Here is a 70992-nt window from a genome sequence, read left to right as displayed (position 1 = left end):
CTGACAGACAGCTGGAAAAAGCCATGCTGCATGCAGTTCAATGGGAGACAGAGAAATCACCAGTCACAATACTCAACAGTGGACACTGAAATCTTTATATTTGGCCAGCCAGGCCAAATGAGCTAACGGGCCCAATAGTAGCACATCTGTTATGAGGGAAACCAGCAGCCCTCTAATTTGACTGGAGGCCTGCTCCATGGGAGGGAATACATCCATGATACCTAAAACCTACAACAGGGGTAGTCATGAGCCCTAGGGGTGTAACCTCTGCTGATAGGGGCTGGCAGCTGTCCTCCGCAGACATCTTGTGATCCTGGCATCTCCACTGGGTTTTCATTGCAATCCATGGTCCATCCTATTTCACACTGCCCATGGCTGTTTCCAAAACACAAGGCCATGTTGCAAATTCAATGACCCTCTTGTTGCTGCATTTCTTACACTCCATAATACCAGGTGGGGTGTCAATTTGTTAATCCAGGAGGGAGTAAAGCAGACTTTAAAGAACAGGACACTCCTTTTAGCATTCAGTCCCCTTCAAAAGACTGCATTCTTTCTGTTGTCCCAATGCAGGTCAGCTGGGCAATCTAAATGGTTGTAATCTCTCAAGCAATTGCAGCTGAATGGATCAGTTTCAGCCCAAAGATTTCATTTCTGTGCCATCTCCCTCTACTCATATCAGTCCATTTCTACACTAAGCAACCATGCACAAATTCTCAGGACACAGGCATAAGAGCAAGCTTCTCACACAAACTGTTTCTAGCCCAGTCCAGGCAAAGCTCTTTCTCACCTTCATAAGCCAAACCTCACAGTCCTTAGATTTTATTGCAATCAGTTATTTCAACTCTGACCAGAATAGGCCATCAAGATGTTCTTACAGCACTGCAAGGCATCTCTTAGGCCAAGGTTTCAAGTTCTTCCACATTCCTCTTGAAGTTAGGTATCTAACAGCACGTGATACCACTCCTCAGTGCCACTTTACTATTGCAGTCAGGGTAACGTTATTGGCAGACATCACCCAACCAAGAACATCTTGTGGGAAAAAGGTTTATTTTGGCTTACAAACTGGAGGTGAAGCTCTAGATGGCAAGGGAAAACGATGATATGAGCAGAGGCTGGACATCACTTCTTCACCAACAACAGGAACAGGAGAGTGTGCCAAACACTGGCAAGTGGAAACTGGCTATAATACCCATAAGCTGGAGCCCAAGAATACACTGCCTCCAGGAGGTGTTAATTTCCAAATCTCCATAGCTGGGAGCCTAGCATTCAGAACACCTACGTTTATGGAGGACACCTGAATCAAACCACCACAGGTACACAGTGAGACCGTGTATCAAAAAAATTAAAACATGGCGTTAGAGAGATGGCTTAGTGGTTAAGGTACTTGCATGTGAAGCCTAAGTACTCAGATTCGATTCCCCAGTACCCACATAAGCCAGATGCACAAGGTGGAACATATGCCTGGAGTTTGTTTGCAGTGGCTACATTCATTTTCTCGCTCTCTCTTAAATAAATAAAGTATTTTGGGGCTGGAGAGATGGCTGAGCAGTTAAGGCATATGCCTATGAAGCCTAAGGACCCCGGTTCGATCCTCCAAGTCCTGTGTAAGACAGATGCACATGGTGGCACATTCATCTGGAGTTCATTTGCAGTGGCTAGAGCCCTGGTGTGCCCATTCTCACTCTCTCTCCCTCTCTTTATCTCTGATAAGTAAATAAAAATGAAAATAAAATCTTAAAAATAAATAAACAAAGGGCTGGAGAGATGGCTCAGTGGTTAAGGCACTTGCCTTCAAAGCCAAAGGACCTCAGTTCTATTCCCCAGGACCCATGTAAGCCAGATACACATGGTGGTGCATGCATCTGGAGACCCTGGTGGGTTTTCTCTCTCTCATAAATAAATAAATAAATAATAAAATATTTTAAAGATCTAAAGCTTAAAAGTAAATAAGACTGTTGGATAAAAGATAAAATACTAACCAATTGTTTAAAATTTTAAATTACTTCTCTCTTTTTTTTTTTGAGGTACAGTTTCACTCTATCCCAGGTTGACTTGGAATTCACTCTGTAGTCTCAAATTGGCCTTGAACTCACAGCAATCCTCCTACCTCTACCTCATGAGTGCTGGAATTAAAGGCGTGTGCCACCACACCTAGCCTAAATAACTTCTTTTAAAAATTTTTTATTTTATTTATTTATTTGATTGAGAGAGAGAGAGAGAGAGAGAGAATGGATGGGAATGTTAGGGCCTCTATCTACTGCAAACCAGCTCCAGATACATGCACCCCCATGTGCATCTGGTTCACGTGGGTCCTGGAGAATTGAACCTTAATTCTTAGGCTTTGCAGGCAAACACCTTAACTAGTAAACCATCTCTCCATCCCTTAAATAACTTTTCAAATAATGATGGCTTTATAAAAATGCATATTTACAGCCGGGCGGTGGTGGCACATGCCTTCAGTCCCAACACTCGGAAGGCAGAGGTAGGAGGATCGCTGAGAGTTCAAGGACACCCTGAGACTACATAGTGAATTCCAGGTCAGCCTGGGCTAAAGCAAGACCTTACCTTGAAAAAAAAAAAAAAAATCGGGGCTGGAGAGATGGCTTAGCAGTTAAGGCACTTGCCTACAAAATCTAAGGACCAAAGTTTGATTCCCCAGTACCCACATAAACCAGATGCACATGGTGGCATATGTGTCTGGAGCTTGTTTACAATGGCTGGAGGCCCTGGTATGCCCATTCTTTCTTTCTATTTACCTCATCCTCTTTCTCCTCTCTCAAGCAAATAAATAAAAATTTTAAAAATACATGTTTAAGCCAGGTGTGGTGACACACCCCTTTAATCCCAGCACTTGGGAGGCAGAGGTAGGAGGATTACTGTGAATTTGAGGCCCACCTGAGATTACATAGTGAATTCCAGGTCAGTCTGTGCTAGCATGAGACTCTACCTGAAAAACCTAAATAAATAAATAAATAAAGTTTATTTGAAAGAGAAAGGGGAGAGAGGAAGAGAGAGAGAGAGAGAGAGAGAGAGAGAGAGTGAGTGTGGCCACACCAGGACTTCTTGCTACCACAAATAAACTCCTGACACATGTATCACTTTGTGTGTCTAGCTTTACAGGGTACTGGGAACTGAACCCAGGTCAACAGGCTTTAAAAAGCAAACACCTTTAACCACTGAGCCATCTCCCCAGCCAATTATGGCTTTTATATATTGTTTATGTACTTACTATATTAATATAAAAAATGTAAATACCAGCCGGGCGTGGTGGCACACGCCTTTAATCCCAGCCCTTGGGAGGCAGAGGTAGGAGGATCATTGTGAGTTTGAGGCCGCCCTGAGTCTCCATAGTGAATTCCAGGTCAGCCTGGGCTAGAGTGAGACCCTACGTTGAAAAACCAATAAACCTCCCCCCCCAAAAAAAAATGTAAATACCAATCAGGGAACTCATGCTAACTATTCCTTTCTCCTTACTAAGAATAATGCTTCTTTTTGTCATGAAAAAGGATCAAAAGGAAACCAGTCTGACCTGTCAGGATGAATAGCTGCTCCCCAGCAGCAAACTGTGATCTTCAGGCACAAACAACAGAGAACCTCATTAAGCTAGGAGGGCACATCTCCACAGGAAAGCAAGATTGAACACCCTATTTTTCTAGAGACTGGGAATGGTTTCAGAGAAATGTTCTAAGAAGTTTGTTCACCATAATTTGGAGAAGAAAAGTTAAAAAGAAAGAAATGTTTCAAGCACAGAAACCAAGAGCATGTGTCGGGCAGCTAAGAGGTGGCCCACAGACACACCTGATCCAGAAAAGCTCTTATTCTGGAGAATGCTCTCATCGATGGTACACTCCCGGAGGGCAGGGAGACCCTGTGGCTGTCTTGTTTGTCTGTATTCAGACCCTAACACTGACTAATGCACAGTAGATGCTTAACAGATATGAGGGTTCTTCATTCATGAGCAAGAAAAAAGATCCGGTAATGATTCAATCATAATGTGTCACATTTTACTGCTCATGGTGATTGGCTGTTATTTTCCTTCACATCTCTGGGCAATGGGACCACAGATCTTCTATTTTGCAGGGTTTTTTGTTTGTTTTTTTTATTTTTATTTTTTGAGATAGGGTCTCACTCTAGCCCAGGCTGACCTGGAATTCACTATGGAGTCTCAGGGTGGGCTTGAACTCTTGGCGATCCTCCTACCTCTGCCTCCCGAGTGCTGGGATTAAAAGCGTGCACCACCACGCCTGGCTATTTTGTAGTTTTATGTATTGTCTGAATTGCTTACAAGTATGTATTTGGAACAGAAAGTAATACAATGGGCTCCCCATTAGGACAGAGCAGTTATCACCATCGTTGCAGACTCTTGATACCTTTTGGAGCAGTGTAGGGAAGTAATTGTCATAGATTATGATTTACTGAGGACAAAGTGAATTCATAAATTCTGTAGTATTTATTCAACCAAGAATGGGATCAAGGGGCTGGAGGGATGGCTTAGCGGTTAAGGTGTTTGCCTGTAAAGCCAAAGGACCCTGATTCAATTCCCTGGGACCCATGTTAGCCAGATGCACAAGGGGCCGCAAGCATCTGGAGTTCATCTGCAGTGGCTGGAGGCCCTGGTGCGCCCATGCTCTCTCTCTTTCAAATAAAATAAAATATATTTTAAAAAGAATGGATCAAAGTAGGCACCGGGAATGCAAATGTGCCAAGGACCCTGGCTTATGTCCTAAAAATGGAAACAGGCATTATACAAATGCTCCCACTAACCAGAGTCCTGTGGCAACTGTGAAAGCTGCCTTGAGGGACAGAGGAGTGCCAGGAGTGCCTGTGACTTCTCCACTGGTCCCTACTTGAGCCTGGCTCTTGTACACACCACGAATGGGCTTCTCCACCAAGAAGGCCTTTCCTCCGAGAGCCTATGCAAACTTGATTTTGTTTCAGAGCCTGCTCCAGTCCTTGGCTCCTTTTTAAGTTCTCCCCGGTTGGAGGTATCCCTCCCATTGGCATCTCTCTCATCCTGACACTGTCAGATATCCCCTTGAAATAGGCTCTTGGAAACTGCTTTTGCAGTTGTGGTGGCACATGCCTTTAATCCCAGCCCTTTGGAGGTGGGAGAATTGTCATGAGCTCAAAGCCAGCTTGTGGCTACAAAGTAAGTTCCAGGTCAGCCTGAGCTATAGTGAGATCCTACTTCGAAACAACAAACCTAAAAGGAAGGTGTTTTTACTAAACTCACCTATTCTGCCTTTAGTTTACTTTGTGGATACTGTGGTGATTTGATTCAGGTGTCCCCCATACGCTTAGGTGTTCTGAAAGCTAGGTCCCCCACTGATGGCACTTTGGGAATTAAAGCCTCCTGGAGGCAGTGTATTGTTGGGGTGGGCTTGTGGGAGTTATAGCCAGCTTCCTCTTGCCAGTGTTTGGCACACTCTCCTGTTGCTGCTGTCCATCTGATGTTGCCCAGGACGTGATGTCCACCCTCTGCTCATGCCACCATTTCCCCCTGTCATCATGAAGCTTCCACTTGAGTCTGTAAGCCAAAATAAACCTTTTTTCCCACAAGCTGCTCTTGGTTGGGTGTTTTCTGGCAGCGATGTGGACCTGACTGCAACAGTAACTAAAGATGGGATAAATGCCTGCCAACTCTGCCTTCACTGAGCGTCTTCTGTGCTGTGGGTCACCTACTCACCTGAGGGCAGGCACGCTCATCACTCAAGGACAGGGCTGCCTTAATTATCTCCTCCACCCCATCCACAGAGGCTAAAAACACAGAAATAAGTCATCGTAATGATACAGGATTTGGGGGTTTAGGAGGGATCCTTCAGAATTTATGAACCCTAAGTTTTGGGTTCTGTTCCACCTTTAATAAAGAATTAATAACTAGGCGTGGTGGCGTGCACCTTTAATCCCAGCATTCGGGAGGCAGAGGTAGGAGGATCGCCATGAGTTCAAGACCACCCTGAGACTACAGAGTGAATTCCAGGTCAGCCTGGGTTAGAGGGAGACCCTACCTCAAAAAACTAAAAAAAAAAAAAAGAAAGAAAGAATTAATACAGACTCAAGAAGGATAAATTATGTATTATTAAGTTTATTAAGGGGAAAATCACAAATTGTGGGATTTATTTAAGGGAGATTGGGATTTAATAGAAACTGAGGCTTTTATTTATTTATTTATTTATTTATATTATTTATTTATTTATTTATTTTTCATGATCCAGGCCATTTTGTGTCTGGAGGAGTGCGTTGTAAGGAGTCCTACCCTTCCTTTGGCGCTTACATTTTTCCTGCCACCTCTTCTGCAATGGACCCTGAGCCTTGGAAGATGTGGTAGAAATGTTTCAGTGCTGAGCACTCCTCTGTCACTTCTTCTCAGCACCGTGGAGCCTTCTGAGTCATCCCAAAGGTCATCGCCATCTGAAAAGAGAAGCTTCTCTAACCAAAAGTGAGAGTAGCATTAATATATAGGTATAAACATGAAGAGAAGTGCTTACTGGGCAGTTTGGTGAGCATAGTATATACATTTAGTCTGATAGCAGCAGGCGTTACACCCTAAGGGCTTATGACTACCCCTGTCATAGGTTTTCAGAAATAGGGATGTATTTCCTGCCATGAAGTGGGTCTCCAGTCCAATTAGAGGGCATTTGGTTTCCCCATAACAGACATGCCACAATTCCACCCATTGACTCATTTAGTCTGGCTGGCTAAACTTAAGGCTTGCAGTGTCCACTTGTGAGTAACTCCACTGATGATTTCTCTCTCTCTCTCTCTCTTACTGAGCTTTCTGTCAGCTGGTCTACATGGAGTTGATTTTCAGCTCAGTTCCGGCAGGATTTCTCAGTGACCTTGCAGACCAAGTATGTGGAGTTTTCAGCAATACAGTCTTACCATCTATTCCTGGTGGAAAACCCAAAGCCTTGACAGTAGCCTGTAATGTTTTGTCGGCGGGGCGGGGGGGGGGGGGGGGGCTGCGGGGGAGAGGACCATCAGTGACCTCCCTGGTCAACAACTCACTGGAAGGTATCCCATCCCTGGCACTGAAAAATTTCTAATAACAATTTATGGCTTCTGGGTGTTCCATTGTCCAAAACGTAGGTTTTGATATAACTTATTTATATCCTCTTAGATTTTGATTAGCTCTCCCTCCAACTTTCTTTTACTCAATCTCTTCTCCTGACCTCACTAAGGCCTTTCCACCCCCATTAATCTGTTCTTCTACTTACATATATACAATACCATCCTATTAAGTACCCCCTCCCTTCCTTTCTATTCCCTTTATACCTCCTTTCTAGTTTACTGGCCTCTGCTACTGAGTTTTATTCCTATTCACATAGAAGTCCAATCATCTGTAGCTAGGACCCACATATGAGAGAATATGTGACGTTTGGCTTTCTGGGCCTGGGTTACCTCACTTAATGTAATCCTTTCCAGATCCATCCATTTTCCTGCAAATTTCATAATTTCATTTTTCTTTACTGCTGAGTAGAATGCCATTGTATAAATATACCATATTTTCATTATCCACTCATCAATTGAGGGACATCTAGGCTGGTTCCATTTCTTAGCTATTGTGAATAGAGTGGCAATAAACATGGTTGAATAAATATCTCTAAGATGAGTCCTTAAGATATATGCCTAGGAGTGTTATGGCTGGATCATATGGTAGATCTATTTTTAGCTGTCTCAGGAACCTCCACACTGATTTCCACAATGGATGTACCAGATTGCATTCCGACCAACAGTGTAGAAGGGTTCCTCCTTTTCTGCATCCTCACCAGCATTTATTGTCATTTGTTTTCATGATGGTGGCCAATCTGACAGGAGTGAGATGGAATCTCAATGTAGTTTTAGTTTGCATTTCCCTGATGGCTAAAGAAACAGGCTTTTAAAGAGAGATTAAAGTAAAGCTGAAAATATGTCAAAGGTAAGAGAAACTTAGCCTTTTAAAGAGAGACTACTACTCTTAAGCTCTGTAACAAAATTTTGTAAATTTCACCTGTATGGCCTGTGGATTTTATTGTTCGAATCATGAGACAAGGACCTGGAGGCCACTGACTCAGTGGAATTCCCCCCCCCCCCGCCCGCCAAGGTATTGTCTCACTGTAGCCCAGGCTGACCTGGAATTCACTATGTAGTCTCAGGGTGGCCTTGAACTCATGGCCATCCTCCTACCTCTGCCTTCCGAGTGCTGGGATTAAAGGTGTGTGCCACCATGCCCAGCTAGTAGAAGTTTTTCTGTGGCTGTGACCATCTGACACCCTAACTTCTGGGTTAAATCCCAACCAAGAGCAGAGAATGGCTCTGTCATTCTCAATGACACCCCATATCATATCACTATGAAAGACCTTCAGCTGTATGAATGAGACCCGCCCACTTAATGGAAGGCAAATATGCTTTTCTCAAATGCAATGGGTACAAATACTAATCTCCTTTAAAAAAAACAAAACACAGAAGCATCCAGAGTAATGTCAGGGCACTGTGGCGTGGCCAAGTTGACATATAAAGTTAACCACTGAAGTAGTTTTATCTCCCTATCTAGGGTCAATCTTCTGGGGCAGCACAGTTCTTACATTGTCCTTGAAACCTTCTGTAGGGCCCAGCTCAGGAATTACTGTCAGAGGGTGTTTGGTGAATCCCTGGAGAGTATAAGTATAGACCAGTGAGCATTTGTTTATTTGCTTGTACATGCGTGGGTGCACCAGAGTCTCTTGCTGCTGTAAATGCTCTCCAGATAAATGGGCCACTTTTTTCATCCGGTTTTGCATGGGTGCCGGGGAACTAAACCTGGGCCAGCAGGCTTTGCGAGCAAGCATCTTTAACCACTGAGCCACTTCCTGGCCCGAGAACAATGAGTTTTGACAGACCCTATGGAGGCAAATTTGTGTACCTTCTGGAAAACTGTAGAGGACAGGGCACCAATGTCCGCTTGAAGCCTGCCATGAAAACTACATAGCATTAGAGAGCCTTTCCCCATCCTGAAAATGGCACTTTTGTCTTCTAAGATAATAGCAGAGTCAGACAGAAACGTCTAAGTGGGTTTGAATTAGCATAGCCCTGGCTAGTAGTGAGGGGAAAAAAATGCAAAGGGGGCTGGAGAGATGGCTTAGCAGTTAAGGCACTTGCCTGTGAAGCCTAAGGACCCAGGTTCAATTTCCCAGGACCCACATAAGCCAGATACACAAGGTGGCACATGCATCTGGAGTTCATTTGTAGTGGCTAGAGGCCCTGGTGTGCCATTCTCTCTCTCTCTCTCATTCTTTCTTTCTCTCAAATAAAAAAAATAATAAAAAAGGGCTGAAGAGATGACTCAGTGGTTAAGGTGCTTGTCTGTGAAGCCTAAGGACCCAGGTTCAATTCTCCAGGTCCCACATAGGCCAGATGCACATGGTGGCGCATGCGTGTGGAGTTTGTGTGCAGTGGCTAGAGGCTCCGGTGTGCCCATTCTCGCTCTCTCTATAACTTTCTCTCTCTCTCTTTCTCCCTCTATCTCTAATAAATTAAAATAAATAAAATCTAAACATAAAAATAAATCCAATGCAAAGGGATGTTGTAGCCTAGAGAAGAATCCTTGACTGTTCTCTGACCATGACCATGACATTATGACACATGTCCCTCATTCAGCCTACTCCTAATGAAGGGGTGACTGGACCCCTGTAGGTAAAAAGGGCAGGGAAATTTGCACTTGCTAGAAATCAAAAACAATCTGACTTTTTCTCTTGTCTAGTTCTCTGGAGACCTGTTTTTCCACAACCAGGACCTCTCCTGGGAGGGAGGGCTTTGATAGGATTTAAACATTGTGGTTGGTCAAGTTCAGTCTCTGGAATTTGATGCCAGAGCTAACCTCTTTCTGAGACAGCCCCAAGCCCTAACCAACCAGCTGGCCCTCTGGTTCACCTGAGCAGGAAGACAGCCCACCACCCTATGGGTATAAATACTTTTGCAAGGAGAGGGCAGGCACTTCTCTCTGATCACTTGGGAACTTCCAGCTGGGGGTGAGCTCTTCTCTCCTGGGCCCAGGCCCAGTGGGGAGGGCCCCCTAACCCTTACTCTCCGCATGGGCTCTTTTCTTTCTTTTTCTTTTTTTGAGGTAGGGTCTCACTCTTAGCTCAGGCTGACCTGGAATTCACTATGTATTCTCAGGGTGGCCCCAAACTCACAGTGATCCTCGTACCTCTGCCTCCCAAGTGCTAGGATTAAAGGGGCGCGCCACCATGCCTGGCTTCCACGTGGGTTCTTTATCCCCTCCAGCTCCCCACATGGCAGGAGCACCTTGAACTTTCTTTTCTCTTTTCTGTCCATGCTTTTTTCCCCAGGCCCTCCACGTGGGATCTCTAGCCACGTGATGCCTTTCCTTGGCTCTGTACTTTCTTCAGTACGTATAATAATTGAATAATTATCCTTCCCAGTTTTCTTTTTTTATTCAATTCTTTGATTAACATTAGAAGCGAACTTAGGGTTTGGGGTGCACAGTTTCTTGGACCCTTAGCACCCCATTACACTAATGCATTCAGCAAACTTTCCCTCCATCTCCAACCAAGTTGACATACTGGTTTCTCAGACAATTCACATTCCATGCTCAAATTTGCAATCCTAAGCCCACAATTTAACTTCCAGGCTTTCCCTTGGCCTGAGAACTTGGGCAGTTGAGAAATGCCAGGCAAGAAGAACGAAGGCCTTGGACCATTTCTCAATGCAGATTCCCACCTTCGCGCACCCGGCAGTTATCTGGGGGTATTATTTTACGGTAACAATCCTTTTTATTCCTCCTTAGTCCCAGCAGAAAAATGGGCAAAGGACAGGGACAGACTGTCCGCAGTAAAAGAATTCCAGTGTGAAAAGATGCCCAAGAACACTCAACATAATGGAAATGCAAATGAAAAAGGAAAGGACAACAGCTTGGCAGGGATGGGATCGTCCCCGGCACAGGCCAGCAGAACCTTGAAGACCTCACGCCTCAACCCTGCTGGTCTCGGGCTGGCCTCCCCTGACCCCCTTTGGAAAGGAACTGAGTGAAATATATGAAATTTTAAAATGTCCTGGCCTGATGACAGAATGCTTCTGCTTCCAGGTATCAGCTGATCTACTTGTAAATTCATGCAAAACGCCACGCGTGTAGCACACCAGAGTGGAAGAGGGGAAGGGTTCAAATGTCAATCAGCAGGTGGCCAGTTAAGTGGACTTACTCTACTGGGCCTGCAGAGGTGAGGAAGGTATGGACGCCCCCTATGGACGATGGCACAGAGATATTGTTCAGAGAAAAGGGCAGGGTAGCCAGGTGTGGGGGCATGGAGGAGCGTTGGGAGCTCGAGGCTGGCGTGAGGCTAACTACAGAGTGAATTCCAGATCAGCCTGGGGCTAGAGCGAGACCCTACCTTGAAAAAAAAACAACCAGCAACAAAAAGGACAAGGTGGTGTGCCAGAGTACATGGTGTGCTTTCATTTGTAATAGGAAGAATGAGCACGGAGTCCTGGAAGAACACCCCGTAACCCGAGGACACTAGAGAGGGAGCAGGCAGGCTTGGGAACATCCGAAGGGAGACTTACTGTTCACTGAGTGCCTGCCATGGGTTGAACGGTCTCCCAAACCCATATGTTGAAGTCTGTTCTCTAAATGTGACCTTATTTGGAAATAGGGTTATTGTAGATATAATGAGTTATGCTATGGAGGAGGCTGGCACCTTTGAAAAGGGGAGAGCTAGCTGGGCATGATGGCAGATGACCATAATCCCAGCACTCAGGAAGTAGAAACAGGTGGGTCAGGAGTTCAAAGTTATCCTTGCTACATATAGGGTTCAAGGCCAGACTGGGTTACATGAGACCCTGTCTCAAAATAAAATAAAAAGAGAGAAAAACCTGTGAGATTTAGACACAGACAAGGACACAGGGAGAATGTTATGTAAAGATTAAGGCAGATAGCTGAGTGTGGTAGCTGTAAAACAGTCAGTTGGGAAACTGAGGCAGAAGGATTGCAGTTGAAGTTAAGCCTAGGCTACAGAGTGAGACCCTGTTTAAAAAGGCGGGGGGTTGAGATGGGGAGGTAATATGATGAAGAATGGAATTTCGAAGGGGAAAGTGCAGAGGGGGGGGAGGTATTACCATGGGATAATTTTTCTTTTTTTTTGTTTAATTTTTATTAGCATTTTCCATGATTATAAAAAATATCCCATGGTAATTCCCTCCCTCTCCCCCCCACACTTTCCCCTTTGAAATTCCATTCTCCATCATATTACCTCCCCATCTCAATCATTGTACTTACATATATACAATATCAACCTATTAAGTATCCTCCTCCCTTCCTTTCTCTTCCCTTTATGGGATATTTTTTCTAATTATGGAAAATGTTAATAAAAATTGTGAAAATAAAAAATTTTTTTAAAAAGGTGGGGGGTGGCTGGCATGGGGGCCTACACCTTTAATCCAAGCATGCAGGAGGCAGAAGTAGGAGGACAGTCATGAATCTGAGCCCAGCCTAGGACTACAGTGAGTTCCCAGTTAGGCTGGGCTAGGGTGACACCCTACATTGGAGGGTGGGTATAAAAAAAAAGAGTTCTGGGCTGGAGAGATGGCTTAGTGGTTAAGCTTTTGCCTGTGAAGCCTAAGGACCCCGGTTCGAGGCTCGGTTCCCCAGGTCCCATGTTAGCCAGATGCACAAGGGGGCGCACGCGTCTGGAGTTTGTTTGCAGAGCTGGAAGCCCTGGCGTGCCCATTCTCTCTCTCTCCCTCTATCTGCCTTTCTCTCTGTCTGTCGTTCTCAAATAAATTTTTAAAAAAAAATGGGAGGGGAATAAAAAAATAGTTTAAATTAAAAAAAAAAGAGTTCTTGCCAGGTATGGTGGTGCACGCCTTTAATCCCAGCACTTGGGAGGCAGAGGTAGGAGAATCGCTGTAAATTCAAGGCCACCCTGAGACTACATAGTGAATTCCAGGTCAGCCTGGACCAGAGTGAGACCCTACCTCAACCCCCCCCCCCAAAAAAAAAGAGTCCTTAAGCCTGGAAATCTGAGAGTTTAGATTTCCAAAAGCCTTAAGCACTCCATAATTTTTTGCCAGGTATGGTGGTTCATGTCTTTAATCCCAGCACTTGGGAGGTGGTCAGGAGGATCACAGTGAGTTCAAGGCCAGCCTGGGACTACAGAGTTCTAGGTCAACCTGGACTAGGGCGAGACCTTGCCATGAAGAACAAAGGTGATGGGGGCGGGCAGTGGGACTGTGGGGATGCAAATCAATTGGTAGAGTGCTTGCCTAGAAGGATCAGAAGTTCTAGGTCATCCTCAACTACATAGTTTGAAGCCACCCTGTGCTTCATGAGACCCTGTCTTAAAAAATAAAAAAAGTATTTGGGGTGAGGGGACTGGGAATGTTGTTTAGCAGGCAATAGTGCTTGCTATTCAAGCATGAGACCCTGAATTCAATCCCCAATACTCCAAAAACTCTGGGCATGGCCAAATATGCCTGTCATACCAGTGTTGAAGGGGACAGGATTATTGCTGGGCTGTGACCACTGGTGATGCTTCAGGCTCCCTGAGAGCCTGGCTCAGGGAAGTAAGCTGCAAGAGCTATAGAGGATGACACCAGTGTCCTGTGGCTCCCACATGTGTGTGCACAAGGTGCATGTATCTGCACAGGTGTGCATGTATGCGCACACACTGCATACTAAACAGACATCAGAAAATTTACGAAGCTGGGCCTGGCGGTGCACACCTTTAATTCCAGCACTTGGGAGGCAGAGGTAGGCAGATCGTCTTGAGTTCAAGGCTACCCTGAGCGCAGAGTGAATTCCAGGTCAGCCTGGGCTAGGGAAAGACCCTACCTTGAGAAAAAGAAAATAAGAAAAACTTTTGAAGGCTAGAGAGATGGCTTAGCAGTTAAGGTTCTTGCCAGCAAAGCTTAAGGATCCAGGTTCAATTCCCCAGTGCCCACATAAAGCCAGATGCACAACAGAGCATGTGTCTGGAGTTCTTTTGCAGTAGCTAGAGATCCTGGGGTGCCCATTTTCTCTGTCTGTCTCTTTCTCTCTCTCTCTTACTCAGATCAATAAATTATTTATAATTATCATATATTTATAATTTTAAAGTATATGTATATTTAAATGAGGTAGGGTCTCACTCTAGCCTAGGCTGACCTGGCCTTGAACTCACAGGCAATCCTCCTACCTCTGCCTCCTGAGTGCTGGTATTATAGGCATGCACCACCATGCCCAGCTTCAAATAAAAAAATAAAATATTTTTTAAAACCTGTAAGCTAAAGCCGGGCGTGGTGGTGGACGCCTTTAGTCCCAGCACTTGGGAGGCAGAGGTAGGAGGATCACCATAAGTTCAAGGCCACCCTGAGACTACGTAGTGAATTCCAGGTCAGCCTGGACTAGAGTAAGACCTTGCCTCGAAAGAAAAAAAACCTGTAAGCTAAAATAAGTTTTTCCTTCTACAGTGTTCTGTCAAATATTTTTGTCATAGTGACAAGCAGGTCTAACTAACATAACATACCTCTGGAAGTCAGGTGCTGAGCCCATACGTCAGCCCCAGGGCCCCAGAGCGAGGCTTCCAATACTTGCTGAATAGCTAGGTATCTTTTATTTCCTTCCTACATTTCTATCAATATTTATTATTATTTATTTTTTTGAGGGGGGGTTGAGGTAGGGTCTCACTCTAGCTCAGGCTAACTCGGGATTCGCTATATAGTCTCAGGGTGACCTCGAACTCACGGTGATCCTCCTACCTCTTCCTTCCAAGTGCTGGGATCAAAGACATGTGCCACCACATCTGACTTGTTGGGTTTTTTGTGGCGGGGGGGAGGGGGAGGTTTACTTTGGCTTACAGACTCGAGGGGAAGCGCCACGATAGCAGGGAAAACAATGACATGAGCAGAAGGTGGGCATCACCCCTTCACCAACAGTAAGTGGACAACAGCCACAGGAGAGTGTGCCCTTGTTTGTTTGATAAGGTGTCGTCAACTCATTTATGTTTAGCCACTGAAATCTGACCCTGTTTTGGAGAATCTTGGTACATAGAAGGAAGAAACTCATTCACTGCCACATTTAAGGGTTGCATTTCAGGCCTGGGAAGACGGCTGTGGTTAAAGATGCTTGCTTGCAAAGCCTGATGGCCCCCAAGTTTGATTCCCCAGAACCCATGTAAAGCCAGATGCACGAAGTGGCACATACTTCTGGAGTTCATTTGCAGTGGCAAGAGGCCCTGATGTGCCCATAATCTCTCCCCTCACAAATAAATAAGTGATAAATAATACTTGGCAGAGGAAGTGCTTGTCACACAAACTTGGGTACTTGAATTTGGATCCTCTGAACCCACATAAAAGCCAGCTGTGGCATAAGCATTTATAACCCTAACATACATGTAGTGAGAATGGAGATGGGAGCAGGAGAATCACCCAGAAGCTTGAAGGCCAGCTAGCCTGACAAATGCCATAGTGAACAAGAGACCCTCCTTCACATAAGGTAGAAGGCAAGGACTGATAGTTTCCTCTGACTACTGCACACATGCACCATAGCATGGGTACCTCCAAACACGTGTAGCCACAAATCCTATGAACACGCATGCATACACAGCAAAATAAAAAGAAATAAGAATTACAGAGAGTCGTATGTCAGGGCCAGGGAGATGGCTCAGTGAGTAGAGGCATTTGCTGCACAAACATGAAGACCTGCATTGGATCACAGCAGCTGAATATGGGGCTGGAGAGATGGCGCAGCGGTTAAGGTGCTTTCCTGCAAAACCCAAGGACCTGGGTTCCATTCCCCAGTACCCACGTAAAGACATGCACATGGTGGCACATGCATCTGGAGTTCACTTGCAGTGGCTAGATGCCCCGGTGTGCCCATTCTCTCTCTCTCTCTCTCTGTGTCTGTTTCTGCTCGCAAATAAATACATACAAATATTTAAAAAGAAGAAGAAGAATGTAGTTATCTGGGTATGGTGGTGCATGCCTTTAATCCCAGAACTAGGGAGGCAAAGGTTGGAGGACTGCTGTGAGTTCAAGGCTAGATTGTGACTACATAGTGCATTTCAGGTCAATCTGAGCTAGAATGAAGCCCTACCTCACACACAGCACAAAATGTGTCTGTGAATCCCTGTAACCACAGTGTTGTCCACATGCACACAGAGCATCTGCATCTGCATACACGTGTGCATACGTGTATACACACACAGGCACATCACACATACACACACCAAAAAACACTTTTTAAAAATATTTTAATTATTTATTTGAGAGACAGAAAAAGAAGCAGAGAGAGGAAGAGAGAGAGGATGGGTGCACCAGGGCCTCCAGCCACTGCAAACAAACCCCAGAAGCATGTGCCACCTTGTGCATCTGGCTTACATGGGTCCTGGAAAATGGAACCCGGGTCCTTTGGTTTTGCAAGCAAGTACCTTAACTGCTAACTCCAGACCCCCCAAAAACTTTCAAAAATATTTTATTATTTATTTGAGAAAGAGAAGGGGTGAGGAGAGAATGGGCATGCCAGGGCCTCTAGCCACTGCAAATGACTTCCAGATGCACGCACCACCTTGTGCATATGGACAAAAACACATTTTTTTTTGTTTTTTTTTGGCACTATATAGTGAATTCCAGGCTAGCTTGGGTTAGAGCAAGACCCTACCTAGAAAAACAAACAAACAAACAGAACAAACAAACCTTAAAAAATAAGTTACTGTAACTTAGCACATTTCAAGGGAGATACTCCACATCTCTCCAGCAAACACTTTCCCACTGAGCCATCTCTCCAGCCTAGGAGAGAGATTCCTCATAGAGAGAGAGAGTTAACTTTTGTTTGTTTTGTTTTGTTTTGAAGGTAGGGTCTTGCTCTAACCCAGGCTGACCTGCAATTTACTGTGTAGTCTCAGGTTGGCCTCAAACAACTTACATTTGTCCACCTACCTTAGCCTCCCACCTGGCAGGGGGGGGGGGATGGGTGTACCACCAGGGAACTCCAGATGCATGCATCACTTGGTGCATCTGGTTTTACATGGGTACGGAGGAATTGAATGAGGGTTGTTACAGACTTTATGAACAAGCACCTTAACACAACTGAACCATCTCTCCAGCCCCAAGAGTTTACTTTTGTCCAACAGATGAAGAGTCAAGAAAATCTTCCTTGATGGATTTCTGTACTAGATGAGGGACTCTGGTGATTACATTCAGGTGCCCCCATAAACTTAGACGTTCTGAATGCTAATCTCCCCAGCTGATGAGGATTTGGGCATTAATGCCTCTTGGAGGCAGTGTATTGTTGGGGGCGGGCTTATGGATGTTATAGCCAGTTTCCCCTTGCTAGTGTTTGGCACACTCTCCTGTTGCTATTTTCCACCTTATGTTGGCCAGGGGGTGATAACTACCCTCTGTTCATGCCATCATTTTCCCCTGCCAACATGCAGCTTCCCCTCAAGTCTGTAAGCCGAAGTAATCTTTTTTTCCTGCAAGCTGCTCTTGGTTGGGTGATTTCTGCCAGCAATGCTAACCTGACTGCAACAGTAAAGTGGTACCGAGGAGTGGGGTTGCTGCTAGACACCTGACTGTGTGGCTTTGATCTTTTGGGACTGATTTTCAAGAGGAATGTGGAAGGATTTGAAACCTTGGCCCAAGAGATGCCTTGATGTGCTGTAAGTACAGCTTGATGGACTGTTCTAGTCAGAGTTAAAAGACCTGAAAGTAGTAAAAATTATGGACTGTGAGGTTTGCCTTATGAGGGTAAAAAAGAGCTTTACTTGGACTGGGCTAGAAGCAGTTTGTATGAGAGGCTTGCTGTTATGCCTCTGTCCTGAGAAGTTGTGCAGGTTTGTGTTGCATAGAAATGGACTGGTGTAGCCAGGCGTGGTTGCACATGCCTTTAGTCCCAGCACTGGGGAGGCAGAGGTAGGAGGATGAGGCCATGAGGCCACCCTGAGACTACAGAGTGAATTCCAGGTCAGCCTGAGCTAGAGTGAAACCCTACCTTGAAAAACCAAAAAAAAAAAAAAAAAAAAAAAAAAGGAAGGAAGGAAGGAAAGAAAAATAAGAAATGGACTGATGTGAGCAGAGGGTCATGGTGGCACAGAAATGAAATCTCTGGGCTGAAACCGCTGCCTGTTCAGCTGCAATTGAGAAATTACCACCTTTGAGAATGGGCCAGCTGACCTGCACTGGGGCAACAGGAAGAATGTACATTCTTTTGAAGGGGCGTGAATGCTGAAGGAGTGTCCTGTTCTTCAAAATCTGCTTTATTCCCCCTCTGAACTAACAAATTGGCACCCTACCTGGTATTGTGGAGTATAAGAAATGCAGAGAGAGAGGGTCATTGAGTTTGCAACACCATCTTGTGTTTCGGAAATAGCCATGGGCAGTGTGAAGCAGGTTTGCTGGTTGCCTGCAAGGAGACCCGATGGAGCCATGAGGATGACCCGTGGCTTGCAGTGGAGACCCAGTGGAGATGCCGGGACCACAGGATGGCTGCTAAGGAGCTGCCGGCCCAGAGTGAAGTTTCCCAGGTCTGTGAGTAGCCTAGCTGGAGGGGCAGAATTGGAACTCCAGAGACTTGCTGGCTAGAATTATCGGACTTAGAGATTTGTCCAAGGGGGTGATGTCCACCCTCTGCTCACGTCGTCATTTTCCCGTGCCATCATGGAAGCTTCCCTTTGAGTCTGTAAGCCAAAATAAACCTCTTTTCTCACAAGCTGCTCTTGGTCGGGTCATTTCTGCCAACAATGCAGACCTGACTGCAACAGGGCCAAATGAGATAGCTTGTTGTCCCTGCTCCAGAAGGGGAAGCTCCTACTGGGACGGCAAGAGTGACAGTTCTGAGTGTTGATCAGAAGTCAGGCAAGAGAGATATGTGGTGTGGCTGCTGTTTTTATCTTTAGGCCCAGCCTAACAAGGGACTAAGAAGCTGCGTGGCCTTGTTGGCTCATGGTCCGGAAGTCAGACATTGAGGAGTAATCCGGGCAATGCTGTCTCTAGAAGGTGCTAGAGAAGAGTCCTGCCTGCCTCTTCTGTCTTCTGGGATGGTTGCCAGCAGTCCTTGGAGCTGTTTGGCTCGTAAAAGCATCACTCTGTGAGCACACGCGGTCCTCCCGCCGAGAGTCTGCCTGCGTCTGCGTCCACATCTTCTTCTTATAAGGACATTAGCTGCTGCATCAGGGCCTACCCTTAGTCAGAGTGACTTCATCTTGATCTGGTCACATTGGCAAAGTGAGATGATATTCTGAGGTTTTAACTTTTTTTTTTGTTGGTTTTTCCAGGTAGGGTCTCACTCTGGCCCAGGCTGACCTGGAATTAACTCTGTAGTCTCAGGGTGGCCTCGAACTCATGGTGTTCCTCCTACCTCTGCCTCCCCAAGGGCTGGGATTAAAGGCATGCGCCACCACGCCTGGCTTTGAGGTTTTTAACTGTTAAAAATATTTATTTATTTGCAAACAAAGAGAGAGGAGAGAGAGAATGGGCACACCGTGGCCTCCAGCCACTGCAAACGAACTCCCAGGCCAGTTTGTGCATCTGGCTTAACATGGGTACTAAAGAATCAATAACTGGATTGTTGGGTTTTGCAGGTAAGCACCTTAACGGTGGAGCCATCTCTCCAGCCCTAAAAATGTACTTATTTATTTATTTGGAGTCAGTGCACTACCATTGTGCCACAAGGCCCTATTTGTTTGAATGACAGAAGCAGGCAGAAAGAGAGAAAGAGAATGGGCATGCCAGGGCATCCTGCCACTGCAAACAAACTCAAGACGAATGTGTGATTTTGTGCATCTGGCTTTACATGGGTACTGGGAAAAAGAACTCAGGCCATTAGGCTTGGCAAGAATGCGCCTCTAACCACTGGGCCACTTCTCCAGACCTATTCTGAGGTTTCAGATGGACATGGACTGGGCGGGGGTGGGGGGCTATACTATCCAACCCTGCACAGCCCTCTAGACTACAGCTCCTGCTTCTGCTTGCTCTGCCCTCTCCTGGCCAGCACCCAGGTCCCACAAGCCCTCAGTCCAACCCCTTTCTCTCTCCAAACAGCAATAAAACCTTAGCTTTTACTTCTATAACCCCCGGTTCCGCGGCTCCTGCCATCCGTTCAGGGAAGTATGCAGAGAGTTAAATAGCAAAACGGGCTGGCTTATGACTGAAGGCCCCGTGCTCGATACAGGATGGACCTGCCACAGGACGTCAGAGAACACAGGGCAGCTGGGCTGGAGCACGCGCACTTTAACTTTTAATGACAAACAGATGCAAAGCTAGGGCTGCAATCTGAAACGCTGCAGCTCAGCCATATTGATTTCCCCCTCCACCTCCACCAGCATGTATTTATAGAACTTATCGTCTGAGTCTCTATAACATAACCAGACCAGAAGTGTCTCCATCCTCCTCCCTCTATTGAACACCTACTGCCTGTGGCACCTCTCTCCACATGCACTTGCCCAACCCCTGGCCTAGTCTGCCCACTGTGGAAGCAACAAGGAGGGGATTGCTGGGGAAGGTAGGCCTAGCTGCGTGTTCTAACTGCTGATAGCGTTCCAAAGATCAACAAATATGATTTGGGATAATCAGTGTTTTGAATAGATCAGGGAGAACTGACTGTTCCCTGATGCCAGCTCATGTTCCATTAGAAATGGATTGAATCACCCAGACACCGAAGTCTTTGGGGTGACATTTTCATTTACAGCACTATCATAGCTGGGCTGGAGCCCCCCGTCTGACCTGTGCTATGAATCAGCCCAGCCCAGACACATTGAGAAGACGATTTGGAATCTTCCACGGCAGCTGTCTGCTGGCAGTTTCCTCAGCATTGAGAAAAACTGTGTGCACAAAGCTATGCCTCTAGATTTCAGCTTTTAACCTTCTCCCTTGGTGATTAGTGGGACTGTGCCACTGATTCATTTATCATATGCACTGAATGCCAGATTAGTAGTGTGGGCTTTAAAGTTAATTGCTTCCATTCAAATCCCACCTCCAATTAAAGCTGTAAGCTAGTATTGCAGTCAGCCTGACATTGCTGGCAGAAAACACCTGACCAAGAGCAGCTTGTGTGAGGAAAGGTTTATTTTGGCTTACAGACTCAGGGGGAAGCTCCATGACGGCAGGGAAAATGATGGCATGAGCAGAGGGTGGGCATCACTTCCTGGCCAACATCAGGTGGACAACAGCAGCAGGAGAGTGTGCCAAACACTGGTAAGGGGAAGCTGGCCATAACACCCATAATCCCGCCCCCAACAATACATCACCTCCAGGAGGCTCTAATTCCCAAACTGCCACCAGCTACAGAGCTAACATGCAGAACACATGCATTTATGGGATACACCTGAGTCAAGCCACCACAGCCAGCATCTCTAAATCCAAGTTGTTCATCTGTGAAAGAAGAGTCATGTTAACGCCTAGCCAGGGAACTCCTGAGAGCACTGTTGCAGTTTGGGTTTCTTTGTATCCTTGGCAGGCCTTGAACTTGACAGCCTATGGCCTCAGTTCATACAGTAGCTTGGATTATAGGCCTGTGCCACCAAGCCTGGATCAGACTGAGATAGAGGTTAGCAAGCAGAACTTGATCAAGCATTTTTTAAAAAATATTTTATTTTTATTTATGTGTGTATGTGTGTGTGAGAGAGAATGGGCATGCAGGGCTTCCAGCTGCTGCAAATGAACTCCAGATGTATGTGCCCCCTTGTGCAACTGGCTTATGGGGGTCCTGAGGGATCGAATCCAAGTCCTTTGCTTTGCAGGCAAGCGCCTTAATCGCTAAGTTATCTCTCCAGCTCCGGTCAAGAATTTTCTTAAGACCAACACAGAGTCAAGCTGCCCTGTGATGCAGCCCCGTGATGCAGCCCCAAAGAAAACAGCAAACAATCTCAGAAAGTATGGGAGCTGAGAGGGCCCATTAGCACTGAGTTGGACCAAAGGGCTAGATAGAATGCCCTTCGATGGGTCAGTCATTGGGTGCAGGTTGCTGCCAAAGGGAGTGTGATCTTGAACAAGGCTGTTCTCTTCAGTGAGGCTGATCCCCACAGGACAGCTGAGCATGGTCTATGTGACAGCGAGCAAGTTACTAAACATCTCTAAGCCTGTTTCCTCATATACACAAAGGGCTTTTAAAAAAACAACAAAAATCAGGGCTGGAGAGATGGCTTAGTGGTTAAGCGCTTGCCTGTGAAGCCTAAGGACCCCGGTTCGAGGCTCGGTTCCCCAGGTCCCACGTTAGCCAGATGCACAAGGGGGCGCACGCGTCTGGAGTTCGTTTGCAGAGGCTGGAAGCCCTGGCGCGCCCATTCTCTCTCTCTCCCTCTATCTGTCTTTCTCTCTGTGTCTGTTGCTCTCAAATAAATAAATAAAAATTATAAAAAAATAAAAATAATACCGAAAAAAACAACAAAAATCAAACAAACAAACAAAAAACAGGTGGGAGAGATGGCTTAGCAGTTAAGGCGCTTGCCTGCAACGTCTAAGGACTCATGCTGCATCTCTCTCCAGATCCTAAGTAAGCCAGATGCACAAAGTTGAGGTAAGTCCAAGGTCACATATGCCTACAAGGTGGTGCAAATGTCTGGAGTTTGATTGAAGTGGCTGAGGCCCTGGCACACCAATTCTCTGTGTGTGTGTGAGTGCGTGTGTGTCTTGCTCTCTCTAAAAAGTTAAACAAAATTAAAAATCTTCTGTGTGCATATGTATCTGGGGTGGGCCATGGTACTATATAGAGACCAGAGGATAGGCTTGTTTACTTTGTTTGAGGAAAGGTCTCTCATTCATAGCTGAGCATGGTAGCTCCGCTACTGGGCCACGAGCATTGGAATTCTATCTACACCTCCCAGCTCTATGTAGGAGTGCTGGGATTACAAGCCCAAGCTACCGTGTTCAGCATTATATGGGTTCTGGGGACCCAAACTTTGGGTCCTCACAATTGCACAACAGGCACTGAGTCATCTCCCAAGCTCACAAAAGGTATAATAACTGCCCATGTCTCTTAATGCTGCCAGCAGATAAATGGGACAAGTCCCGACTTCTTCATGCAACTTTCCCAGCAGCAGGTACAGTAAGACAGACCCTCATTCCTGGAAGATTTTGAGCAGCACATCACCACTTTTGCCACAATGATGAGATGTGAGGGCTGGAGGGATGGCTTAGCAGTTAAGGCGCTTGCCTACAAAGCCAAAGGACTGACCCAGGTTTGATTCCCAGGACCCACATAAGCCAGGGGACGCATGAATCTGGAGTTTGCAGCACTGGAGGCCCTGGCATGCCCATTCTCCCTCTTTCCCTCTCTCTCTCTCTCTCCCTGCCTCTTTCTCTCTGTCAAATAAATATATATATATATTTTAAAGATGAGATGTGCCGGGCGTGGTGGCGCACACCTTTAACCCCAGCACTCGGGAGGCAGAGGTAGGAGGATCACCATGAGTTTGAGGCCACCCTGAGACTCCATAGTGAATTCCAGGTCAGCCTGGGCTAGAGTGAGACCCTACCTCGAAAATAAAAAATAAAAAGATGAGCTGTGATAATTCCCACAAAGCTGCTCACAGAGGACCTGACAGTCATTGCTCAAGAAAAGGCAGCTATAAGGATTCTCATTGGTTGGGTACTGTTAATCATTGGGCACTGCGCTGGAGCATGGGGCCACGGTGGTGATTATGTTACTGCTCCTACTCAAGAAGCTCAACCCATGAGCAAATGAGACCATCAAACAAGCAATTATAATTGCAGGGCAAATGGGGGTACGCGATTTGGACGGGAGCACCTAGAAGGTCACATGGCCGAGGACAGGAGGACAAGGGAGAGTGGTGGTGCCAAAGGCAGAAAGTAACACCTTACAGAGAGGAGCTGGGCAGGCAGAAGAAGGAGGTTTGGTGGCTGGGGTGGAGAGAAGACCTATCCAGAAGAATCAGTGTGCGGGCTGGAGAGATGGCTTAGTGGTTAAGCGCTTGCCTGTGAAGCCTAAGGACCCCGGTTCGAGGCTCGATTCCCCAGGACCCACGTTAGCCAGATGCACAAGGGGGCGCACGCATCTGGAGTTCGTTTGCAGTGGCTGGAAGCCTTGGCACGCCCATTCTCTCTCTCTCCCTCTATCTGTCTTCTCTCTGTGTCTGTCGCTCTCAAATAAATAAATGAAAAATGAATAAAAAAAAAACAATCAGTGCGTGTATGACATGGTTCAGCAGCACCAGCTGGATTATGAGAGCAGGGTGAAGAAGGGTCGTGTACACCACGCCAAGGAAGAGTGGACTTGACCAGAGAGGTAATGGGCAGCATTAAGGAGCCTAATCAGACAAGAGCAAGGTCCTTTTTGTGCTTGAAAGCTACCGTGTGGGAAAGGGGCTCCAGATAAGACTAGAGGCTGCGAGACACATTAGGAGGCTGTGCCAGGATCCAGAGGAGAGGCGAGGGTGATCTGCTGAGTGTGGTGGCACTGAAGAGAAATGAGTGCTTCCTGGGCCGGGTGTGGTGGCGCACGCCTTTAATCCCAGCACTTGGGAGGCAGAGGTAGAATCGTCATGAGTTCGAGGCCACCTTGAGATTACACAATGAATTCCAGGTCAGCCTGGGCTAGAGTGAGACCCTACCTCAAAAAAGCAAAAGAGACACAAACAAACAAAAAAAAGAGTGCTCCCTTAAGGCATGTTTAGCAGGAGGTGACGACTAGATGGTGAGAGTGAATGGAAAATCGGAGGCCACGTTTGGGTTTCTGATCTGGACAAACTAACTCCAGGAAGCTTAGAGCCCGAGTGCCCCAGGGACAAGGAGAGAAAAAGCCATCAGTCTTCTTCCAGCCAGCTCTCCAGCCTCATGGCTCTGCTTTAGAGAAACCCATCTGAGCTCCCAGTGCAGTATGGTGCAGCCATCAGAAGCAGTTATGTCAATCCCAAAGGGACCCGCTTCCTCCCTGCCTGTGTGTGTGGGCGGAGGCAGCAGAGAACTGTCTCAGTGTTTAATAAACTGTAGTGGTGGAAACCCACAGGAGTAAAGGAAGAAGATCGAGAAAAAGAAAAAAAAAAATCACAGCTAGGGGTGGTGACTCACACCTGTAATCCCAGCATTCTGAGGGGCCTGGTCGCTACAGCGACTTCTAGGTCAGCTAGGGCCATATAGCAAGATTTTAAAAAGAAGAAAAGTTACACACTTGAGAGGCAGAGGTAGGAGGACCGCTGTGAGTTCCAGGCCACCCTGAGACTACATAGTGAATTCCAGGCCGGCCTGGGCTGGTGAGACCCTACCTTGAAAAAAAAAAAAAAAAAAAAAAAAAGTTGCAAACCCAGCATGGTGGTACATGTCTTTAATCCTCTGGTGGCTGAGAAGGGGGATCTTTATGAATTGAAACTCGCCTGGAGCTACATAGTGAGTTCCAGGTCAGGCTAGACTAGGGTGAAACACTGCCTCAGAAAAACCCAAAGGAGAAATTAAAAATCACTTTGAGCTGGCCGTGTTTGAACATGCCTTTAATCCCAGCACTCAGGAAACAAAGACAGAGGATTGCTTTGAGTTTGAGGTCAGCCTGGTGCTACAGAGTGAGTTCCAGGTAAGGCTGGGTTAAAGTGAGACTCTACCTCAAGAAACAAAAACCTGGAGAGATGGCTTAGCGGCTAAGTGTTTACCTGTGAAGCCTAAGGACCCCAGTTCGAGGTTTGACTCCTCAGGACCCAGGTAAGCCAGATGCACAAGGGGGCGCACGCGTCTGGAGTCGTTTGCAGTGGTTGAAGGCCCTGGTGGCCACATTCTCTCTCTGCCTCTTTCTCTGTCACTCTCAAATAAATAAATAAATAAAAATTAAAAAAAAAAAATCACTTTGACTCCTCTCACTGCTAGCCAGACAACCAGCTCCAGGGAGATGTGACAGACACTGCGGTCACTGAAAACACATCAGAGCAGAAATCCAAGGGCAGCAGAGAGCTCAACACTGAATCACACTGCTAACATGCCAGTCGAGGATCTAAGAACACTGCAGATGAGCGGGCAGAAAGACTGAAGAGTCACATAGTGGACAGGATAATCCCTATACATGCCCCCCACAAGGGACTGACTGAGGTCTTCACGACCCCACAGTGAATAACCCCATGAGGAGGGCCCTCAGTGGAATGGGGACGGGGAAAGGGGATATAAGAGTATAACCTTAAAAAAATGTAATAAAAATGTAATGTATCATGGCAACTAGGGTTCTACACAGTTCCTGAGGCCCAACTCCCATTGTACTTTTACAAAAGTGAGTTTTTGGACTTCAAAGCTTACAAAGGAGGTACCTGGAATTGGAAATAATTCCATTGTAAATGATTAGCCAACTTCTTCAGCTTTTGTTCCAGAATCTGAGGGTTGCAAGAGGCCAGAAGTGGTGTGTCTTGAAAGTTCCAGAGCCTTCTTTACACTGAGTTGGGAAATGGGGCTCTATGTTAATTAATTAGCTCAATGTGTTTCTGAGGTAAGGGGAAGAGTCCACATGAAACTACTGGACCCTCTGGATCCTCCAAAACATTCTCCTGGAGCGCGCTGGAGAGCAGGCTCAATGAGGTCGGGTCGTGGGGGATTCTATAACCAACCAACCACGGTTTGCTCTGGTTCTTATTTTCCAAATGAGAGTCCAGATATAAGGCGACAATAACCAACCTCTCTATTAAAAGGGCCCAAACTCCACAGAACGTGACTTCTCATTAAAGTCTGCCATCGCCCGGCTGCATTTGAGAGGATGGGGGAATACAGCCGCGAGCCGCCGCGATCTTCCCTTCCTTCCGCTCTCCAAAGCAGTCAGGTGAGTTTCCCTCCCCCTCCTTTCCTTTTCCTCCTGGGGGGGCTGTGACGTCAGGCCGGCGTTCCAGAACTCTTCTCCGGGTATCCCCAAGACTTGGAGAGAAAGTGCTTCAAACGTCACCGCAGGACGCCGGTGGCCGCCCTCCCAGCCTCCGCATCCGTGTCACGGGGGACGTGAGGTGGGGGGGGCGGGCGAGCCTTCCCTGACTCAAAGATGTTGACTTGGTTCTACGAAAGCGGGGCGACCAGGCCCCACGCACTTGCCAGACTCGGGGCACTCACGCCGGGACCCCCGCAGAGGCGGAGCGCGAGAACGCTGCGCCCCGAGTCCAGCGCACCGCGACGTCTGCACCAGGGAAAGCGAACGGGGAGGAGGAGGGGGGCGGGGCCAGAGACCACGCCCCCTCGGAGGCCCCGCCCACGGCCCCGCCCCCGCCGCGATTTCAGCCGATGACTCAGGGCGGAGCTCCGCATCCCGCCCACGGGCGGCCGCCAACTTCTCTGGATGGGACCAGAAGTTTCTAAGCCGGCCAGTTGCTGCCTCCCTTTATCTCCTCCTTCCCCTTTGGCAGCGAGGAGGCTATTTCCAGATACTTCCAGCCCTCTCCGGCCACGTCACTCCCTCCTTTAATTCATAAAGGTGCCCGGAGCCGGCTTCCCGGACACGTCGGCGGCGCGCAGAGCTCCTCCAGTCCTCCTTCCGACCTCGGGGCGAAGGCCAAGCGTCCCCGAACTCCGCGACCCCCCGCCGCATCGGGCGGACCGCCCACCCCCGTGCCCCCCCGACCTCAGCATGAGCGCCGCCACCCACTCGCCCGTGGTGCAGATGGCGTCCGGCAACGGCGCGGGAGACCGCGACCCCCTGCCCCCGGGCTGGGAGATCAAGATCGACCCGCAGACCGGCTGGCCCTTCTTCGTGGACCACAACAGCCGCACCACGACGTGGAACGACCCCCGCGTGAGCCCCGAGGGCCCCAAGGTGAGCCAGGCTCGCGACCCCCACCTTCGACGGCGAAGTGGATCCGGACAAGGGTCGGACCCCGTGGGACTTGGGCCCTGGCAGGGGGACGCGAGCGCGCCCCGGGCCGGTGACAGCCGCCCTCCGACCCCGGGTCGTCGGCGCCCCCGCACTCCCTCCCTCCCCCCCTCCTTCCCCCCTCCTTCCCCCCTCCTCCCCCCCCCCCCAGGGGACACCCGCCGCGTCCTGCTGCGCCCGGCGGCGCGCCCCGCCCTAGGCACGCCCTTGACTGGCGTCCGGCCCGGGGGAGCCCCGAGAAGGGTGGCCCGCGAAGTACGACCCCGCGCTGGGGTTGGCGGGTCACGTTCAATCCCCTCCATACGTAGGGGCGAAGCGCGGGTGGCTTTGGAGCTGCCCTGGGCCGGTCCACCGGAGGGGGTGACTTGGCCTGACGACAGTCACCAGTGATGGCCCAGGCCAGGCCTCTTGGCTCGCCTGGATGGTATCCCCGACACGACACCCCTTGGTTCCCTCTACTGATCTTGCAGTGGGGGGGTGCACTCAGCTAGGGGTGGAAGATGTTTTGGGGAATTTCGCTTTTGAAGTTCTCGAACTTGGTTTTAGGGAGTTTTATCTTGACTCTGCCCTGGGTCTCAGGCATAGAGTGACTCAGGGGGTTGGTGTAAATACATTATTTTTGAAATTAAAATTGTATTCTTGATGGAACCTGCTTGCAGTAAGAAGGTATTCTAGCGTGACTCATTAAAAAAAAAAAAGTTCTCTGGCAGTTTCAAAACTGAACATTTGAGATTATTCTCTCATACTTGGCCGTTGCCTTGAGACATTGCCTCACACTGGAGAGAGAATTTTTTATTAATAAGTTCTCTTCCATGTTGTAGTGTTAAAATATTCAGGATTTGTTTTCAGTACACAAGTAACTGAGAAATGATACTCTTTGGAATATTACAGCCTTATTCCTCCTTGACATATATGTAAGGATATTTGAAAATACAAATTTTGTGGAATGAAGCCTGGCATGGTGGCACAAGCCTGTAATCCCAGCAGTCAGGTGGTTAAAGCAAGAGAGCTTGAGTTAAGGCTAGCTTGGGCTATATACAAATTCCTGTCCTAAAAAACTAATTTGGATTGAAGGTATGAAAATAATTACTTGGATTGGATCTTTGAAAATATAATTCACAGAAATTATAGTTAGCATAATGATTAATAATTCTGTAAGTTTGATCTTTTCAAAATGAAAAAGTTTGATAAATGTGCTTAAAGAATGTTGCCCAGCGTGGTGGCGCACGTCGTTAATTCCAGCACTTGGGAGAGGCAGTTAGGAGGATGGCCATGAGTTCAAGGCCACCCTGAGACTACCAAGTGAATTCCAGGTCAGCCTGGGCTAGAGGGAGACCCTACCTCAAAAAAGCAAAAAAAAAAAAAAAAAAGGCAGCTTGGCTTAATGGTACACATGTTCAATCACAGCACTTGGGAGGCTAAGGTAGGAAATGTGCGGAGTTCTCAAGGCTGGCCTGGTCTACAGAGTGAGACCCTGCTTCAAAGAATAAGACCCCACTCCCCCCAAATAAAAACAGTAAAGAGTTTATAAGTTATTTTTGGGATAAAACTTAACCATGTTAAATATGCTTTATAATTAATTTTAGAAAATTCGTTTTTATGTATGTGGTGCTGGGGATTGAACTCAGGAACTTGAGAAAACTGGGTGAATTCTCTACCTCTGGGCTATCCTTCAGCCTGCCTTATTTTTTCCTTAAAAATACTGGTAAGGGGCTGGAGAGATGGCTCAGCGGTTAAGCGCTTGTCTGTGAAGCCTAAGGATCCCGGTTCGAGGCTCGGTTCCCCAGGACCCACCTTAGCTAGATGCACAGGGGTCGCCGCGGCTGGAGGCCCTGGCGTGCCCAATCTCTATAGAGGGATCGGCAGCAGAGTGAGTTACAGGTCATCTTTGGTTAGTGTGGGAGAGCTTACCTCAAAAAACAAACCACCACCAAATTATTGATGAGATTCTGATACTCAGCAGTGAGATGTACGTTAAGCAGTTTACATTAACAAGAAATTATTTCTATATTTATGAAGATTAGCACAAGAGTCTCATTAGCTGGGATGGACATAGTTAAATATTCCTTTTTATGTGTCTGTTGAATCCATGATTGGGTGACAGTGAACTTTTCAAGCCAGTCCTCTTCGGATCATAGATCTACAGTGTTATATACAACTGTATTCTTTCTTCTTTTCAAATTTTTTTATTAACTATCATGATTATAAAAATAATCCCATGGTAATGCCCTCCCCCCCCTTTCCCCTTTAAAACTCTATTCTCCATATCCGCTCCCCTCTCAGTCAGTCTGTTTTATTTTGATGTCATGATCTTTTCCTCCTCTTATGATGGTCTTGTGTAGGTAGTGTCAGGCACTGTGAGGCCATGGATATCCAGGCCATTTTGTGTCTGGGGGGAGCACGTTGTAAGGAGTCCTACCCTTCCTTTGGCTCTTACATTCTTTCTGTCACCTCTTCCGCAGTAAACCCTGAGCCTTGGAAGGTGTGATAGAGATACTGCAGCGCTGAGCACTGCGGTCACTTCACAACTGTAGTTTTGAGGCCTCCTTCCTATAGACACTGGAGCAGTCAGGATCAAGTTTGAGCACATATACAGCCACTTTGTTTTCAACATGAAACTTGCCTAGCAAGTTGGAATCTTGCTGTGGCCACCCAGTAGATGGGTCAAACTGAGGTTTCCTATTCGGTATAGGGGGAGAGAAACCAAGTTGATTTTACCTTTTATTCTTTTGACCTAAACAGAGTACGGAATACTAAATCGTAAGTCCTAGGCTGGAAAAGTTGGTTTGAAAATTTTAGTTACAGTTTAAAGTAAAAAAAAAAAAAAAAAGTTGAAAGGTCCTTAACAGTCATCTTAGTTCACTGTTTATTTTATTGATGAAAATTCCCGTGTATTTCTGAAGGTACCCAGCTAGCAGCAACAGCAAGAGGAGGACTGTGTGGGCTGCCTAATTAGAGGCAGTATGTCTGTCAGTTCACCAGTGGGAAGTGGTTTGACGTTTTATGAAACAAGTGTGTGGGCTTGTGTATCTTTTTTTTAAATTATTTATTTATTTATTTGAGAGTGACAGACACAGAGAGAAAGACAGATAGAGGGAGAGAGAGAGAATGGGCGTGCCAGGGCTTCCAGCCTCTGCAAATGAACTCCAGACGCGTGCGCCCCCTTGTGCATCTGGCTAACGTGGAACGGAGCCTCGAACCGGGGTCCTTAGGCTTCACAGGCAAGCGCTTAACTGCTAAGCCATCTCTCCAGCCCGGGCTTGTGTATCTCTGTGTAATGCCACCAGCGACCTCTGCTGTGCTTGTTTGGACTTCTGTTTCTTTGAGGCAGGTCTCACCCTTTTCTAGCCCAGGCTGACCTGGCACTCACTCTGTAGCCCAGGCTGGCCTTGAACTCATAGGGGATCTTCCACCTCCTGAGTGCTCAGATTAAAGGGGTGCATCACCACATCCATCTTGCTTAGATTTTGAGGACTGGTTGTGATCAACTCAAGAAAAGGGATTTTTTTTTAAATTTTATTTTTACTTTTTGTTTTTTCATGGTAGTATCTTGCTGTAGCCCAGGCTGACCTGAAATTCGCTCTGTAGTATCAAGGTGACCTCGAACTCATGGTGATTATCCTACCTCTGCCTCCAGAGTGCTGGCATTAAAGGCGTAGGGTGTACACCACCACGCCTGGCCAGAAGTTTTTTTTTTTTTTTTTTTTTTAAAGATAGTTTTATTTGCAGTGGGAGGGAGGGGGAGAAAAAGCAAGAAAGAATGATAGTGAGTAAGCCAGGGCTTCTTGCTACAGACGAATCCTGGGTGAATGCTTCAGTTTGTGTGCATCTGGCTTTGTATCAGTACTGGGGAATCAAACCAAGGCCAACAGGTTTTGTGAGCAAGCGCCTTTAACCACGGAGCCACCCCTCTAGTTCGAGAAAAGGTTTTTTTTTTAAATCAGATTAACTCTGAGTTTATTTATCAGCACAGCACCAAAACATAAGGAGAAAAGTTTTAGTCAAGGAGCCAAGTGGCTCAAACTATACACTTGAGGCTGGGCCTTGCTGCTTTCAAACCATGCTTTGATGATCTTAGAATATCCCCATGACTCTGTGATTTGACTAAGCACACCTTACTATAGGGTACATACAATGGGAAACCTGTAATATCAGTTTATATTAGAAATTTGGTTTGACTGGCCTAAAACAAAAAGCTATCTTGGAGATGGTAAGGGTCCCTCTGAGCATTCCCCACTTCAAGGAAGAAATGCTGTTAGGGAAGATTCTCTTGGAGTGTGAGAACAAGAGAAAGCTAGGATCCCCCCCCCCCCAAGGTAGGGTCTCACTGTAGTCTAGGCTGACCTCGAATTCATGGAGATTCTCCCAATTTCTGCCTCCCTAGTGCTGGGACTAAAGGTGTGTGCTACCACACGGGGTCAAGAGCTAGGATATCTACAGTCAAGCCAGATTGGCAAAGAAGTGGTGAGAAAGGCTAGTGCGTTGTTTATTTACAGTGAAACTCTCGGAGGCCATCCTCTACGCTCAGTAAGTGGTTAGGGGAAGCCTCTGATCCTGGCTTTTATAGGAGGCAAGTGAAAGCCAGTGTCTTGTCTATCCCGAGGCGGTGGGGTTGCTGTCATCCAGTGCCTTTCTGTCCAGCAGTTCCTGCTTTTCAGTTTCCTGACAAGTTCCTACCAGCCCAGACTCCTTTTCCTGTAGAAGGGAGAGCATTCATGTTGAGTGTGGAGATGCACAGCTCACGCCTGTGTGTCCTTCACAAATGACAGGCGGGCTTTCTAGAGCCCTGATGGCTTGCACACTCCCCAGGAAGCCGGGCAGACAGGGCTCTTCTCAGTGGTGGGTCTTGGGATCCCCAGCTTTGGCAGACTCCAGGGGCGCCTTTGCTTCCCACACCCCAGCCGAGGCTGAGTCTGAATTGCCTGGAGTGGGGCCCAGAAATCCGTAAGTTCAAGGTGTTCTGTGATTCTGATTCCGCACCCGACGGCCCCTGGTCCCGTTGGGCAGAGGGGAGCTGAGATGCGGGGAGCCCTGGCACCCCTCTAGCTGAGCCTGCTTCATGTACCTTCCACTTTCCTTCTTGGGGAAACTCCAGGTGCTGGAGATGAGTGTGAGAAGGCCGAGCCAGTGGCAGTGCCAGAGCACGGACCCCTTCCTTCGCCCCCAGGAAGAAGGCCTCTGCCCCCCTCCTGTCTTGTGCCCCAGTGGAACCTCGCCATCATAATTTGACAGGTTATACTCAGTGCCCTGGCATGGGAGCTAGAAAGGTCCTCTCAGAGAAAATTGGAAATGATGTAAGTTATGATTGAAGTGGAGAGCTCCATTTATTCTACTTCAGGCTCAGCAGAGCCTCTTGATTTTCTTTAAAGATGAGGTTAATTTGCTCTTTCTGATCGATTGCGAGCGGGGCCGCCTCTTGGACCTGGAAGAGAGCAGTCGGTAAGTGAGTGGCTGGGCTCCCCCTCCAGGCCACCCAGCATGGCCACATGCCTTGGGAGGCTGCTCATCCAAGACCTGCATTTTTCCTTCTAAAGAACAGCCTGTGTTTGCCTTGCACAAGAACCTACTGCATCTCTGAGGATGTAATTTGTCCCGTTTCGTAAAGTAAATTTGCCCTTTGTGAGGGTAGTTACAGGAACTGGTGGCGTTTGACATTAGCCAGGACCATGAAGGCTTAAATGTTGGATGTTATCAGGGCTGGTGGTGAGTCAAAAAGCTTCATACCACCCGTGAGGCTTGATTAGCTCTGTCCTTGTTTCTAGAATGACACATGGTTGCCTTTTATAAACCACTGTAGTAGCTGTTTATTACTGTGTATTGACATTCAGAAATGATGTTTTGATAGTTACCATTCCTCGTAGGAAACTACATAATCAAATCCTGTTTTTTCCTTGTAAGTTTTAAATTGGTCTTAAGTAGCTAAGAGACCTTAAATAGGAAAGACAGAGGTCCTGTTTCTTAGGAACCTCTGAGACCCTTTAGTACTGACTACCACCAATGGGAATCCTCCATCCCACTTGGCTGTGTCACTGTGTGACCCGATCCTCCTGCCCTACCCTGTCATGAGACCCCTGGATACCGCAGAGCTGCTGCTTCCTCAGATCTCAGACTCACGGCTGGACTTGGGATGCCGGGCACCAGACCTTGCTGTGCAGATGGAGACATCAGTCTGTCTCTGTTCAGGCACGTGGCATAGATTTTATTTTTACTTATTTAGTTATTATTTTTGTTTGTTTTTTTGAGGTAAAGTCCCACCCTAGCCCAGGCTGACATGGAATTCACTGTGTAGAACTCACAGCGATCTTCCTACCTCTCTGCCTCCCGAGTGCTGGGATTAAAGGCATGCACTACCACACCCGGCTATTTCTACTTATTTTTTTATTATTTACTTTTGAGAGAGAGAATGGGCATGCCAGGGTCTTCAGCTGCTGCCAACGAACTCCAGACTCGCGCTCCCCCTTGTGCGCATGTATGACATTGTGCCCTTGTGTCCCTGCGCCTGGCTGTGTGGGACCTGGACATTCAAACGTGAGAGCTTAGGCTTCTCAGGCAAGTGCATTAACTGCTAAGCCATCTCTCCAGCCTTGACATAGTTTTTAAAATATTTATGTGAGAGAGAGAAAAAGAGGCAGACAGACAGAGATACAGTATGGGTTTCCTGATGATGCAAACAAACTCCATAGTGCCTTTAACCACTGAGCCATCTCTCCAGCCCACATGTGATATTTCGGGTAATATCTGGTGTTACTAAGCTTTACACACTTACATGCAGATAAATCGCATTTCTGTAAAGGTATTTTTAGCACTTTGGTAGTTTTTTGGGAAGCCAGGTAGTTTGCAAAAGCTTAATCAGAAAGAGTCTTTAGCCGGGTGTGGTGGCCCACACCTGAGTAGGAGGATCACCGTGAGTTCAAGGCCAGCCTGAGACTACAGAGTGAAATCCAGGTCAGCCTGGGCTAGAGTGAGACCCTACCACCCTCCCCCCCCCCACACACACACACAGTTCAGAGCTGGGCATGGTGGCACAGCCTTTAATCCCAACACTTAGGCAAGTAGAAGTAGGAAGATCCTGAGACTCTATAGTGAATTCCAGGTCAACCTGGGCCTAGAGTGAGAGAGACCCTACCTGGAAAAACCACACACACAAAAGTCGTAGGATGGAATGTATTTTTTTTTTTTTTGGAATGTATTTGATCCAGTAACATATTGATGTGTATGTGCCAGACATAGACACTTGCTTTCACAATCCTTGTAAAAACTCCAAGTCCTCTGACAGTTCCTTTGAGGAAACTGTCATGACCCAGAGAGAGTATGTATCTGCACTATTGTACCACAGAAAGTCTGGTGTGGCGTTCCCCGTCCTGTAGAAGTGACAGACACTTAGAAGCAGACTGTCCCTGCTCTGAACTCCATGCTACTGGAATTTGAATCTCTTGGAAGAGAGATAGGCCCTCCTGTTTTGCCCTGGGGCTCTCAACCCTGTGGAGAGTTCCAAACAGAGTCTGTTTCTTCTCTGCCTCTCCCTGCCTGGCAAGGTCTTACGGGCTGAGGACAGTGTGTGTGACTGTGTGGGTCCGAGACAGGCGGGTAAAGATAAGCTGCCTGGACGAAGTGTAAACAGCCTCTGTCCTATCCTGGGCACTGTCGTGTTGTCCTGGGCTCCCAAATGTCCCCCAGGGGCCTGTTCCTTTAATCTTTTTCTGAATGGCTTTTTTCTGTATGTGGATGTCCTTGTTGATCCTGTAAGTCTGTTCTTACAGGTCTGGAGAAGCTGTTTTGTTCCCATCAGTGACACAGCATCTCCTGGCAGGTCTGTGGGGAGGGGCTGGGAGCCAATAGCCAGAGCTGCCGCAGATCGGAGCTGTGCAGACAGCCCCTGTGGCCCTGGCTCAGGAGCCTTTCAAATTATTTTTTTTTTCTTATGGCTGGCATAAAGATCACACACTATATACAATGCTTCTTTACTGCCAAGGCAGTGCTGCCCAGAATTGCAGATTGCTCCCTGTCTACCTCAGGAGCCTGTTAAACCCCTCCACTGCCCAGAGCAGAGCTGTGCCCTGTTGGAAAGCAGACATTTCCTGTTTCCAGAACCAACGCGGGGATCACCAAAGAAATACAGGGAGTCTTTTCTCAGTTATTTAGAAAATATCTTGGATACCAAGTGAATAAGTAAGGACTGGATAGTTTTGAAAATCCAAAAACGGTGGAAGATGACGAAGGCGGCAGAGTAAACAGAGGCAGCACTGGCTGGCTGGACTGGACCCTTGGGGTCAGCGCAGCAGGCCTCCTCTTCAGAGCACGGCCCTGGGACATGCCAGGGTGAGCAGGGTCTTGTCACTCCATAGGTCCCTGCTGCTGGGTACCAGAGCAGCCTTGGGGTCAGAGTGACTCAAAATTGAGCCAAATGTGTTCATTCTTTCTAACCCTCCCTGCCTTGGCTGGGCCGGTGACTCAGCACACAGCAGTGGCTCCCTGACCCGCAGCATACATGAGCTGAATGTTCCCGGTCTGAGCCTCAGCCCGGGAGTGAGGGAGGGAGGTAGGTAGGTAGGTGCTGTTTTACCCTAGGAAGATGAAGGGTTTAGGGATTATGAGTGTTACCACACAATGTCCAGGAGGGAAAGAGATACCATGTGTCCTATCTTACTGCTAGACAAGCCTGGGTTCTGGAAGTCTTAAGTAAATTGTTAGCTCTCCTTGAGCCTCAGACTCACTTTCTATAAAATGGACATAATGGCTGGGCATGGTGGCACACACCTTTAATCCCAGCACTCTGGAGGCAGAGGTAGGAGGATTGCAGTGAGCTCACTCTGAGACTACATAGTGAATTCCAGGTCAGCCTGGGCTAGAGTGAGACCCTACCTTGAAAAACAAACAAAAAAGTAATTTCAACCATCCGACAGGGTTGGGAGAATCAAGGGAGATGTCACGGGGAAGGTGGTTTGTTGCAGAGCTTGAACTGAAGCCTGTGTGTGGTCCCCAGTGGACGTTAATCGTGAGGTAGGAGTGTCTGGCATGTAGGCATGTGGCTGCCCCATACAGTGTTCTTGACCGTGCTCCAGCTGTAAGTCCCCAAAAGTTTCTCAGAACTTTGTAAGTTTCTCAAAAGCTTGTCCCAAGTTTAGATGCGTCTCTCTCGGCCAATGTCCCTATGGCCCTTAACCCTCACCCGGGCTTCCTGTGGCCCCGTGAGGGCTGTATAGGCAGGTCTAACATGGAACACAGCAGGGGCCAGATGAAGGCTATTGGGCCTATGGATCTTCCACCAGGTCCCGCTGCTCCATGATGTGGACTTACTCGAGATTTAGAGCGGCGGGGTGGGGCCGGCATCACTGCGCTGAGAGCTCAGAGCCCTCCCCGAGCAGCCCCGGGGACAGTGCGAGGCAGGGTCTCTAAGGTGCCTGGTCTGGGGCAGGGAAAGTCAGACCACCTTCACGAGGAGCGGAAAGGTTACTGTTACTACAGGTGGAAGGAGCAAAAAAGGGACTTTCTCCTCCTCTTTTTTTAAGGTTGGGTCTCTCTCTAGCCCAGACTGACTTAGAATTTACTACGTAGTCTCAAGGTGGCCTCAAACTCACAGCAAGCCTTCTACCTCTGCCTCCCGAGTGCTGTGATTAAAGGCGTGCGCCACCACACCTTGCAAAGGGACTTTTTTTTTTTTGTTGTTGTTGTTGTTTTTTAGTGAGACAAAGCTTTAGTTTGTAACCTAAGGTGGCCTTGAACTCTTGGCAGTCCTCTTGCTTTAAAAGCCTCCCCAGTGCTGGAATTACAGGCATAAGCCACCACACCCAGTTTAAGAAAGGGATTTTTGGGCTGGAGTGAATGGCTTAGCGGTTAAGGCATTTGCCTGCCAAGCCAAAGGTCCTTGGTTTGATTCCCCAGAACCCAAGTAAGCCAGGTGCACAAGGGGGCGCATGCATCTAGAGTTTGTTTGCAGTGGCTGGAGGCCCTGGCATGCCCATTCTTTCTCTGCCTTTCTTTCTTTCTCACCAAAAAAAAAAAAAAAAAAAAAAAAGAAGAAGAAAGAAGAAAGAGAGGGACTTTTTAATTGCTTCCACCAGTTATTGTGGGAAGAATGCATAGGGTAGGGAGAAATGTCCCCAACGAGTCTCCCTGAAGGCTTCAACACCAGTCAGAGAGGGTCTTCCTCCCCGAGCTACTGTGTTGAAGAGTTTTTTTCTTCTCTTTTTGGTCAGTTGTCTTCTGCACAAACACATGTCCATTGTCACCCCCCCCCCCACGCCCATAGCAGATGCCTGCATATTGGCTTCTGGCAGGTGAAATGGCTGTGGAAATATACCAGGTGTGAGGGTGAGCACTTCCTGGTCTCCTTAAATGCAGCAGAATGTGGTTTCTGGAACGGAGATTCGGGTACTTTTCCATCTGAGAGTCCCAGCATTAGAATGATGGAAGCATTTCCTTTTTGCCTGAAGAGGAAGTGGGTGTTTTGATTTTTCCAGAGTTGAGGAGCTATGTAAGCGTCTCCAGTTGGGCTGCTCAGCCTGGCTGTGTGCTAGCTTCCCATATGATCAGGGGCTTTGCCTTGTGCCAGCATCTGCTAAGTGGAATCGGAGGGCAGGTTCCACGGGTAAGGGGCAGTGGGGAGGCTAGAGGCTGGTCCTGAGTCCCCAGTGGTTGCTGATGGGCATGCTTGGCCTGAGGACCACGTGTGGACTTGGTGAGGGATGCGGTGAGAATGCTGATAACGGCAGGTGCTCTGTTCTAGGCAGACTATGACGTGCCCTGGCCTGGCTTAGCTTCCCTCCCCTGAGTCTTTGGATGTTTGAGAGAGCCTTAGTCTCTGTGGTCGACTGCTGTTTCCCAGTGGGAGTTGGTCTGTGTGGAGACCCTGTCCCCAGAGCAACTGCCTGGCCTCTTAAAGAGAGGGGCGTTCAGACCCCTGTCCTCAGAGTGGTTTGTGGCTGGGTTTGCGAGACAGCATCGTCCTTGCTAACTAGTCTGTGAACATTCTGGTTTCCAGCTCGGTGAGAACTACCCAGGAACTGAACTTCAGAGCAATAGGGCCCCAGCAGCTCTTCTTGCTGGAGGAAGTCTGGCTCATCAGGAAGTCTGGAGTGAAGGGACATCACTGTGCAGTGCAGGGACTCACTCCACGTTTACAAAGACTTTCTCACACCTTAGTTCACTCTTCAGAAACAACAGGGTGTAGTGTCACGTGCCCGTAGTCCCAGTACTTGGGAGGTAGAGGCAGAATGATCACGAGCTCAAAGCCAACTTGAGCTACATAGTGAGTTTGAGACCAGCTTGGAATACATGTCCCCGTAAAGAAGCAAACTAAAACCACCTTTTAAAAACCCTTGGAGAATAAGCTGGGCGCGGTGGTGCACGCCTTTAATCCAAGCACTTGGGAGGCAGAGGTAGGAGGATCGTGGTGAGTTTGAGGCCACCCTGATATTACATAGTGAATTCCAGGTAAGCCTGAGCTAGATTGAGACCCTGCCTTGAAAAACCAAAACCAAACCAAAACAACAACAACAGAGAAAAACAGAAGGGGACTGGAGAGATGGCTCAGCAATTAAAGGCACTTGCTCACAAAACCTGACGGCCTGGGTTCAGTTCCCCAGACACCCACGTAACGCCAGGTGGAAAAAGGAACACAAGCAACTGTTGTTTGTTTGTAGCAGACAAGGGACATACACACAAATAAGGAGATACATCCATATATGCATTCTTTTTTTTTCATATGCATTCTTGACATTTCAATAGAAAACATTCCAAAAGGTGTGAAGATTTTTATAGCTGGGGAAACTGAGTCAGTAGCATTTTCTGTCTGAGGAGGGATTGGAGCCCAGAGTGGCAGCTTGTGACCAGGACTCGGGCTGGTTCATTCCTATTTATTTGGACACAGTTAAAAATAGAAGCAACCATGGTTTAATTCCCTAAAATTTTTCTTGAATAGAAACATGTAGGGATGTCAATTCTATTAATCCCAGGAAAAAATGCTTATATTTCAATAACAGACTCATGAGAGCAAACTTCCAGTCACCTGTGACTCATGGTGGTCATGGAGTTTGTGGCTGGCGCAGACCTCCTGCCTTCCCAGCAGTTCCAGGACAAAGCCTTACGTAGTGCTGTAAATGGACTTGAGTGGAACCTGAGCCTAGCTTATGGGATTTGCCCAGAGTCTGTTAGCATCCCAAACAGTATAGAAAGTAGGAAAGAGCCAGTGTCACTCTGTGGGGTGGGGGGGTTAATTTATTTACAGGACCCGCTGGGCCACACAAAAGGTTGTGGTAAGACATTGAAGCTGCCCTGTCTGCTGAGATGAAGGCTTTGTGTATTTCCCTCACCTGATAGAGGCCAGCCAAGCCACTTACTTCCTACCAAGTTCCAACTCCAAGGGGAGACAATCACTCTTGCCTCCATCTTTTTTTTTTTCTTCTTCTTCTTCAGAAATTGAGATACTGTTAGTGAAGCTCAACATCTGACCTGGGCGAAGGCTCTTCTGGCCTCAAAACCCAGTTAATAGAATCCGTGTCCTACTTAAGAATCCAGGGCCGTCAGGTTGGGAGAGTTGAGGGCTGCCATTGTTACCTTTGGCTCAGACCACGGTGACAGAGTGCACTATTGCACAGAGCCAAGGTTGAGAGCCATTTCTAGGGTTCAGAGGGCCACCCTTCAGTAGAGGGGAGCAACTCTGCGTGGGTCAAGGTCATCTCTTCTCCATGTTGTCCAGCAGGTACCCAAGAGCTGGTCTTCCCATCCTGCTTCTAAGGTAGGAAGGAGCACATGGCTGTGGAGGTGATGTTCAGCTTCCTTTGGCATATGAAACTTCAGGCTGCCTCGAGTTACAGCAGTTTCTGAGGTGAACCCTAGATTGCCATTTCTCCATGCAGTTGCTCCTGGTTGTTGACGAGACTTGGTTGGGCTGGACTTACAGTCTGTTTGCCTGCTTATTTATTTACTTATACATTCATTAATTTGCTGGGTGCTCCATTGCCCTTATCAGTTTGAGAACCTCCTGGGCCTTCCCTGTATTTTATAGCTAAGATAACCAAAGTCTAGGGAGGAGTTAATTTTGTTCACATAGCACACGGGCCAAGGAAGCAGGACCAAATGCTGTGTCCCACAGTTGCCTCTTTTTTTTTTTTTTTTTTTTTTTAAGGGTATCACCAGTCCAGGGCTGGAGGGATTGCTTAGTGGTTTAGGCATTTGTCTGCAAAGTCAAAGGACCCAGGTTTGATTCCCCAGGACCCATGTTAGCCAGATGCACAAGGGGACACACATGTCTGGAATTCATTTGCAGTGGCTGGAGGCCCTGGAGTGCCGTTCTCTCTCTCCCTCCGTTCTCTGACAAATAAATAAAACAAAAATAAAATATTTTTTAAAAATTTTAAAAAGGTATTAGGGGGCTGGGGAGATGGCTTAGAAGTTAAGGCATTTGCCTGAAAAGCCAAAGGATCCTGGTTTGATTCCAGTATCCATGTAAGCCAGATGCATAAGAGGGCACATGTATCCAGAGTTCATTTGCAGTGGCTGGAGGCCCTAGCATGCCCATTCTTTCTCTCTCTCTCTCCCTCCCTCCCTCCCTTCCTCTTTCTCTCTCTCAAGTAAATAAATAAAATATATATTTAAAAAGATATCACCAGGGCTGGAGAGATGGCTTAGCGGTTAGCGCTTGCCTGTGAAGCCTAAGGACCCTGGCTCAAGGCTCGATTCCCCAGGACCCACGTTAGCCAGATGCACAAGGGGGCGCACGCATCTGTAGTTCGTTTGCAGTGGCTGGAAGCCCTGGCGCACCCACTCTCCTCTCTCTCTGCCTCATTCTCTCTCTGTCACTCTCAAATAAATAAATAAAAATAAACAACAAAAAAAGATATCACCAGTTTATTATAAAAGGAAGGCATGGAAATTAGTTACATGATGAGACATTTCAGAACTTCAGTGGAATGGGCAGCTTCATGCAGTACCATTTTAACAGTGATTTCAGTCTACATACTTGCCCAAGAATGTCACCATCCCCAAATAAGAAACAATCCCTGTCACCTATACCTACTTTAGTGCCTCCATATTCTGGGAGAAGAACTTTTATTTCCAACTTTCACACTAGCTGGTTGAATCTCTCCACCTAGGGCCTGATGGCGTAGCTACTACTGTGGCTTGCAATACTTTTCCTTGAGATTTTTCTGGAAGCCTAATGCTGCCTTTGGTTACAGGTTCAGCTGCACCCCTTTCAACCAACACACTGTTGTCAAAGAGCAGAAGGAACTTTGTAAATGCTTGTCTGGCCATGACGCTCACCCCACGGCTCCGACTGCTCTCACCCTGCCCCCCAAGGGGAGAGAGCTGCAGACCAGCCGGACCGCTGGACACGTGAAAAAAACAACTCATAGTTGCCTCTTTAGTGCTCTTGTACTTGGTACAAACTCACAGAAGAGCCTAGAGGCACTCTCCTGTAGACAATGGGCAGAGGAGTTGTCTGGGCTGTCTCTAGTAACGATGTCTTGTGTTTAATAGAGCACACTTTGGTTCATTTGGGATCATTTTTTTCCTGATTTTTTTTTTGATATTAGGATTTTTTTAAATTTTTTAAAATTTATTTTTTTTTTTCTTTCCAAAATTTTTATTAACATTTTCCATGCTGATTTTTATCCTGACTATTGCATGGAGTTGTTTGGTGCCCTAAGAGAGCCTCAGAGGGTTTCAATGCAATATGCAAAACAGGGACAAATTAATTCATTTTCTAAATTAATGTAGTGAGATAAGCAGTGGAAGTCAGAGGCCCTGAGGCTCTGATTTCCTAATTGGGTTTTGTATACTTTCCTGATGTCTTTAGCCAAAGATAAGGATAATGAGCTGAGCTGCTTGGAGGGCATGAGGAGGCAAGGATTGGTCGTCATCGGCCAGGGTGGCTGTGTTTGTGCCCCACTCCCTGCCACGTGGTGATTGCCACAGGCACCGTATGCCAACCCAGACAAGGCAGATACCTGAGCCCCCATTTGCAGACAGGATGGGGCTGATAGCGAGTCTTACCTGGAAGTTGCTGGTATTACCAAGAGGCCGTCTGTGGACCTGTGTTTAATCTTGATTACTACTAAATTAACTGAGAGACATGTTGAAAGCACATTCTTAAGGAATTACAAGATTTTTTTCTCTGATATTCTATTTTTTTCTCAAGTAATAAAGTGGGCCTTCAGGGATGGCTTAGCAGTTAAGGCACTTGCCTGCAAAGCCAAACCCAGGTTCAATTCCCCAGGACCCACATAAGCCAGTTGCACAAGGTGGCTCATGCATCTGGAGTTCGTTTGCAGCAGCTGAAGGCTCCATCACACCCATTCTCTCCTCTATCAAATGAATAAAATAAGCAAAAAGAAAAAAAAAAGTGTCTTTTTGCTGGATTGTGATGAGAACAGACCAGGCCCTGCAACTCCTCAGGCGATCCATCTTTCTCAGTGAAAATAGGCTTTGCTTTTCGGGTCCCCAAGTGGTAGCAGAAAGCACTAGGAAGTGACATCACCATTCCTAGCTCAGACCTTTTTTTTGTTGTTGTTGTTTTTTCCAGGTAGGGTCTCACTCTAGCCCAGGCTGACCTGGAATTCACTTTGGAGTCTCAGGGTGCCCTCAAACTCTCAGCAATCCTCCTCCTTCTGCCTCCCCAAGTGCTGGGATTAAAGGCGTATGCTACCACGCCCAGCACGGAGCTTCCATTTTTGGTCACATGATTTATTCTAATAGAGCTGTGGGGTGTCTACTGAAGTCAGTTGGTCCTCCCGGGAGGAGCCGCCAAGACCCGGGCTTGGCTGAGAGAGGCATGGAGTTGGTAGGGTGGTTGCGATGTGGCAGGAGGTAGGGAAGTGTAGAGTTGTACAGATTTTACTTGGTATGTGTCCACTTACACCACCCGGATACAGACACAGTGTTTTCATTTCCTTAGGGATTCTTTCCAGAACCTTCCTAGCCACCACCAACTCCTCCAGCAGTCACCACATTCAGACAGATGTCTGTCACCAGCAGTCAGCTTTGTACTTCATTTGTGGTTCCTTCAATGCTTTGGAGTCTGAGGAACACAGTCTTGTGCATCTTTAGTGTGTGAACTCATTTACTGTGGATCCTCTGGGCGTCTGTCTCAGTGGGTCTTAAAGCCTCCCCGTGAAGCCTGACCTGGTAACATACTCCCATCATCCCAGCACTGGTGAATGAGGAACGAGGGTAAGGAGGGTGAGGCCAGTCTGGGCTGGTGGTGATGAAACCTGGCCATCCTTCTGCAGGGTGGTCACTGCCTGCCGCATTTTCTAGAAAAGGGAATAAAGGCTTGTAGAGTAACGTGGTTATCTAAGCTCACAGCATCTGGCTAGGGTAGCCTCCACCAGGAGACCCCTCAGGCCCCAGTGGTCTCTGCCTTCTAAGTCAACATCTTTCCTGTTTGTTTCATGTATCTGTAACCTGTCTGTTCTTCAAAACAGGGTCATGTGTAGTGTAAGATTACCTTGAACTTGATATGTAGCTGAGGATGACCTTGAACTTCTTCTGATCTTATTTCCTCCTCCTGAGTGCTGGGCTTAGAGGTATACACCACTGTGCTCAGTTGTACTGGGGATCGAACCCAGGATTTTGAGCCTGGTAGGAAAGCAAGCTCTTAACTGAGTTGCACCCCCAGACCTTTTACCTGTCCTTACTTGTACACGTCTCATCTTGACAGTCTGATGGCCCTTGAGGCCCATCAAGGTCATTCTCAGCTATATATTAAGTTGAAGGCAGTCCTAGGCTACATGAGACCCTGTTTTCAAAAACCAGACCAGTTAAGGATACATAAAACGTGTGGCCATATAATATTGGCCAAAAATTGTGGGTGAGGCCAGCCCAGGCTTCCTTGTGTAGCTCTGAGCACTGTGTTGTTGCTGAAGCTCTGTCCCTGGCTGGAGGAAACAGCCCCACAATGCTGTCCCAGGACTTCTGCGGGCCCCTGGTTTTGACTGCAAGGAATGGTAACTGCCTCACTTCATAGACACAGTGCCCGAAAGGTGGGTGGTAGCAGAGGGGGCCTTGTTGCCTCCTGCTGGTACCTGGTGAGCATGCCTTGTGGCTAGAATGGGGTTCTGAATGCAAGGCTGGTCCCACCCCCTGCTCTTGAGTGACCTGAGTGTTAAGCAGGCTAAAATAATGCCACTGCCCTGGGCACGTGGGTATTCTAATCCGAGAGTGCCAAGTGCCCGTCTGTCCTGTCCCCAAGGACACAGTGACACCCTTGCCTTTCCTGTGTTTTGGAGGCTCTCCCAGGCACAAGATCTCAGCAGTGGGTGGGCTTGAAAGGGCCAGCCACCTGGTACACAGGCCTATATACATAAATAAACGTGGCAGAGTAAATGGTCTCGTCTCTCAGTGCACATCAGCCCAGGGTCTGTCCCTAACTTTTGACCTGTTTTGCAGCAGAAGTGCTGCTCATAACTTTTCTACCTGTGGCCTTTGTCACCAAGAGAGTTGGCCTCACCATGACAGTCTCCACTCTTAAGTGCTGACCTACTGGGTAGGCACAAGGCCCCCTCAGGAGATGGCTTGGGCCACGTTGCACAGCCTCTGGTTGGTGAGAGAGATCGCTGCCCAGCGAGTGGCTGGCTGGCTTTGTTGTCTGAAATAAGATCTTGCCCTGTGGTACATCTGGAACTTGGCCTTCTGAAGGGTCCCAAAATAGCCAGGACAACTCCGTGAGAGGACATGAGAGGGGACCCTCAGTTGCTCCTTGTCCAGCCAGTCTTTGTTGTGTTAAAGAGTAAATTGTTCTGTGATGTGTGTTAAAGAATGGCAAAGGAGCCGGGCATGGTGGCTCACGTCTTTCATCCCAGCACTCAGGATTGCCAGGAGTTCGAGGCCACCTTGAGAGACTATATAGTGAATTCCAGGTCAGCCTGAGCTAGAATGAGACCCTACCTCAAAATACCAAAAAAAAAAAAAAAAAAAAAGATGGCAAGGGAGACTTTATTTGGGACCACTGCAATAGCTGTGGGGTCAAAGGCTCAATTTCCAGCTCAGCAAGGACAAGGCACAGAGTGGATGTGTGGGAAAGTTATTCAAAGGAGAAGTTACTCAATGTTAAGAAGATTCTGGCTAAACTGACCTAACAAGATTCTGACTGAAGACAGCCAGGCATCAGCATCCTGGAGTGTTGGAGGTGGGGGTGGGGTGTGTGGTGCCAAGAACCCGATCAGATGACCTGGGTGGTCAGAGAGGAAAGGAGGGGGTTCTGGCTGAGCTGACTGGGCAGTTCTTTTTCTAAAACTGGATTTTACAAGGAAGCGCACAGATGAGCCAGGAGGAGACTCTAGTGAGTCGGCTCGCAGACTGGCACGATTAATCCCTGGGTTTTGTTCCCTTCCTACTCCACTTCTGCATTCCTGTGGATTCTCCTTCTGTGCAGTGTGTTCTAAAAATATTCCCAAGGAGGCAGCTCCTGAAACACACACACACCTCGCTGTAAAGATTTTCAAACTGCTGTGGCCAGTACAGACTGTTTGGTTGGGAAATGCGAGAGCCTTTGTGGAAAAGCAGAGAAGCGTGCCATAAATTTAGTGGTAGGAATTGAGTCCTTCCTGGGTGATCACCTTCTGGTCCAGGTCTCTGGGGACTGGGGGCAGTTGGCTGCTTGACTACACTGCTGCCCCATTGCCACCCAACATGGAACCTGTCTGACCAGTGTGGGAGCTTGGGCTTTCTTGTGCCACTCTCTGCTTCCTTCTAATATCTTAAAACTGCTAGCCATGCGGCAGCCTCTAGGGGAGTGGGCATGTGGGGGGAGCAGGGCCAGGGGAGCGCCCAGCCAGCCTGGGGGAGCTGTGAGCTCCGAGAGATCCAAGCAGTCAGCATCGCGGCTTCCTTGTCAGCCAGGGAGGGCGTCTTCCATTCCTAACCAGTCTCTTTCTCCTCATTTTATTTCAGGAACCTCCATCCTCTGCCAATGGCCCTTCCCGGGAGGGCTCCAGGCTGCTACCCTCTAGAGAAGGCCACCCTGTGTACCCCCAGCTTCGACCAGGCTACATTCCCATTCCTGTCCTCCATGAAGGTTCTGAAAACCGCCAGGCGCACCCTTTCCATGCCTATCCCCAGCCTGGGGCGCAGCGATTCCGGACCGAGGCAGCAGCTACTCCTCAGAGGGCCCAGTCGCCCCTGCGTGGTGTGGCAGAAGCCAACCAGGCAGACAAGCAGTGTGGACAGGGGCCGCCAGCTGCAGCAGCTCAGCCCCAGGCCTCCCACGGACCCGAGGTAAGGAGAGGCCTAGCTCACCCTGGGCCAGGCCCCTGGTGTAACACACAGGGTTTTGGCATCAAAGTTGGTCTCCATCAGAGACAGTTTGGGAGCCACACTTGGTCTTGCAGGTGTGTTATTCGAGTGGCCAGGCGTGACATCGTAACCTCCTGGGTCAGATGCATGAAGGTGGAACAGCAGAGCCAGGAGCAGAAGCCTGGCCACCTGGCTCCTCACTCCAGCAGTCCTCATTCACTTGGGGGGCTCCATTTCAAGCAGAGCTGTGGGTGACTGTTTAGCTCAGTCCTCAGGAATACACATCAGCCGTTCAGAGGTATACCCGTGATGAAAGCAGGACTGCTTCTCTGCCCTCAAGAGTTTCTGGAAAGAAAACCTAGCATTGGTTATGGGACCAGCAGCTTCAGCATCGGGTTTGAGCCCCAATGTTCAGCACCACAAGGCGAATTAATAGCTAAAGAATACTGTTCAGGGGCTGAGGATGTAGCTCTGTTGAGGAAGACTGCTTGCCTAGCATGCCTGTGCACCCCGTAAAAGAATGAGTATGGCCGCACGCCTTTAATCCCAGCACTGAGGAGGCAGAGATAGGAGGATCGTCATGAGTTCGAGGCCACCCTGAGACTACATAGTTCCAGGTCAGCCTGGGCTAGGGTGAAACTATACCCTAATAAACGAGGGGAAAAATAAGATATGGTAAAGCACACCTATATGGTCTTAGCACTCAGGAGGTGGGTTTAGGAGGATCAGAAGTTCAAGGTCAGCCTGGGATGTATGAGAGCCTAGCTGAAACAAGTGTTAATTACTATGTGTGCATACGGTTCATCTGGATCTGAGCTGAGATACACAGCCAGTGGACCTGGTGGGATTCCCGAGCAGCAAGCCCTGTTCATCACCCTGTCTGTAGATCATGTCCTTAGTCTGAGGCGCTGCTCGAGCACAAACCGTCATTTCCTGTCTGCAGCAGAGTGTTGATTGCCTCTCAGCACAGTTTGCGGGTGTTCATCTTCACCATCTGCTTGGGGGTACAAACGTGGGGTAACGGAAGGCCTCCTTCCTTCCTTAGAGATGCAGTTCCTGTGTGTGTAAAGGCTCCGTGCCAAAATCAAAGTGCCACATTAGAGAAATCTTGGTAAATTTGAGCTGACAAGGCCCTTTGGAACACCTGGGGAGAGGTCCTCCTCACTTGAACGAATTATTTTTTAAATTTTTTATTTATTTATTTGAGAGCAACAGACACAGAGAGAAAGACAGATAGAGGGGGAGAGAGAGAATGGGCGCACCAGGGCTTCCAGCCTCTGCAAACGAACTCCAGACGCGTGCGCCCCCTTGTGCATCTGGCTAACGTGGGACCTGGGGAACCGAGCCTCGAACCGGGATCCTTAGGCTTCACAGGCAAGCGCTTAACCTCTAAGCCATCTCTCCAGCCCACGAATTTCTTTTTTAACTTGGTGGGAGGAAGAGAGAAACCACCACCACCAGGGCTGCACGTGAGCTCCAGACGTGTGCGCTGCCCCGTGCATCGGCTTCGCGTGCTTGCTGGGGAGTTGAACTCAGGCGGATGGGCTTTTAACAGGCACCTTTGACGCTGAGCCACCCCCCAGCCCCCTCCTCACTTTCTGGATGAGTAGAAGGTAACCCAGAAGAGGAGGCCTGGCCTGGGCTGGGACACACCCAGCTACCATGCGCTCTTGTGTTCTCCATAGCAGAAAAGGGTTAAGAGGAAGCGGAAAGCTGTGCAGTCACAACAAATGGAGGACCGAGCCCTTCCTGTGCGCACACTGCTGCCTGCCGAGGCCTGAGCACGAGGGGTTTTACTTCATCTTCAGTCAGCCTGTGATGGGGCAGGGAACTCTTCCCCGTATTTCAGCTCGGGCTCGGGGAACTGCTGTTCTACTACAAATCAGAACCCAGAGCTCTCAGAGCATTGCTCTGCCAGTGCGCCACACCCCAACCCTCTCAGTCTTTCCACTTTTCGGGGTGGGGGTAGGGGCTGCGCTGAGATTGAACCCAGGGCTCACGTGCTAAGCATGTTTTCCCTCAGAGGGGCACCTGCAGCCCTTGACCCCACACTTTGAAAGTGGAAACATTTCCAGGTGGGAGGCTTTGGGAAATAGGTTTCCCTGGCTGTCGGAAGACTGGCATACCAGGGCAACAAGGTCACGGATGGTGCTGTCTGCCTTTTGTCTGTTACAGCGGTCCCAGTCTCCAGCTGCCTCTGACTGCTCCTCCTCATCCTCCTCAGCCAGTCTGCCCTCCTCTGGCAGGAGCAGCCTGGGCAGTCACCAGTTGCCACGGGGCTACATCTCCATTCCTGTGATACACGAACAGAACGTGGCCCGGCCTGCAGCCCAGCCCTCCTTCCACCAAGCCCAGAAGACCCACTACCCAGCTCAGCAGGGCGAATACCAGACCCACCAGCCCGTGTACCACAAGATCCAGGGGGATGATTGGGAACCCAGACCCTTGCGGGCAACATCCCCGTTCAGGTCACCGGTTCGGGGGGCATCCAGCCGGGAAGGCTCTCCAGCCAGAAGCAGCACCCCAGTGCACTCACCGTCACCCATCCGTGTGCACACCGTGGTCGACAGGCCTCAGGTATTAGTCCTTTGCTAACCGAAGTGCGTATAGCTGCATTGGTGTGTCTGGGGGTGCCGACTTCCTCAGGTGCCTTAGGCTCCCCTGACAGTCCTGCATAGTCAGCATTGGTGCATCTAGACAAAACTGCGACCCTGAAAACTGCAGGACAAGACCGCAACCCCCCAGACCTTTCCACAGCTTGTGTTTTTCATTGTCGCTGGCCTAGGGGCAGAGCACAGGGTTTGGCCGAGCTCGGTTCTGCCACTCTCACTCTCCTGGGGCTGAGTTCCTTAGTGCCCACCACCTCCTTCCTGTCCCCTCCGTACTCCCTCTACACCCCAACCACAGCCTGGTCTCCAATTTTCCTTCCGTTCTGTGAGCCTCTTTCGCTCCTAGGCCTCTCCCAGGCTGGGCTTTATCCCCGAGACACCAGTAGAGCCCCGCAGCTCACCCTCCGAGGGGCCAGTTTGGGCTGCCTCCTCCTGGAAGCCAGCTCCTCTTTCTCACAGTGCCGTGCTTGAGTCTCTTATTGGATTAGCATGCATTCCCAATGTTCCTCCTATCTCCAGCTGTGAGCCTCATGACAAAGGGACTGTGTCTGAGACCTGTCTCTTCCCTTTGCAGTAGGGTACTGTGATCCCAGGCTTATACAGCAGCTGCCAGTGGTGGGTAAGAAGGCACCCTGGCCTGGTGACACTCATGTGTACAGGCCTGCTCATCCTCTAGTGGAGATACATATATATGTATAAATGTGTGTGTGTATGTGTGTGTGTATATATATATGTATGTATGTATGTATGTATGTATGTATGTATGTATATGTATGCTACCAGTTTTCTGAGGAGGTCATTGGCCCTGAACAGCCTGCAGCCTAACTGTGGGACATTTAGTGACTCTGGCTCCTCTGGCTATAACTTGAACAGATGAGTTATTCTGGACCAGTTTTTAAAAGGAAAAACCCTTTTGCTTATTTGACATAGCCTTTTTCTACAAATGTTGACACTATCTAGGGCCCTAAAATAGAGATAATGCTCTCATCTTAAAATATATTTTTAAAATTTCAATTTTAATTTATTGATTCATTTAATTGAGAGAGAGGGAGAATGGGCATACCAGGGCCTCTAGCAACTGCAAACAAACTCCAGACGCATGTGCCACCTTGTGCGTCTGGCTTATGTGGGTACTAGAGAATTGAGCCTGAGTCCTTAGGCTCAATTGCAAAGCCAAAGGACCTAATAAGTTCAATGCCGTGGGACTCACGTAAAACTGGATACACAAGGTGGTGCATACGTCTGGAGTTTGTTTGCAGTGGCTAGAGGCCCTGGCATGCCCATTCTCTCTCTTTCTCTCTCAAATAATAATAAATAAATAAACTATTAAAATATTTTTCAAAGAGCGAGCAGCCATGTGGAGCCACCAAATTCAGGAAATTTGTATTTGTACAATAGCATTATCCAGTATACCCTTCACTTCCAAGTCTCCTTCACTAGTTTCCCCAGCTCAGGATCCAACCCAGGCCCATGAGCACTGCCTAGCTGACTCCTCTCTGGTCTCTGGAACTCTTACCCAGCTGTTCGATGCTTTCGTGACCTTGACATTTCTGAAGAGCACAGGCTCTTGCGGGACACCCTCTCCAAGCGTTTCTCCTCATGTAGCCCTCCCCTGCTTTGAAAGCCCAAAGAGGGATGTGTGGTAGGTGGATGAGTGGCAACTCTTGACGCTTGGCAAAGAGGATGTGGTGGAAAAGGGGCTTGCCACGGGATCAAACGCTCATGTTTGTAGAGAGATTATTCTTACATCTTGCCTGTTTCCCCATAGTGACACAGCATCAAGTCCCATTTTCACCTCTATTAGCCTTGATCATGGTATCCTAACTTTTATAGCCTGTTCAAAGAACCATTTTTAGAAGCTTTCAAGGATTTGATTTATCTGAACAGTAAAGTAGAATTAATATTTTTACTTGGGAGTACTTCAGAACTGGAATAGGCCAACATTTATTTCCCCTCTAAACTGGGGCATGTGAGATTGTTCAGGATTTTAGATACAAACTAGACAATTGGGTGAGTTCAGGGTGGTATGGCCTTAGATTAGATATTGTAATCTAGTGATACTGGAAGAGCCGTGGCATTCTTATTTTTAAAATATTTTTAAAAAAGTTTTTTGTTCATTTTATTTGAGAAAAAGAGAGAGAAGCAGGCAGGCAGAGAGCAAGAGAGAGAAGGGGCGCACCAGGGCTTCCAGCCACTGCAAATGAACTCCAGATGCGTGCACCCCCTTGTGCATCTGGCTAACATGGGTCCTGGGGAATCGAGCCTTGAACCAGGGTCCTTAGGCTTCACAGGCAAGCACTTAACTACTAAGCCATCTCACCAGCCCTTAAATATTTTATTAATTTATTCATTCATTAGAGAAAGAGGCAGATAGAACGATACAGGGAGAGGAGCGACACCCCAGATCCTCTAGCCACTGCAAACAAACTCCAGACACATGTGTCAAGGGTACTGGGGAATCAAACTTGGGTCCTTAGGTCTATAGGCAAGCGCCTTAACCACTAAGCTATCTCTCCAGCCCAAAGAATTTATTTATTGATTTTGAGGTAGGGTCTCACTCTGGCTCAGGTTGACTTGGACCTCATTGTGTAGTCCCAGGCCAGCCTAAAACTCAGTGATTCTCCTACCTCTGCCTCCCAACTGCTGGGATGAAAGGCGTGCACCTCCACGCCCAGCTCTCTTCCTATTTTGAGCGTAGTTACACTTAACAAGCTGTGACTGTGGCCTCCAGGCCCAGGAATGACTGCAGGCTGGGGCCGCGGAGGGCAGCCACATGGCGGGCGCTGAGCTCTGGCACTGTGGGCAAGCACAGTTCTTGGGGAACTATTCTGAGCGTCTTGCCTGTTCTCAGGAAAATACCTCTGTCTGGGTAGAAAGTTCCAGGCTGTCACAGCTCTAAAAAAGATGATTTCTTTCTGGAACAGGAGATGAAAAGGTCACCATGAGCTGAGCCTGCGGTGAGGTGAGGTGGGGGGGAGCCAAGGCAGCTGAGTCAGAATCACTCAGGATCACTGAGCAAGCCTCCCTCAGGAGCCGGCATGCTATTTTCATTTTTCAAAGTAGTATTGGCTGGGTTTTCTTTCCATGTGAATACCATCTACAGAGCAGCCCATTGAGAGGAACAGACAAGTAGCTCAGAGTGGTCAGTGAAAACTTAACATATTTGGTCAAAGACATGATTAATAACCAGGTTTTTATTTTGGTTATTGGGTGACTTTGAAAGTGCTTTTTAAAAAAGTCATTTTTAGCTAGGTGTAGTGGTGCTTGCCTTTAGTCCTAGCACTAAGGAGGCAGAGGAACGCTGTGAGTTCGAGGCCACCCTGAGACTACATAGTGAATTCCAGGTCAGCCTGGGCTAGAGTGAAACTGTACTTCAAAAAACTGGAAGACCAGCCAGGTGTGGTGGCGCACACCTTTAATCCCAGCACTAGGGAGGCAGAGGTAGGAGGATCGCCATGAGTTCGAAGCCACCTTGAGACTACAGAGTTAATTCCAGGTCAGCCTGGACCAGAGTGAGACCCTACCTTGAAAAACAAAACAAAACAAAAAACTGGAAGAAAATAAAGTGATTTTCATCTGGCCATAATGGTGCATGCCTTTAATCCCAGCACTCAAGAGGCAGAGACCACCCTGAGACTACACAGTGAATTCCAGATCAGCCTAGGCTGGAGAGAGACCATACCTTGAAAAACCAAAAGAGAAAAAGTCCTTTTTGGGTTGGAGAGATTGCTCAATGGTTAAAGGCACCAGTACCCAGGTCAAGCCAGGTCTACTAAGTTGCACGTGAATCTGGAGTTTGTTTGCAATAGCAATGGGAGGCTCTGGTATGCCCATACTTACTCCCTTTAAAATGATGGGGGGTGGGGGGCGTTTTCAAGCCAGTCATGGTGCACACCTGTGATCCCAGCACTTAGAATGCAAAGGCAGGAGGATTGCCATGAATTCGAGGTTAGCCTGGGACTGCAGAATAAGTTCCAGGTCAGACTGGGCTACATACAATATGACCTGCCTCGAAAAAACAAGACAACAAAAATGTCATTTTCAGGCTGGAGAGATGGCTTAGTGGTTAAGACACTTGTCTGCAAAGCCAAAGGACTCAGGTTTAACTCCCCAGGACTCTCATAGGCTAGATGCACAAGGTAGCACATGCACCTGGAATTTATTTGTAGCAGCTGGAGGCCTTGATGCACCCCTTCTCTATCTGCCTCTTTATCTCCCTCCCTCTTTCTCAAATAAAATAAAAAATAAAATGTTCGATTCCTTAGGACCCACATAAGCCAGATGCACAAGGGGGCACATGCATCGGGAGTTTGTTTGCAGTGGCTGGAGGCCCTGCATGCATATTCTCTCTTATTTGCCTCTTCCTCTCTATCAAATACATAAATAAAATATTTTTTAAAAAAATGTCATTTTCAAGCTGGACATGGTGGCTCATGCCCTGAATTCAAAACCAGCCTTGGCTATAGTGAGAGTCTGCATCAGAACAAACTTACTTGGTTTTTCTAATCGGTACTAGCCATACATGATGTTTGTGACTTTCAGCAAGTTATTAAACATTTCTTTCTGTCCTTTCTTTCCAGCAGCCCATGACCCCTCGAGAGTCTCCAGCTACTGCCCAACCTGAAAACAAACCAGAGAGCAAGCCAGGTCCAGCTGGACAAGAGCTCCCTCCTGGCCACATCCCCATTCAAGTGATCCGCAAGGAGGCTGATTCGAAGCCTGCCCCCCAGAAGCCAGCCCCTCCCTCGGAGAAGGTGGAAGTAAAGGTTCCCTCTGCCCCGGTTCCTGCGCCGCCTCCATCGCCCAGCCCCGCCCCTTCGGCCGTGCCCTCTCCCCCTAAGAACGTGGCCACAGAAGACCAGGTGGCCCCCAGCTCCGCCCCCGCCCCGGTCGAAACTGTACCTCTGAAACCTGAAGAAGCTGCGGCTCCCCCCAAACATCCGGGCGTGCTCAAAGTGGAAGCCATCTTGGAGAAGGTGCAAGGCCTAGAGGAGGCTGTCAGCCACTTCGAAGGCAAGAAGACTGACAAGAGGTACCTGATGATCGAGGAGTACCTAACCAAAGAGCTGCTGGCCCTGGACTCCGTGGACCCCGAAGGCCGAGCCGACGTGCGTCAAGCTAGGAGAGACGGGGTCCGGAAGGTTCAGACCATCTTGGAAAAGCTCGAGCAGAAGGCAGTGGATGTCCCTGGTCAGGTCCAGGTCTACGAACTGCAGCCCAGCAACCTTGAGAGCGACCAGCCGCTGCAGGAAATCATGGGGATGGGTGCCACCGCAGGCGACAAGGACAAGGGCTCCAGAGACGCAGGCCCCCAAGCCGAAAGCCACCAAGCAGAAGCCAAAGCCGGACTTCCAGATGCCAGCAGCACGACGGACCCGGCTGGCGACCCGGCCGCGGCTCCTCCGTCTGCGAAGTGAACGCCAGGCTGGGCGCCCGGGACCTGACGTGTGCTCCAGGGACTGTTCCGTTGCATGCCCTTCAGGGACTTTAAGTCAGTTGGTTCTTATTATTCATAGCTGCTTGGTATGCAATAACTTGGGTTGGAGGCAAAACACTAATAAAAGGGCTAAAAGGAAAACCTTGCTTTTCTTCTGTATTCTTACTCTGTACAGATAAAGAAGTTGTTTCAGAAGTTTAATCCCAATGCTTGTTGTCTGAGGGCCCTTTGAGTGCATGGGTTCCTCATGTTAGCCATGGTTAGCAGCTGTCTTCCTGTAGCTCTGCAGAGGACTGAAGGAGTTTCTTGGAGGGGTAGGAAAGGAATTCATTTCCCATCACATAATATGAAACCCATATTTCAAAAATGTCACCATTTTAGTGGGATGATTTTCTTCTCATTATTTTAAATATCATCGCTAGCAAGAATAAGATGTATAAGGAGGTGTAGGAATATCTGTACATTGGATGGATTTAATGTTACATTTGAGAAAATGAAAATAAAGTAATTAGAAAACCCAAGATTTAAAAATGATGTTGTTTCTAAGACTTTGAAAAGAGGGGTGGGCAGCCTTATCGTTGTCTATTTCAATCAAATGACATGCGTTTACAAGCCTGCTCTGGGCTTCACCTGGTTCCTGAGGGAGTGTGTCTCAGTCACTCTTCCGTCTCGTTCCGTCGGAACCCGAGGACTCGGGGCCCTGGGCTGGGGGGGGACTGTGCTCGCTGCACCTTCACCGTGCCCCAGCTAACACCGAAGTGCTGCTTGGGCTGCATGTGCGCTCACCTTGCCTCAAGCCTCGCCACGGGGCTAAGGAGGGTTACGCAGGGAAGCCACGTCCTACTGCTGTGCGGAATCCAAGTCATTAGGGGTCGGAAATGTGCTCTGAGAGTCTTGGGGGCATCTTTATCATCCCTCTCAGTTGCCACGCTGCGTGGGACCAGGTTTTTCTCTTACTGGGTTCCTAGAAGCCTCTGGGGCTGGGGGCCGGGAGCTCCCTGGGTAGAAGATGGTTCTTTCAGAGCCAGTGCTTTGAAGGCTTGGGAAGGACCCTGGTCCTGGAATGTGGAGCCTTGCTAGCAGGTTTTGTTTTTAACTGTTTGCCAAATGAAATTGAAAAGGAAGAAAAGGGCCAGTCATTGGAAATCCCAGGGAGCCTGCTGAAATTAGAGTCCCCAGCTGGGTTTCTCATGACTGTATGGGGTTTAATATCGGTGCCTGACGATGCCGCAAGAAAATGCAGCCTGCTGTGCTTGCCACTTGCTGAGAAAGGCTGAAGTCATTCTGATGGGAGTCTGCCAACACCATTCCTGGGTGAACTCATCTGAGGAGAATAAGCCAACACACCACTGATTCTAGAAGCTCAGACAATTAATAGGAAAAGAAACCTGCTGGGTGTTGATTTTTCCCAGTGTGGGAGGTCAGTCTAGAGCCTCCATGCTAGGCAAGCTCTCGACCACAGTGCTACAGTCTTGGCCTATTTATTTTTCTGTATTTTTTTTGGGGGGGGTCGGGGAGCAGTGTTGAGACAGGGTCTCACTGTAGTCCCAGGCTGGCCTCAAACTCTCAGCAGTCCTCCAACCTCTGCCTCCTGAGTGCTGGGATTAAAAGGCATGCACCTTTACATGGGTACTGGGGAATCAAACCTGGATCCTTTAGCCTTGTAGGCAAGTGCCTTAACCACTGATCCATCCCTCCAACTTTTTTTTTGTTTTTGAGGTAGGGTCTCACTCTAGCCCAGGCTGACCTGGAATTCACTATGTAGTCTCAGGGTGGCCTTGAACTCACGGTGATCCTCCTACCTCTGCCTCCCAAGTGCTGGAATTAAAGGCGTGCGCCACCATGCCTGGCCAGCTGTCTTTTTTTAATGAATAGTGTGACCACTTTGGGAGCTTGGGACATCCATGCTCAGTTCACCTTAACATTAGGATGCCTTGAGTGCTTCTGTCAATGGTGATTTTTATTATTGGTTGGGTGTGTGTGTATGTACACCAGGACCTCTTGCCACTGAAAATGAATTCCAGACATAAGCACCTTTATGTCTAGCTTTATGTGAGTGCTAGAAAACTGACCCCAGGCCAGCAGGATTTGCAAGCATGTACCTTTAACCACTGAGCCTGCTTCCCAGTCTCCTGATAGTGTTTTTATCACTAAGCATCACAAGTAGCTCTTTAATAACTTCCAGAATACTTTCAACCATCCAAGTGAGATGTAACATGGATGTTTGCACAGGGCTAGCTGACCTGACTTGATCTCTGGGCCTTGCATGAAGGCCAGATGTAGAGCTGGCTGCAAGGCTGTTAGTAAACTGTCTTGACCTCTGTAGGAGTTGGCGGGGGCGGGGGTGTTGGGGGGGAGTTAGGTATCTGCTAACTATCTACTGAGTGTCAGGGGACCTTGGCTCCAATTTAGACCCCAGCACCATTTAGAAAACATATAGTTAGAGCACAGGCTTGTTCACCTGGATCTCAAATCATAGCTTTACTGTGTGTGCAATGGCTTTGAGACTTCCCTTTCTACATTCCTCGTTTGTAAAACAGATAAGTGATTAAATGAATTTAGACATGGAAAATACTTCTGAAAGTGGTGCTTGGCAAATGACTAGTTAGCTGTAATTAATACTTTTAATAGGTGCAGCAGAGTGCTAACCACACAGGTAAGGATTTGAATCGAGACCTACAAGACATCAAAGACCATGTCTCACCACAGCATTCCATAGTCTAGTGCCAAGTGGGCCATGGTGGTCTTGAGGGAAAGGCACAGGAAGCTGGGTGTGGTGTCTCACATCTCTAATGCCAGCACTTGGGAGACTGAGGCCAGAAGATTTTCAGGAGTTTGAAGCCAGCCTGAAACCCTGCCTCAAAAAAACCACAAAGGATGCTGGGTGCAGTGGCGCATGCCTTTAATCCCAGCACTTGGGAGGCAGAGGCAGGAGGATCACTGAGAGTTCGAGGCCACCCTGAGACTATAGCGAGTTCCAGGTCAGCCTGGACTAGCATGAGATCCTATCTAAAAAAAAAAAACAAACATGAAGGGCTGGAGAGATGGCTTAACAGTTAAGGTGCTTTCCTGCAAAGCCAAAGGACTCAGGTTCAAGTACCCAGTACCCACTTAAACCCAGATGTACAAGGTGGCACATGCATCTGGAGTTGGTTTGGAGTGGCTAGAATTCTTGGCATGCTCATTATCTCTCTCAAATAAATAAAAATTATTAAAAGGACAATGAAAAAGAGGGCCACAGAAATTTGTGAATAATCCCTCACATCTCCCAAGCTCACAGCATTTGATGTTTTTATAGACTGTTTGGAAATCCTGTGGGCTACTTCATGAGAGATGCAGCACGTGTCTTGGAGGTCACTTGGATACTGCAGACGGTCTCTGGCTCACAGAAAGCAATATGGATTGAGTGGAAACCAAATTTCAAATGTTGAATCTGGATCCTTTCCTACACTAGCGCTACATGGCGTGAATCTGGGGTGCAGTGCTGAGCAGCTGCGGTGAGCCCCAGCTCCAGTCAGCCATTCTGTCACAGAGGAAACGAGTGGCTCTGCAGTGCACAGTGCTGCCAAACCAGGAGGCTCAGTGGGTGAGATAAAGGAGGTACATTATCAATTTGTATTTTGGAGGCTGGAGAGATGGCTTAGCGGTGCTTGCTTGCTGTTGTAAGTTAGCTCCTCATTGCTGGGATGAACATCCAAACCAGACACAGTTTATGAGAGGAAGGGATTTATTTCAAGCTTACAGATCCAGGGGAAGTTCCATAATGGTGGAAGAAGATGGTTCCCACTCATAGATTCACACACAGAGAGAAAAACCACTGCCAGCCAGCAAACACCAAAAGCAGCAATCAGGCACCCCACCAGAGCTCAGGCCTCTCTGCATACTTTTTTTCTGGAATTCAGATCTGTCCCCCACCCCCAAGCACTTTGGGCTGGGCCCCAGGATTTTTCCCCAGTGACACCTCCTCCAGCCAGGCAGCAGGAGACCCAACTTATAAGCTTTGATAAAACGCCCAAGTCTATGGGGGACATACATTCAAACTTCCACACTTGCAAAGCCTGATGGCCTGGGTTCTGCTCCCCAGTACCCACATAAAGCCAGACACACAAAGAAGCCCCTGGGTCTGAAGTTCACTTGCAGTGGGAAGAGGCCCTGGCACTCCCAATCTCTCTCTTTCTCTCTCTCTTGTCCCCCCCCCCCCCGCCTCATAAATAAATAAACTATTTTTAAAAGTTTGGGGCTACAATAAGCAGTTCCTTTAATGTTCATACCCTTATATTAATGCTACTCTCACTTTTGGTAGATAATCTTTTCAGATGGCAGTGACCTTGGGATGACTCAGAAAGCATCATGGTGCTGGAAAGAAGTCACCAGAGTGCTCAGTACTGTAATATCTCTATCATACCTTCCAATGCTCAGGGTCTAATGTGGAAGAGGTGGTGGAAAGAATGTTAAGAGCCAAAGGAAGGGTAGGACTCCTTACAATGTGTTTCCCCCAGACACAAAATGGCCTGGATATCCATGACCTCACAGTGCCTGACACTACCTACACAAGACCATCATAATAGGAGGAAAAGATCATGACATCAAAATAAGAGAGAGGGGAGAAGGAGGATCTTACCATGGGATATTTTTTATAATCATGGAAAATGTTTAATAAAATTGAGAAAAAAAAAACAAAATAAGAGAGAGACTGATTGAGATGGGGAGGGGGATATGATGGATAATGGAGTTTCAAAGGGGAAAGTGGGGGGAGGGAGGGCATTACCATGGGATTTTCTTTTAAATTTTTTTCGTTTATTCTTATTTATTTATTTGAGAGCAGCAGACAGAGAGAGAAAGAGGCAGATAGAGAGAAAGAGAGAATGGGCATGCCAGGACCTCCAGCCACTGCAAATGAACTCCAGACATGTGCGCCCCCTTGTGCATCTGGCTAACAAGGGACCTGGGGAATCGAGCCTTGAACCGGGATCCTTAGGCTTCACAGGCAAGCGCCGAACTGCTAAGCCATCTCTCCAGCCCACCATGGGATATTTTTTATAATCATGGAAGTGGTTAATAAAAAAAAAATTTGAAAAAGAAAAAGTTTGGGCTGGAGAGATGGTTCAGCAGTTAAGGTGCTTGTCTGCAAAGCCTAATGACCCTGGTTCACGTCTCCAGTACCCACATAAAGCCAGATGCACAAAGTGGCACATTCATCTTGGAGTTTGTTTGCAGTGGCTAAGAAGCTCTGGTGCTCCCATTCTCTCTCTAACAAAATATTTTTTACATTTTAAAAAATTTGATATTTTCAATGTATGATGGGTTTACTGGGTCTAAGCCTTTTATTTATTCTATTTTATTTTTTCCTCTGGTTTCTAGGTCTAAGCCTTTTAAAGATGGTGTCTGCAATGACAGCCACAGGCAACCTGGAACTCCTGAGTGTGGTTACTGTTCTTCCCTTTACCTCCATGTCGCCCCTCCTCAGCACCTTGCTTTCTCCTCCAGCCATCCCCTCCTTCTTTTCCAGATCTTGTCCCTCCTGAAGCCCTGATGGTTAGGAATCTCTCCCCATTGGAACCTTATTTTCCTTCAAACTCCTAGTTTGTGCCCTTTGGCCTAATGCCAATGTTTTATTATTTTCTGGTTGTTTAAACATCTTTACTCATACCCTTGGCAAGATTAAATCCTTAAGGGGAGGCAGGTCCATCCCAACACCTGATTTTCAAAGTGGTTCAGGCCTGGCTGCAGAGATATTCTGTGGGGTGGGGGTAGGAGGCTCTGAAGAGCTAAACATGATGACTCAGTGATAGCGCATATACAAACACACGAAGTCCCTTTGACTTAGATCTAAGGATTCTAAGGCTAAATGGATATTTCTTCCGAAGAAAATTCTGTTAGGCTAGGGGTGTAGCTGAGTGGGCAGAGTGCTTACCTAATATCATGAAGTCCTGAGTTCAAACACCAGCACTGAAAAAAAAAAAAAAACTGGGCATGGCGGTACATATCTGTGATCCTAACATCCGGGAGATGGATACGGAAGGATCAGAAGTTCAAAGTCGTTCTTGGCTGTGTAGGAAGTTTGAGGACAGCCTGGACAAGGGGAGAATTCTACCATCCCTCTTGTGTTTTTGTTGGGGCAGAAGTAGTTGGGGGAAAAATGTTTTGGAAAAAGGCCTCAACATATATCCATGGCTAGTCTCAAACTCATGATGATCCTCCTGCTTCAGCCTTCCAAGTGCTAGGATTACGGGTGTGAGCTGTGTAAGCTGTCAGGCCTGGTGCGGTTGGCCTCCCCTGTCTGGGCCCATTCTGCACAAGCTCTGAAAGGCGCACTTCTCCACTTGGTCTGGTGGGTGGACCAGGGGATTCTCACAGGACGGCACTGGTAAATTCTGTCTCTGCCCTTGGTATTTCTCCTTCCCACCCAGGCCAGAAACTCAGCCAGGAGCCCCATCGTGTGCTGCGCATTCTGGTAAGCCCCTGTGTAAGAGTGGCCTGCCAGCCTGCTGCCCTGTAACACTATACAAATGTAATCATGTGCCAACGGCCAAGATCCAGGCCTGCAGTTATTTTGGGATGTGCAGGAGCCTGTGGGAAAATGCTGGAACATGTCTTAGTCACTCCAGTAAAATACCTTTCTTTCCATGTTCCAGCATGTTTTGAACTTTCAGGGAGCATTACCAAAAAAAAAAACACACACACACAAAAAAAAAAAAAAACACAGGCGTGTTGATGCATGCCTTTAATCCCAGCATTCGGGAGGTAGAGGTAGGAGGATCACCTTGAGTTCAAGGCTACCGTAAGACGACTACATAGTGAATTCCAGGTCAGCCTGAGCTAGAGTGAGACCCTACCTCGGAAAAAAAATAATAATAAAACAGTCATGTGCCTGTAATCCCAACAGTGCCCAGGCAGAGACAGGGGCCTGTTGGTTGCTTAGTCTAACCAAATCTGTGAGCTCTGGGTTAAGTGTGAGGTCCTGTCTCAAAAAACAAGATAGCAGGGCATGGTAGTAGACACCTTTAATCTCAGCACTGGGGAGGCAGATGTAAGAGGATTGCTATGAGTTCAAGGCCAACTTGGAACTACAGAGTCAATTCCAGGTCAGCTTGGGCTAAAATGAGACCCTTACCTCAAAAAAAAAAAAAAATTGGGCTGGACAGATGGCTCGGCAGTTAAGGCACTTGCCTGCAAAGCTTAAGGAGCCAGGTTTGATTCCCTGGTACCCATGTAAAGCCAGATGCACAAGGTAGTCCATGTATATGGAGTTCATTTGCAGTGGCTAGATACCCTGGCATTCCCATTCTCTCTCTCACTCTTTCACTCAAATAAATAAATAAAGTATTTTTTTTTTTTTGATTTTTTCGAGGTAGGGTCTCACTCTGGTCCAGGCTGACCTGGAATTAACTCTGTAGTCTCAGGGTGGCCTTGAACTCATGGCTATCCTCCTACCTCTGCCTCCCGAGTGCTAGGATTAAAGGCATGCGCCACCACGCCCGGCTAAATAAAGTATTTTTTTAAGGGGTTGGGGATTTAGCTCAGTGGATGAGTGCTCGCCTAGCATGCACAAGACCCTGGGTTCAGTCCTCAGCACCAAAAACATAAAATAAAAAAAAAAATATTTTTTTAATGAAGGGCTAGAGAGATGGCTCAATGTTAAAGTTAAAGATACTTGTTTGCAAAGAGTCTTCCAACCCAGGCTTGAGTCCCTAGTATGCATGTAATGCAAGCTGTACAAAACACTGTATATGTCTGGGGTCTGTTTGCAGTGGGAATGGGCCCTGATGCACCCATCATCTCTCTTTCTTTCTCTAGTAAATAATCTTTTTTTTGAGGTAGGTTCTTACTCTAGCCAAGACTGGCCTGGAATTCACTCTGTAATCTCAGGCTGGCCTTGAACTCACAGTAATCCTTTTACCTCCACCTCCCAAATGTTGGGATTAAAAGCATGCACCACCATGCCTGACTCTTGGTAAATAATTTTTAAACAGTTAAGAAAAAAAGAAGGCTTGAGAGATGGTGTTGCAGTCCGGTTCGCACTGCTGGTAGCAATCACCCAACCAAGAGCAGCTTCTGGGAAAAAGAGGTTTATTTTGGCTCACAGGCTTGAGGGGAAGCTTCACGATGGCAGGGGAAAATGATGGCATGAGCAGAGGGTGGACATCACCCCCTGGTCAACAGAAGGTGGACCACAGCAACAGGAGGGTGTGCCAGACACTGGCAAGGGGAAACTGGCTATAAAGCCCATAAACCCGCCCCCAACAAAACACTCCCTCCAGGAGGCCTTCATTCCCAAATATCCATCAGCTGGGAACCTAGCATTCAGAACACCTAAGTTTATGGGGGACACCTGAATCAAACCACCACAGATGGCTTAGCAGTTAAGGTACTTGCCTGCAAAGCCTAAGGACCCAGGTTCAATTCCCTAGTACCCACATAAACCAGATGTACAAGGTGGCTCATGCATCTGGAGAAAAAGAAAAATATAAGATGGAGAATGACTGATGTAGTCACTAAGTGTTGATCCCTGGACTCCAAGATCACATGCTTCCCACACATAGACCCACACACATGTGAAAATGCTCATGCGGACTGGAGAGATGGCTTAGTGGTTAAGTGCTTGCCTGTGAAGCCTAAAGACCCCAGTTCGAGGCTTGATTCCCCAGGTCCCACGTTAGCACGATGCACAAGGGGGCATACACATCTGGAGTTCGTTTTCAGTGGCTGGAGGCCCTGGCGTGCCCATTCTCTCTCCATCTGCCCCTTTCTCTCTCTCTCTGTCACTCTCAAATAAATAAAGAAAGAAAGATGAACAAAAAAAAAAAAAAAAAAAAAGAAAAGAAAATGCACATGCAACTCACTCTGGTCACTTGGGAACTTCCAGATGTGGGTGAGTTTTTCCCTCTGCTGGGCCTGGGCTGCCTTGGCCCAGGGCCATGCCTAGCTGGGCGGGACACAACCTAAACCCTAGCCCAGGCCCAGTCCAGAGGGCCCCCTAGCCCTTACTCTCTGCATGAGTTCTTTATCCTCTCCAGCTCCCTGAGTGGCAGGAACTCCTTGAACTTTCTTTCAGCGCTTTTTTTCCCAGATTTGTCTGGTCACATACTTGGACTCCTGAGCTGCATGTGGCCCACGTGGGCTTTTGGGGCTCCACATGGTGCACTTCTCTTCTCCCCACTTTGTTTCCCCTTATGTTAGGTCAGGATGGGCTCCCAAAATGGAGTCACCAAGGATAGCAGGATGGTGACAGACATAAGGAAGTGGGTCATCCACATTCCTCAAGAAACTGCCCAGCCATTATCCCCTCCTTGCCTAACAATGCCCCAGGTCATGGTCTCCTGCCCCCTTATCTCACAAGTGGCCTGGTCAGTGTTCTGCTGTCACACCCTGGCTATCTTAGATGTCCCCTAAAGGAGCCTTTCTTATTCAGCTCTTTCCCTTCCTCACCTTCTCCCAACTAAAGCCCACTATCTGATAACTCAGGTTGGCTGTGCTCTGCTCTTGAGAGTCGGTCTTGGTAGCTCGTGTTTGTCCCGAATAAAAGCTTTCATCTTGGCCTCAGAGTGGTTTGAGTGGTCTTGGTCACTCCCAAGCCTTATATCTGGTGCCCTGACTCGGACAGAAGGCTTCCGGTTTCCCTCTTGGGCAGCCAGACCTCCTTTCCCCTAACCAGACCACCAAGCTGACACTGACCCTCTGAAGGCTTCAGACCATCTCTGCCTGTTACCGGCTTTCACACCCACCACAATGTGGCTTCACACTTCTTCCTTTATTGTACCCTTCCTCCTTCTTGTTAAGTGTTCCTCTCAGGTCGGCCTGCTCTCGGGGTTGATTCCTTCTCGTGGAAGCCACGCCAGCATGGCAGGCCTACACCCCTTGGCCACTTTTGGGCAGCAAACCACAGGTCTCAAGAAAGATGCACTCTCAACACCTCGGGTCTCATCTCTGGTCTACAGTAGCCTCAGGGGAGCCTTTTGTTTCGGTTGCATCATCTTGGGACACTGTCCCCTTCTTATCCTGCTCCTCTCCTGGGTTGAGATCTTACGCAAAAACTCTCTCTTTCTCTGACTTACCGCCCACACCCTGTCTTCCTCCTCACGCCAAACCCCTCCCTTCCAAAAGATCCAGGTTTTCCCCTCCCTGTCTCCAAAGTTAATCCCAGGGTGTGGGACACTTCCTCCCTGGCATCAGCTTCTCATCACACACCTCTCTTCATCAGACTCAAAGACCTCAATACCCAATCTCACTTAAGCCGCCGAGGTCTCATACCTACTACTTCTCTCTTGCTCCAAGCTGGCCTCCTTCGCCCCACTCATTCCCCCTGCAACACTCCGACCTTGCCTGTGATCAAACCTGACCGGACCTACCACCTGGTCCAAGACTTGCTCCTGGTCAGTGCTGCCGTTACGCCCATTCATCCAGTAGTCCCAACCCTTATTCTCTCCTCTCTCACCTCCCCTCCTCCACCACTCCTTTTTCAGTTCTTGACCTCAAAAATGTCTTCTCTACCCACCTCCACCCCTATTCCTACAATCTCTTTGCTTTCACCCCAGAGGACCCCAATACTCAAACTGCCTCTCAACTCACCTGGACTGTCCTTCCTCAAGGTTTTAGAGACAGCCCCCACCTATTTGGTCAAGCTCTCTCCTGTGACCTTTTGTCCCTGGATCTGTTTCCCAGCACTCTTTTACATTATGTAGATGATCTTTTGCTCTGCTCACCCTCTCCCTATCTAAATGACAGACCAGCAAACTTCTTAACTTTCTTGGATCTAAAGGATATCGAATTTCCCCACAAAAAGCTCAACTTTCTTTAACCCAAGTGAGGTACCTGGGCTTTCTCCTTACCCCCACCTCACAACACTTCATCCTAGACCACAAACAACATCTTTGCTCTCTCTCCCCACCTACCTCTAAGGAAGACATTCTCTCTTGTCTTGGCTTTGCTGGGTTCCTTAGGATGTGCATTACAAACCTTGCCCTCCTGGCAAAGCCCCTTTACGACAAGACTAAGGGAGCCCCTCATGAACCCCTAGACCCCGAGTCAGAGGTAGATGCTGCTTCTCCTGCCTGCGATGCCCTTCTGGAAGCTCCGGCCCTTGCACTTCCGGATCTTCAGCGGCCTTTTCTTCTTTATTCCACAGAGGAGGGGGTGTGGCAGTGGGGGTTCCAGGTCAGTGAAGGGTCCATCCTTTGCCCCTGGGCCTCTCTCTCTAAACAACTATAAGCCTCTGTCCCGGGCTGGCAGCCATGCCTACGCACTCTCACTGCAGCTGCTCTTCTGACCCAAGAGGCACAGAAATTCACTTTTGGGCAACAGCTCACTGTCCTGTCCCCCCACAGGCTTAAAGATCTACTCTCCAACTCTTGCCTGTCTACTCTGACCCCATCTAAAATTCAACTCTTTCACATCACTTTCCTGATGGCCCCGACATCACACTTGAATTTTGTCCTCCGCGTAACCCCGCTGCCCTCCTGCCTCTGCCCAAACAACCTACACTCTCCTGCCCAGAGCCCCTAGAGGACCTCACCTGTCATAACCTCGAATCCCTCTCCTCTCCCCAACCCCGATCTTGTCTGGGCTCTCAGATAGTGGGGTATGCTATTGTCTCAGATGACCAGATAATAGAGACTGGTGCATTGCCTAAGGGGAGTACACCTCAAAAGGCTGAGCTGTTGGCTCTCACTGGAGCCCTAACCTTGGCACAAGGCAAGACATTAACATCTATACTGCCTCTAAATCTGCTTTACATATTCTACATCACCATGCTGCTATCTGGAAGGAGAGAGGCTTCCTCTCCGCTAAAGGAGCCCCCATTACTAACGGACCCCATAGCCTTAAACTGCTACATGCCTCCTGTCTTCCTGCAAAGGCAGCTGTCATTCACTGTAGGGGACACGAGGCTCCAACCTCTCCTGAGGTCAAGGGAAACTTGCAGACAGAGTCGCCAGGGACTCCAGCCTCCACGGCGCACATTCAGCTTCAGCCTTTGTCCTTGCCCCTACCTCATTTATACACCCCAGGCGGTACCAAATGAACAAAACTTGGTGCTGCCCTGGGACCACAAGTCTGGCTTCTCCTGGGGGACCTCTGCTGCTTGCCTGAGCTCCAAGCTGCTACCATCCTGACCCACCTATATAATCCATTTCATGTGGGAGCCCACCCTCTACAGAGATTCCTGACCTGCTCCTTCTCCATCCTTGTCTGTCCCCTCTAACCTCCCCCGTGACACAGGCTTGCTCACTCTGAGCAGAGGCCTCTCCACAACGGGGAGTCCATCCCCAAAACTCTTTCAAACCCCACCAACACAGAGGCTCACTTTGTGGGGGGGGGGGGGACGGACTGGCAGATAGATTTTACTCACATGCCTCCTCACACACACAAAAAGAACCGAAATACCTTCTCACTGTGATGGATACTTTCTCGGGGGGGGGGGGGTTGAAGCTTTTCTTATGACAAGAGAAATTGCAAACATAGTCACCTCTCACATGCTTGAATCTATTCTGCCCCACTGTGGCCTTCAATCAGACAATGGACCAGCCTTCATTCCCAAGGCAACTCAGGAAGTATCCAGAGCCCCGAGAATAGAATCTTCATATTCCATACAGGCCTCAGTCCTCAGACAAAGTAGAAAGAGCAAATGCCATTCTCAAAACACCTGTCTAAACTGACTTCTGAATGTCACTTATCCTGGCCCCAGCTCCTCCCACTTGCCTTAGCCTGAATCTGCTTAGCCTGAGTTACTCCTCAGGCCCTCTCCTTCCTTAGCCCTTTTGAACTCATGTATGGACATGCCTTCCGGCTATTTTTATTTATTTATTTATTTATTTTCAATGTAGGGTCTCACTCTGGCTCAGGCTGACCTGGAATTCACTATGTAGTCTCAGGTAGCCTCGAACTCATGGAAATCCTCCTACCTCTGCCTCCCAAGTGCTAGGATTAAAGGTGTGCGCCACCACGCCCGGTCCCCTTCCTGTTAAACAACCTCCCCCCACTACCAGAAACTCCTCTCCATGGGTACTTACCAACTTTCATTTTTATCTGAAACCTTCTCCCAGAACATGCTGACCGCCTTCTTCCCCAACCACCAGAGGGAGCCACAACTCTCTCACTTAACCTTGGAGATCACGCCTGCCTTAATCAGTCTTGCCCACTGTCTCCAGCCGCTTTGGACTGGACCTCATCTGGTGACCCTACCCACCTCCTCAGCCACAAAGCTTCAGGGCATCCCCAACTGGTTCCACCTATCACAACTAAAGGGAGTCAAGCCACATCTGTCCTACCCTACCTCATGCAGGTGTTCTGAATGCTACGTTCCCAGCTGAGGGAGATTTGGGAATTAATGCCTCCTGGAAGCAGTGTATTGTTGGGGGTGGGCTTATGGGTGTTATAGCCAGTTTCCCCTTGCCAGTGTCTGGCACACTCTCCTGTTGCTACTGTCCACCTTATGTTGGCCAGGGGGTGATGTCCACCCTCTGCTCATGCCTTCATTTCCCACTGCCATTGTGGAGCTTCCCCTACAGTCTGTAAGCCAAAATAAATCCTTTTTTTCCCTAAAACTGCTCTTGGTCAGGTGATTTTTGCCAGCAATGCAAACCTGACTGCAACAGTTGTCAAATGGTGTTTTCACTTTCAAAACAGATTTGTCAATGGTTGTTTTGCAGTTTAGCTGTTTTGGCTCAGCAAAGACCAGATTCTGCTCTATTGTATGCAAAGTAACTGTCTCATTTCTGGCATCTCAAGTCTAGTGCTTATAACAAAATTAACTCTTAAGACATAGTCCCTACTTTGGGGTACAGCCTCATGCTCCAACAATGGTCCTCATCTGAGAGAAATAATCTCAAGCTCTGTGTTCTGTTTCCAACATTCCCTGGGTAATTGGCACCCACACAAGTATCTGGACTAATCAAAGATGTTTTCAAACACAGGTGCTAAGACTTTATTCTGTCATATTTGTCCTTTTCTGACAATTTCTAGGTTAAATTAATTGGCTTATATTTGTATTGTTTTCAAGATTGATAACAGGCTCTGCCTGTATTTATAAGTATCAGACATTTAAAGGGTAAGGTGTGCCTACTTTTTATGCCTCAGGTATGGCCTATGCTGCCACAGGACAACCAAATTTTAAAAGGTTGGACAAAATGACTTTAAGCTCTGGTGCCATTCTTTAACTAAATCAACCTCAGTAATCAAATGTGCTCTATATGTACAGACATCCAGGCTGGTGTAACGTCCTCTCTAAGTGTGTTAATTGCCTATGTAGACGCCAAAGCCAACTGGAATCATGGGAGCAAAAGGCGCCAATATTTTGGCCTGTGCTCCCAGGTCATGAGGCCATTGGAGATGATGGGACACTTCTACACTGTACCCTGGTAAGTATCCTGTCTTCCTGAGCAGAGAGGCTATGGAGACCCAAACAAAAATTGATGTACAGCAGCCAGGCATGGTGGCGCATGCCTTTAATCCCAGAACCTGGGAGGCAGAGGTAGGAGGACTTCTGTGAGTTTGAGGCCACCCTGAGACTACATAGTGAGTTCCAGGTCAGCCTGGGCTAGAGTAAGACTCTACCTTGAAAAACCAAAAAAAATGGTGAACCTTGAAAAACCAAAAAAAAAAACAAAAAACAAAAAACAGGAGAGTCACAATTGAGGAGCAATCAGTCTTCCTGACTTCCCAAAGAAGGGAAAACTACTTGCCCTGAACAGACAGGAAACACAAGTAAGCTATAGAGCTACTCCTGAGTTCCTGAAGTCTCCTGTGGAGAGCCATTAGTGACCTCCATAATTAATCCTTGATTAAATTTTGGCATCTGCATGGTCTTAAGCACTGAGAGAGAAATGTATAACCAAAGATAAAGAGATACCTTAAATATATGAATGACCTAGTAGTACAACGAGAGCTTTCCAAGACAGGAAACAAGCAAGGCCTTAAGACATGGTGTCCCCAGCTCTAATAGCTCTAATTCTATAATAAGAAAAAACAAGCAGAGATGTCAAAAGGGTTATTTTCAAATTTGGAATAATATATATGACTCTGACCAAAGGTCACTTAATTCAAAAGATTTCCTTAGAGCTGGAGGGATGGCTTAGTGGTTAAGGCATTTGCCTGCAAAGCCGAAGGATCCAGGTTTGATTCTCCAGGACCCATGTTAGCCAGATGCACAAGGTGGTACATGCACCTGGAATTCATTTGCAGTGGCTGGAGGCCCTGGCATACTCATTTTTTTCTCTCTTCCTCTTGCTCTCTGTCAAAAAAAAAAAAAAAAAAAAAAAAAAAGACTTCCTTATACTGGGAACAATGGTGAATCTCTTTTAACTTGTGCCAAGACATCCTTAAACAAGTCCTGAGACCAAAAATGTATTTATACAGCCTTTAATGGCACCCAATGGCTCTATGATACCAACCTTTGGCCCTGGCTACCCCAAGGACAAGTTTAAAAAGGCACACCCACACACGCTGGCACACACAACGTCCACACAGATTTCTGTCCTCGGGAGAACCCTGACTGATGCGTGCACCGTGCCCCCATCCCTGGCTCACAGCTTCCTCTTCCTGGACACAGTCTCTTCGGGTGCTTCTGGTACCCGCTTTCTCCCAAGAACCAAGTTGACCCACAGTACACGTTGCAAGGGTGAGCGTCCGCCTGCATCCCCCAGAGGCCTACAGTTCAAATCCCGAAGTTCCCTCGGGGTCTCTGGGCACCGAGTCAGCGCCAGCCCAGCCCAGCTTTCCACAGGGACAATCTCAAGGCCACCGAGGCCAGCCAGCTGGAGGTGTGACAGAGCTAGCTGCCACAGGCTGGGGTGGAAAGTGTGCTGATGCGCAGTGGCTGCCAAGTGGGGACATGGTCCATTGTTGTTAGAGCCTTCCAGTTTCCATGAGAAAAGAAATCTGTTCTTGTAAGATTATTCCTTGTAAAAAACATATATATATATTTTAAAGGATTTATATATGTGTGTGTGTGTGTGTGTGTGTGTGTGTGTGTGTGTGTGTGTGTATCCTTAAAA

At 48.0% G+C, this 70992-nt stretch overlaps 1 protein-coding gene and 1 pseudogene across 2 annotated transcripts; one reads left to right on the top strand and one right to left on the bottom strand.

Moving 5' to 3' along the window:
• Positions 1–27165: 27165 nt before the first annotated feature.
• Positions 27166–55524, top strand: Bag3 (BAG cochaperone 3). Of its 2 annotated transcripts, none has more exons than XM_004659212.2 (4): positions 27166–27667; positions 46616–46939; positions 49133–49534; positions 54150–55524. In XM_004659212.2, the coding sequence occupies exons 1-4, from the start codon at positions 27482–27484 to the stop codon at positions 54981–54983; spliced, it is 1746 nt and encodes a 581-aa protein (XP_004659269.2). In that variant the 5' UTR covers positions 27166–27481; the 3' UTR covers positions 54984–55524. The 2 variants fall into 2 exon arrangements, with proteins under 2 accessions (XP_004659269.2, XP_044997693.1); XM_045141758.1 differs by having other exon boundaries at positions 27167–27667; positions 54147–55524.
• On the bottom strand, positions 33054–41977 carry LOC123463329 (annotated as a pseudogene).
• Positions 55525–70992: the final 15468 nt, after the last annotated feature.

Source organism: Jaculus jaculus, chromosome 1, assembly GCF_020740685.1.
Source record: "Jaculus jaculus isolate mJacJac1 chromosome 1, mJacJac1.mat.Y.cur, whole genome shotgun sequence".
NCBI classification, from domain to species: Eukaryota; Metazoa; Chordata; class Mammalia; order Rodentia; family Dipodidae; genus Jaculus; species Jaculus jaculus.
Note: the sequence above shows the minus strand (reverse complement) of the source record. Positions and strands in the feature narration are given on the sequence as shown.

What these genes read in the sequence shown, in the direction of transcription:
- Bag3 (XM_045141758.1), top strand. Translation starts at nt 27,482, where the DNA reads ATGAGCGCCGCCACCCACTCGCCCGTGGTGCAGATGGCGTCCGGCAAC. An exon ending in TGAGCCCCGAGGGCCCCAAG is followed by an intron (nt 27,668 to 46,615) that starts GTGAGCCAGGCT and finishes ATTTTATTTCAG; the next exon opens with GAACCTCCATCCTCTGCCAA. An exon ending in CCGTGGTCGACAGGCCTCAG is followed by an intron (nt 49,535 to 54,146) that starts GTATTAGTCCTT and finishes CTTTCTTTCCAG; the next exon opens with CAGCCCATGACCCCTCGAGA.